General features: G+C 40.2%; 3 protein-coding genes across 3 annotated transcripts in view; 2 read left to right on the top strand and 1 right to left on the bottom strand.

Annotated features, from left to right (window-relative positions):
• Positions 1-25,208: 25,208 nt before the first annotated feature.
• Positions 25,209-29,546, bottom strand: LOC120788552. Its single transcript, XM_040124396.1, has 2 exons — positions 28,503-29,546; positions 25,209-25,521 (listed from the first exon to the last, which is right to left on the bottom strand). Exons 1-2 carry the CDS (start codon positions 28,763-28,765, stop codon positions 25,272-25,274), a joined length of 513 nt encoding a protein of 170 aa, XP_039980330.1. The 5' UTR covers positions 28,766-29,546; the 3' UTR covers positions 25,209-25,271.
• Positions 29,547-39,867: 10,321 nt separating this feature from the next.
• snw1 (SNW domain containing 1) lies at positions 39,868-48,188 on the top strand. The gene is made up of 14 exons (XM_040126086.1): positions 39,868-39,976; positions 40,453-40,606; positions 40,837-40,998; positions 41,524-41,619; positions 41,998-42,104; positions 42,327-42,431; positions 43,108-43,177; positions 43,323-43,388; positions 43,634-43,750; positions 43,869-44,010; positions 44,720-44,822; positions 45,612-45,729; positions 46,003-46,163; positions 47,312-48,188. The coding sequence occupies exons 1-14, from the start codon at positions 39,963-39,965 to the stop codon at positions 47,502-47,504; spliced, it is 1,608 nt and encodes a 535-aa protein (XP_039982020.1). The 5' UTR covers positions 39,868-39,962; the 3' UTR covers positions 47,505-48,188.
• A 10,958-nt stretch (positions 48,189-59,146) lies between these two features.
• Positions 59,147-72,089, top strand: part of sptlc2b (serine palmitoyltransferase, long chain base subunit 2b) — an 18,859-nt gene continuing 5,916 nt past the window's right edge. The window contains exons 1-9 of the mRNA XM_040125828.1: positions 59,147-59,411; positions 62,467-62,661; positions 63,200-63,354; positions 64,220-64,368; positions 64,888-65,012; positions 66,188-66,281; positions 66,961-67,066; positions 69,053-69,272; positions 69,939-70,065. Coding sequence (XP_039981762.1) covers positions 59,268-59,411; positions 62,467-62,661; positions 63,200-63,354; positions 64,220-64,368; positions 64,888-65,012; positions 66,188-66,281; positions 66,961-67,066; positions 69,053-69,272; positions 69,939-70,065 — 1,315 coding nt within the window. The 5' untranslated portion in view covers positions 59,147-59,267. The remainder of the gene's footprint in view (positions 59,412-62,466; positions 62,662-63,199; positions 63,355-64,219; positions 64,369-64,887; positions 65,013-66,187; positions 66,282-66,960; positions 67,067-69,052; positions 69,273-69,938; positions 70,066-72,089) is intronic.

Here is a 72,089-nt window from a genome sequence, read left to right as displayed (position 1 = left end):
AGTTAGTGAAAGTTAGTGTGGAACACATTTTATTATATTTTATTTTCCGAGTGATGCAATAATCTATCTTTAGCCTGAGAAGATAGATTAAAAACTAGATTTGAAGTAAAAAATACAAATTCACATTCACATTTGATTTTATTTTTCTCAGATTTTTATTAATTTAATGTTTACTATTTCATTCTTGTGGCTTTAGCATGCATACACCATGATATTAAATATTTAAGTTTTTCCAAATCTCTCAGGCTCGTTGACTTTCTTTCCAGCAGAAACAACTCTTAAAATGTCAACAATTCAGATTGTACACTTGAGGCACCAGGAAGTATGTTTTTCACCAGAAAAATACTACAGGGTAGAAACTATTTTAAAATATGTTTCTGTCACAGCGATTAATACAAGCATATAGGATACAATGTGAGCCTATGATGAGACTCAATGGACATTTTATTTCTGCATTCTGCTTCACTGATTTCTATTTTCCAAAATAAAACTTTTGGATAAAACCAAGTTTGCTATCTGTGTGGTTTAACTGCATCCACCTTCTGTCAATCACATCAACTCCTGGAAAACACTGTACAGAAGGAAAGCAACACATAAACAGCACCAGTTTCCACCAGGATTATCTAACTGCTCTAAAAACAAAAATGTATGCCATCAGATGTATTTGAAATATGCTCTAATTACACAACAATTCTACATATAGTGATTTTAAGTGAAGCAATAATTATAACTATACCAACAGATTAAAACAAAGCAGCCAGCAGCTGCCAGATGTAGCCTGTAAAATGAGACAGAAATGAGAAATTAATTTTAAACAATTATAGCCTAAAACTGACAACCTCTCCAGTGCTGTCAATAAGCTAATAGGAATTATAGGAATATTAGAAATATTACTGAATTGACAAGCTTTACTTAAAAATTAATTGAAAATAAGAGAGAAAAATAGCAAAGATCCTTTCAAGAAAAAGCATGGGAAAAGATTCCACAGTCATGTTAAATAGTAAGGGAGTACACAACAGAAAGGACCAAAAAGCAGAAATCCCTTTAGCAAAGAACTGTCCAATACCCTCAACAGTTTCCAAATAACCACAACAGCCCCTAACACCCTTTAGACACTTTCTGGTCTAAAAACAATTGTGCGTATGTGTCTAGTGTGTCTATTTAGACGAAAGCCGGCTGCTAATAGCAGCCGCCTGCTGCTGTCAGCAGGTTTTGAACCACTATGAAAGGCCGTGGAATGGGGGAATAATGGGAGATATTAAAATTGCTATGAAGATTACCAACATGCCCACACACCAAACACTTCACTTGATGAAAGGAGATGGGCAGATAGGAAAGACACTCGCTTGACACATTTGTTCATTATGCTCAGAAATTATATCATTAGGGTATTAACAAGGTTACGTACTATGGGCTCAACCACACAGAGGTGAATGACAAGGAAAGTGCCACAGACATAAGGTAAATAAGTGAATTTGCCCTAATGTAAATACAAAGTGACTTTTTCAAAGTTGGTATGATTTAAATTTGAATTAGGCACTGTGAGAGACAACTGCCGATGTGGTGTCATTGTTATCATGTAAAAGCATACACAGACACACACACTCTTGAATCAATAACATTCCCAAGATGGCCTGGGTTTACTTGGTTGCCAACAGTATAACTCATTTACATTTTTATAGTTCAAGCAGCTTTTCCACCACAATTTACTGTATAATTTATGACTGGTATGGAAAGTTTCAATGGGACACACAATACCTGGACCAACACCAAAAAAATGCCTAAACCTCTGAACATTTCTGTGTCCTCCACTGAAAAACTGTTTATCATAAACAGTATGTATGATATACTGTATGATATATCAATGATTTATAGTATATTAACAAAGAAAGCCAGAACTGGGTGGTTATAAGTATCTGGAATGGATTCAAAGACTTTCTCAAAGACACTTCTGCCTCTCATCTGCTGGTGCTGCTATCTGTACCCTTGACTGATATGGTTGTTGGGAAATTAACAGAATATTAAAGGCCCTGAAATACTATTTTCTCAATCACAAGAATGCACTTTTTATTATTATCATTAGTATTTCCTCCACTGGCTTCCGCTCACACTCCCGCTCAGCCTATAGACTTTTGCATTGTGATGATGTCACACAAATAAAACTCACTTTTCCCAGCTCTGGCTAATTTTTAAAAAATATTAAACCTCCATGGATTTAAAATTTATAATACAAAGAGTAATAACCAGCTTTGTTTGCAAGAGGAGGTATCCTGTCAACTCACATCTCTTTTATTTTGGTGGTTTATGGGAAAAATGCTTTTTGGGCGGCAGTGCATATTTTCATTGGAATACCAGAAGTAACAACTGGGACAAATTAGGAGCAAAGCTGTGTGGTGGCCAGACAATGAATCAAGCTGACTTTGGTCATCACCTGCCTTTTCTTCTAGCACCACCAATTATACCAAAATTTCAACTAGATTGACTAGCACAAAATCTGGTACAGACGTTTATGGTTCCCAGTGTATTCAGATGAATACACCATGCAGTCATCACCATGCAGTGCTTTTGAAATACATCAATAACTATTGGATGGACTGCCATGTCATTTGATACAGACATTCATATTCCCCACAGGATGAATTACTTGGTGATCCCTTCAGTCTTCAACTAGTGCCATCATCAGGTCATCATCAGCTATGCCATCTGTTTAGCGTTCAATAGCAAATGTTGATCTAAGATGTTGAAAGCTGCTAAACATCATCATGTCAGCACTGTCACGGTGAGTATAAATGTATGCTGATGTTAGCATTTAGCTCAAAGCACCCTTAGCTCCCAGCATGTCTGTAGAGTCTTAACAAATATGACCTAAGGATGGTTTTTCCTTTGATTGTTGCTTATTTAGTCATGAATGTTTCATGTTAAAAAAAACAAAACTTAAATAGTCAGACAAAATCTATATCTTTCGGTATTTATGTTTTGATTTTTTATAAAATCAGAACATTAATATTACTATTTACATTTATAATGTTATTCTACAAGTTGAGATTTAGACCTTAGAATGAGGTCAGTGTTTGCGGTTAATATTTTGGCTAGATATGAGGAGGTGAGGATTAAAATAACAGGTTAGGGAAGGAATACATCTAGTCAGTAAAAGTTTTTACATGTGTAATAATAGAAACATGAGTGTTTGGTTTGTGTATGCATGTGCATGTGTACTTGCATTTGAAAGTACAACTCAGTCCTTTCATCTAGCACACTTACTTGTGTGTATATGTGATTGTGTGTGTGTGTGTGTGTGTGTGTGTGTGTGTGTGTGTGTGTGTGTGTGTGTGTGTGTCTGGTCTGTGCTGTGAGTTCATGGGCGCCCGACCATAGTAACTGAGAGTGGTTAATGAGAGAGTTGGCAGAGTTAATAGCTGATCGCTGCAAGTCAGTGATCTGTGTGAGAGAGGATTAGGCTCTTGCACAACTTCAGTGGAGCCAGGAGCTCAGTCTCAGGGAAGCTCATTAGATTTAAATATGTCCGTATAGAGCAAATAGTAGACAAGATAGATGTAAACTGCCATCGTGATGATGGTGCAATTCAGAAGGTCAAGCATGAATGTGTGTGTTTGAGTGAGTGCGCTGTGTCTTTGTGCAGGCCAGTGTGCATTGACATCAAAAATGTACATGTTCTTTGCCAAATCACCACTTCACATAATCTAATTATCTACTGTAACAAAATGTTATTCACTTAAAGAGATAAACATAAGGTGTCAGGAGACAATTTTGGCAAAGCCCACTAACAGTTCAGTTCAGTTTCCTTGGAAAAAAACTTTCACTTGTATCACATGGATGTTATAGTAATGTTAAAATATTATTAGCCAGGATAGCATATACCTATTTAGCTGAGAATAAGCACATAAAACAGAAGGAACATGTTTTTACTTTAAGAAAGAACAATGAAAGAAGCCTGTATGAGAAATTACTTTTATCAATGAGGGCACACCAGCAGGTGCATCATGAGCACACATAGTAAACCAATCAGTTTATCACAACAACACAGCTCAGATGAGGGTGCCAAACCAGGTCAGTGGACATTAGCCACTGGTGTTTTGTCTGTATTTGATATTATCTCCAGCGGGATTTATCTTGGGTAACTTTTGGCTCATTCCACTTAATGCGGCAACGCGCAGCGCAGACTAAGCGTGATGCATGGTGGTCTTAAAACAATGCATGCTGGTTAGAAATGTTGTCCAATTTTTGCTGGCACTGCAGAACTTCACCATGTCCCATGACATTAAAACTTCACGGGAGCAAGGTGGCTGCAGTGTTACTGAGTCAGGCACTGCAGTTGTTCTCCATCCGTTTAACCAATTGGGAACCACCTCTGTAAAGACAGAACTTTGCCCAGTTGGCTTAGTCTTCACTGACATGCTTGATGTGTTGTATTTTCATATCGTATGCTAATATCATATCATATCATATGCTAATTATGATAAAAATACCTTTAATACTTTTTATTAAATTTTTTTAAATCTTTAAATTTAAATTTAAAGTCTTCACTACATATATGAGTCTGGACAGACATGGATGTAAACTGCAACTTGACTAGCTGGCGGAAGCATACAATCGCTACGCAATAATTCTAGTTTTTATTGTATTCTAAAGTTTATGGTTCTCAATAAAACAGAAAGAAATAAAAAAAAATGTATCCTAAGTGTTGCTCTGGCAGGTTTCCCCTGTGTGACTTTTCCCCGATACACCTTAATCCATTACCCTAGATGTTTTCATAAAACATTACTTAGATTTAATTTCATGTGTGTAAAAAGACTAATGTGAAGTTGTTAGTGGCCTGAAAATGTTTTAGAACAACAATTTTTTGGGTGAGTAATCGGTGTGTATAGGTGTTGCAAAACAGTCTGACATATTGAGGGTAAGAATCATATTTTTTTTTTTAAAACACAGAACTGCTGTGCAGTTTACACAATGAGTTGTGTGAACAACCTGCTGCTGTGACACAGATGTACAGTGTGTTGGTATATTGCTTGTTGATGATGCAATTTTGCAATAGAACAGGTGTTCTGTAGTTTTCTATTAGTCTTTATATACTGTATATATATAGGCCCAAAACTGACTTGTTAGCTCACTCACTCTACGAAAAGTAGAATTTGTTCAAGTCTTTTTATACACCACCCCTGCATTACTGTCTGTTCGCATTGACCATTAAGTCAGTCAAAATCAGCTGAAGTCGGAAACAAATGCAGCTAGTATCACTTGTGATGCCCCACCCTGTGTCTTGGAGGTTGTCCTGGCCAGCCTCAGCAGGCAATTAGGTTGTCAGCTGATATAGTTCACCTGGGCCTTCCAGACCATGAAAGCTGGGCCATGTGTTCACTTGTTCTCTCTTCCAACTGTTGACATCCACTTTTGCTTCTTCATATACATCACCTCCACAGCACACATGCCACTTATCCATGTGCTGCTTTCATGGCTAATCTTGCCAATTTCCGCACCTCATTGTTTATCTGTGTTACCTTTAGTTATAATAAATTATTTGTTTTTAGTATACCCTTTATGTGGACTCCATTCTTGTCAAATTCCCGGAGCCAGTCTCTGACACACTCACTTAGCAACAGACCAAGCAGCTCCACATTCAGTCAGTAATTGAGTTTGGTGATGAAATATGGATGCTAGGATACAACATATTTCAGTTCTTCAAGAACATAGCAAGGACAGAAGTTTAATTTCCTGAAGTCAGACATCCAGTGTGACTGTTTTCTTGTTTAGGTGCTGGGAAGAAGGTTGTTTAGTACATTACATGTTCTGCTCTCAAACTAAGGCCTGCTCCTACAAAAGTCGGAATACAAGACTAAATCACAAGCTGAGATAGACATTTCCTGCAGTGTGCATACAAGGCCTTCTGCCTGGCATTATGTAACATAGCGGTGAATCAGGTAGATGGTGACAAACACAATTCTGGGGACAGTGGTCCTGCTATAAGCTGCCTATCTCTGCATCTCTTCCTCTTTGTAACTGTTTCGCACTTGCTCTTTCTTGCTCTCACTTGCTCTTTCTCCCACACATCTCCCCTTTTGATCCTGTCTTCTTTTTCTGGTATTACTCTCCCTCTTCTTTTCCTCTGTCATTTCCTCTGCCTTTCTCCCTCGTTATGCCCCATTTCTTGTAGATAGCATCTCTTTAAATGCATCACATGGTATCTTTAGTGTATCAGTCTGACCTTGCAAATTTCTGGTTAATTTGAACAGGTGCACTTTCATTATGTATGGCATCACATCAGCAGCAGGGAGGATGCTAGACTGCTGTTCCTGACAGTGCAGAGCTGCATTTGAAAACCATTGCCCACTGACTCCTTTAATAAAACAAGACTTACATTATAAAAGTTTCTACAATTTTTTGAGCATCTTAATTCTTTTGTGTGTGTGTGTATATGTGTCCGCATGGAAATATGTTCATTTCTGCACTTTGAGCAAACATTTTCTGCATTTAGGCAGAGAAAAAAATGTGACCTTCAACCATCTCATATGTCTCTCTTTTTATATAGATATTGAAAGCAATGACCCATGTAAGTACACAGTGCCAGTCACCACACTCTTTGGCCATCCTTTTACTTTGTGTGTCTTTTTATTCCTCCTCCGCTCCACCACTCCTGCCCACCCCACCTCACCCCACCCCATCCAAGTAAGCCAATCAAGATGGAGTGGGATAATGAATTACATAACAACAACTTCTGTCTAATCGTCTCCCCCTCTGCCTCCATGCCCCAAGCCATGGGCACAATTAGAAAAGAGAAAGAGAGACAGGACAGGATGGGAGAGGGAAATGCAGTAGCTAAGGACAGAAAAGAGGGGGTTTGAGAGTGAAGAGAAGGAACAAACAGTAAAAGTTAGAGAAAATAAGAAAATTAAACATTTGACATTTAAAATATCTTTATTAAGTCATTTAAAGTTCATGAGGCACAGCAGAACATCTCTACTAAAAATGCGGTCCACAGAGTATCACACACCAGACTATTGAACAACATTGTATCATAGCTCATACATAAAGCTCCTAGAACCTGGAGTTGTTGTCAAGGTTTTCAACAAAAGTCAAAAGGTCACTAACAGCCCCCCCCCCCTTACTCAGCCTTGATTGTGGTGTGGATATCCAATTTTGCTTGAGCTAGAAGGAAATATCTCCCTATGGACTAAGGAACTGAAAAAAACAAAAACAGATTACGAAAACCACAGCCTGCCTTGGAGAATGCACACAAAGGGGGTGTTATTAACTGCACCAAATGTAATGGTTAAGTAAAACGGACAGGTGGATTTAGCTTATTGATTTAAATGTTGCGCAAAATCCCTAACATGGATGCCCAAGGTCCTCACATCTTTTTTGGGTGTGACTTTATATAAAACACTTAATTTATCAGATTTCTCTCTTCTAGGCTGGAGGTGACTGCCATTTAATCTCAAAGTCTTTGCTGGCTGTGTTAACACTGACTGACTTATCGCATGTCATACAGAGATTTCCTCCCTATTCCCAATCTCTAAACTTCTATAGTCTTTGGAGAAAGTGAGGTCAGCTAAGGTCACGGAAAATAACATTTCAGTGTTTTGCAGATGTGTGGAGAAGTCTTACAGTGAAGACCCACTGGCAGCAAATGAATTGCACAGCACCGCCTCTGCTACTTCTTGCTTGAAATTTTGGGTGTGTCAGCGCTCAAAAGCTAGCAGAAGCTAGTTAGCAAACATTGTGTGAATAAGCAGCCAGCGACATTCTCCAACAATTTATGTAACTTTGTGCCAAGCAGCACGTTAATTTTGTTTTACCTGTAATCTTCATAACAAGGGACGTGCAGAAGAGGGATCCCAGACACTACAATACTGATCTTCTACTCTGCAGATATTCATGCACTTCAGGGAAACACTAAACTTCCTGTCCCACTGGTGGATCACTTTTTCATTGTCATTTTTTCAGCACCAGGGTTTCAAGGCAAATTTTGCCTTAGTTTGCATAAAGTTACAATTTGTCAACCTTCGAGCCCTCCCATTTTTTTTGTCACTGCTCAGTCTGTGTCACCTAGAATCCTACAATGCACTGTGATGCAATTCGCGAACATCCTACAGAAAATGAAGAGGGGCAAATTTGTGCCTCACCTTGTGTTCATTGGGTCTTCACCATTATGTTCCTGAGGCAGAAACTTTCAAATACTTTCCTAACGATGTTTGGCAGACATTTCCAACAGTGTCCCCCTTTTTTCCTTACTGGACCAGAAATTATTTAATTTAGAGTAAAGAATTCTTCCCATATTCCAAAGCCATCCCTGTAACTCCGTTTAAGTGGCCAAAGATTAAAAAGATAGAGATTCTTCCTTGCCAATATGCGTATCATACTTGGACCTTATAAAAATAAACTAGTGCTGTGGGTTTACTTTCCAGGGGAAATATGGAAACAGAAAATGTCAAAGGAGAGTCAGTGATGACTGCCTGAGACAAACTCTGTGTCCTGTGTAAAAGAAAAACACCAGGAGGACCCATAATGGTTGCTGTTTGCCAAAGTAAATGCTGCTTTCAATACTAAAATCTACCCCATGCCCTGCACTCTGTACGGCCTGTGCAAAGTAATCTGGTATCATTTGGTAGAATGAGCCTTTTGGTTTGGGTTAACTGCCTGATACATGCACTGCTTTACTGATTAGAAGGCAAAGGTATAGTGCATTGATTATTTACATTACAGTGTAGTCTGGAGCATCTTGGTTATCTGCTTTGTAGGGTTATGTCCTGCTCTTCATTTTGCCTTCCACATTGTGTTAGCTATTCGCTCATGCACATTCAGTCTGAAACCACCATTACTGGCCAGTACAAGTGACATGATAAAATACAATCCAGAGAGGCCAGTTTTAATAATACATCCAGGTATAATAAAGAAAGAGCAAAGAGATTTTAGCACAATACAAGTACAGGTACAGGCACATAAAAATGTAAAATAATAATGTGATAATAATAATAAAACTAATAATTATAATAATAGGGCTAATAATAATAATAAGACTAGATATCATCATCATCATCATCATCATCATCATCATCACAATAATTGAAGCAGTGGGTGTTGAGCAGAATCATGGGGGCAGCAGGTGGTTTGCAGTCACAGATCCAGACTCTGCAGCTCCAGAGGCAGAAATACCTGCAGAAAGTGACAAGAGGAGACAGGAGAGAGATTAGAAAGCTCAAAACTATGGGAGAGAAAAGAATCCAAGTTAGTAACAAGCGTTGATGGGATAAGATTGCGTACAGATGGAGAGGGAGAGGAGACAGTAGCTTGGTGCATCATGGGAAGTCCCCTGGCAGTCTAGGCCGATAGCAGCATAACTAGGGGGTGGTTCAAGTCAAACCTGAGCCAACCCTAACTACAAGCTTATTCAAAAAGGAAGGTTTTAAGCCTACTCTCACACGTAGAGAGGGTGTCTTTCTCCTGGACCCAAACTGGAAGATCGTTCCACATTAGAGGAACCTGATAACTGAAGGCTCTGCCTCCCATTCTACTACGGTACTATGAATATGACACCAAAACACTGTCCAGTGGTATATAATACTATTAGAAAAGATTTTACAACTCTTGAAAGTTATCAAAGCAGCAATTATTTTAACCGCCATTATTATCAATGCCAAGTAAACAGTAGAAATACAGCATTCCTGGTAACTGAAGTCCTCCAGCTTAAAGGACCATAAACATGTAGGTCGTTTGTGTCTACCCTCGGACATGCCCCATCCAAGTGTACCATTGGCATGTGCACCAGACCTTTGTCATCATAGTAACAGTAATATGACCTCTAGAAGGATACCAGCAACAGGCATACTGGACCTTCATCATAATGGTAACAATAAAAAGACCCACAGTTGAGGGGGTCATTTTTGGTTAGGCATAGGCACAATAAGTACTTGATTAGGTTTTGGAAAAAACACACCGCTCATAATTACCATGACCACTAGTGGTCATCTAACAATAAAATGCAACTATGGGTCATAATAAGCTGCTTGCACAGGCAACCTATGGCCTGATTTTTTTTACAGGAGGACAATCTTGATTGATTGCCTTGCTACATGATTTTGCATTGACTTGCAGGATGATTGATGTCAATCTGCTGCTTAATAGTGGGATTTTTTGCCTAAAGATACTCTATAAGATCCCCATGTATCCCCATAGACAACATAAAAACAGCCAAACTAAGCATTTAATATCCTTTTCTGAATAACTGTTTGATATCCTGTTTTTAGTCTGACTAGATTTACTGTATTTATCATATCATGGAGGGCATGTGCACATCTCACTGTACTGCCTGGCTGAAGCTATGTTTAGTGATGCAATCTAGAGTGATATTAAAAACAGAAAAAAGAAAAAGGTGGCAAGGTGAGAAAAAGAGAAGGAAATGAAAGCAGGATTGAGTGAAAGAAAGAGGGAGATGAAGTATGAACCTAAGGAGTGAAAGCATCATCAGGCAGAAAAAAGGGGAGTGAGATAAAGAAGAAGGAAGGAAATGAAAATGGTGTAGTGAAAGTAAGAGGGAGATGGAGTGTGAATGTAAAAGAAGCAAGCGTCACTGAGAGGTGCAGGCTAGGAAAAGTGATGAATGTGTAAAGAAAGAGACTGAAAGAGAGATAAAGTGAGATGGAGACACAAGGAGGCCTGCATTATTGGCTTCAGTCTACAGTCAGTGAAGTGTGGACAGGTTCAATAAAAGCTGTGTACTGTAGATCCCAGCAGAGGCCCTGGCAGGACAGAAACACTTGACATTGGGTGACATCAGACTTTAAGCTTTTGTAAAGGTGTCTGTGATATTGCATCGGCTTGACTGCCTCTGACAGCAAATGCAAGAGAAGATACTCAGAATAGCAATTAGCTGCTTGATGTACAGTTTTATGTGGTGTGAAATTGGGTTTTTCAGGTGTTATTTCTCCCTGCATTCACCGTAATTTACCCGAAGACGGTCACACAGTGCAAACCAGCTACCAGAAAATTCAGCAGAGGATGGCATAATATACTTGAGTGTACACTGTATATGTTTTTTTTTTTCACTTTACGGCGACTCTACCAATTAGTCAGGCATGTATGACAAAGAGCAAAAATGCCATCCAATTTGCTTTTTTGACGGGAAAAGGCACCTCACTATCAAACATCCCTCTGAGCCTGTCAGGACAGATTGCTCTTGACACACTGGTTTGACACAAGCAAGGGCATCCTCCACTCCTCAGAGAGGTTTGGTAGAAGATACAGAGACACAGAGACAGGCAGCACTCATAAAACCTCCATTCACTGACAAACTCGAAGCCCCATAGGAGAGGATGCTGACAAATTGACATGTAAATTTACTATATCTGTATCTGTATTTCTTATTTTCTGATGCAATAACCCTCATACAGTACACACTGCCAGATAGCAGAGATAACACTGTGTTTCTAACTCCCATGGCCTTTTGTGATTGGTGTAAGTCAGTTAGATAAATTAGGCACACTTGCACATTCACAGACACACACGCATCCTGCTTATGTCATCAAATCTGGTGTTAAATTTGCGCTCAGAGCAACACACTCTACCTGTCACCATGGCAGCTGTGTGGGATGATTGCAATCACACAATCAGCAGAGGCTCTTGGGAAATAAGCTTGGAAGAATGAGCTCTCCTGAGAAACAGAAAAGACAGACAGAGGAAGAGTGAGAGAAAGAGGAATGAAGACAGAGAGGGAGAGAGAAAAGAGCTCAACAGAGACAATGAAGGAGGAAGAATCACAGTAACCTTTTGTCTACAGTGACGTGAATAAAGTATTTGACTTTGCGTGTCTGGCAGAATGTGAATGCCACTCCTCCTGGCAGGGAGAAAAATACATGTATGAATGGCATGACATATTGGACCACAAGCAAACTAAATTAATTATGATGTATTTAATAATGCACTTGCATAACGCATAACCCACAAGCAGGATGTGGTGCAAAGTAACTAAGTACATTTACTAAAGTACTAGTACTTTTCAGAGCATTTCCTTTTCATGCTACTCTATACTACCCTATACTACTTCTCTACATTTAGGGCCTGTGTACACAGGCAGCTGTTTTTGCGCTGGCAGCACCTATGATTTCATTTTCAGATCATTTCTCTCAAGTGCTTATTGATGCTAGGTTACAATAACCGTCGGTAAGAGGGAGCTCAGCACTGCTCCAAAAGTTGAACTACATTCAGCTGAAAGCACCGTGAGCACAGTGAAAAAATAAATAAATAAATAACAGTACGCTGAGGTCGTTTTTGGACCAAGGATGTTGAGCGCTTTGAAATGCTGAACTTCATAGGATTTGTATAGAATATAGACACTGCCTGCTCAAAAACAGCTGCCTGTGGACACAGGCCCTTATTTGACAGTTAACTTTATTCGGAGGCAAAGTGAAACTGGAACTTCCAGTTCTGTTCCAGAAGTAAGAAAACTTCATTCAAAATTACACTGACATTTGTGACAACGCTAATAACAGCCTTGGAACAGAGCCTCTCTCTAGAATATGGCATGTGGCTCACTTTATAAGGATATGGAAGGTAGCTTTTTGAAAATGATCTAATATTGTTTTTTTATCCAATATTTTTGTTTTTTGTAGAATTCAATAAACTGCATTTCCCATAAACTCTAGACAATTGCAGGTTAAAGGTTTGCATCTTAACAAAAGAGGTGGGTCCATGGGTGTGTCAAGGGGCTGTGACAAGTAATGTAATAGTTTTTAGACAGCAGAGATTAAAACTAAAGAATTGGAAAAATTACTGTAGAAGAGAGTGTTGGTGAGGTTTGTGGATATGGACAAAACCAATAACGTAATTACCAGATCTAATGTGCTGGTAAATTTCCACAGGAGTTGCAAGTAAACTGGAAGCTTATTTTGTGCACCTTATGTATGTCATGATGTATGTACTGTATTCCACATCCTTACTCCTATTCTTGTTAAGTGATTGTGTCACACGGTGGAGGTACTGGTTTTAGTTGTTATCTTATATTTATATTTTTATGTTTTGCTGTGGCTATTTTACATTGCATTATTTTATACATTGTATTTTAAAATGGTTTTTATTGCTTTCCTTGGGTTTATTTGCATGTTTTGGACATTTTAGGACCCGTAGAAATTTTTTTACCTTGGTACCTTGGTAGTAATGTAATATTACCTTGGTTACTGTGGTTTTTAGCATATTGTATTTTTATCTTTACATAGTATCGTAATAAATTATTGTTATAGTCACCTTTTAGTTTCCAACTCCTTGGTTGCTCAGTGTCGCTCTCTAACAGATCCGAAGAACCCTTAAAATCTAAATCCCTTTTCCATTTACAATTGCACAAATGTTTTTTTCTTGTTTTGGGAACTTTTTCATGTTGTTCAGCGGCATGCTGGTGCATATGAATATGAGTGCGACAGACTGTTTGTCTCTATGTGTCAACCTTGCAGGGACTGGCTCCAGCCCCTCAAAGGATGAAGCAGTATAGCTAATGGATGGATGGATGTTATTCAGCCAAACACAATAAACAAAGAGCTCTTCTTCTTGCTGTCAGGAGGACGCCATCACATTTTCTATGCTACTTATGCAATGATGCATTAACAATCCACAATTTTACTGCAGAATAAGTACTTTTACTTATGATGCTCTAAGTTATTTTTGCTGATAATAGTTCTGTACCTATATTTAAAGCAGCTATAATCAATATTTTTATAATCATTTTGGGTCAGATGACAATGTGAAAGGTGTCCCCCCAGTGGTGAACCCACAGAGAATTATCTGGCTCTACAGAGTTTTATAGCGAGCTTTAGCACATTGTTTGTATGGCCTGCAAGTTTACTGTTTTAGTTCACTTTTTCTTTTCCCTAATAGTCGTGAGTGGTCATTAATACTAATCCTAACCTGGAGTGTGTATAAAAGGAAACAAAGAACGAGACAGATATAGCTGGAACCGGTTTCAAAGTTTGAATAAATAATGCAAGTCTGTAAGCTGGGCAGCAGCCAGTCCAAGATTTTTAAGAAAAGAAAAAAAGAATCTAATCGGTCATTTGACTCCATTGATTCATGTGCATTACTGTTAATGACACACTTCCAAACTTTCCCAACATAAGACCATAAACTAATCCCCTTGTCAGGCTGTCTGCGATAACATTTTCATAACATTAACAGAATCAAACTCCAACAGAACATTCTCTGACTGGATGTCTTGAACTCTGCCAGAAATGTAAGTATGTTGTTATCTGTTAGAACCACCAGATAACTTCCAGCACTAGAGTCACACAGATCAAAGTTTTGGACTGCCAGAACAAGAGCCAAGGCCTCCTTCGCTATAGTCGAATATAGCTTTTGATCACGATTCAATTTCTTAGAGAAGTAGGCTACAGGCCTATCTCTTCCTGACCCGTCAGCCTGCAATAGCACTGCCCCTACTCCAATGTCACAGGCGTCCACTGCCAGCTTGAATGGAGCAGAGAAATCCAGAGTAACTAGCACTGGCTCACTAGCTAGGATAGCTTTAACCATTTCCGGAGCTTTCTGACAATCTACTGACCAGCTGAACTTAACTCCCTTTTTCAACAAGTTGGTGAGTGAACAAACCGTTTATAAAAGCCATGCATGCCCAAAAGGCACATAAGGTGATGTTTTGATTTTGGAAGAGGGAGGTCTAAAGTGGCCTGCACCTTGGCTTTCCTCACTCCCTCACTGAACCATGACCCACCTGGTACCCCAAGTATGTGACCTGCCCCTTTTGCGATCTCGCATTTAGGCCAGTTGATTACCAATCCTGCTTCCCTAAGATGCTCAAACAGCTGTCGAACGTGTTCCATGTGATCAGACCATGAAGAACTATAGCAAACCACATCATCTAGATATGTCAGTGTTTTGCAATCTTGAGGTTACCAAATTCATTAACCTCTGAAAGGTTGTTGGTGTATTTTTCATCCCAAATGGAAGAGCCTGACAGCGGTACCAACACTCTGGCATCACAAATGCAGACACCTCTTTTGCCCTGTCTGTCAATGGCACATGCCAGTAGCCCTATAGTAAACTATAGAATTATAGAATTTCGACACATACTGAATATTACCAATCTTGTCAATAGAGTCCTCCAGTCTGGGTATAGGATATGCATCTGTTTTAGTTACATTATTTACCTTCCGGTAATCAATACAAGGACGTAGAGTATAATATGGCTTAGAAACAGGGACTACTGGAAAACTCCAATCACCTGAGCGTCGTTCAATCACACTAATCCTCTATATACTGCAACAATGGTTTCACTTGAGCCCATTTTTGTGAGTTAATCCAGTATGGATGTTGTTTAATGGGAGCTGCCTCACCAGTGTCTACAACCTGAGTTATTAAATTTGTCAAGCCCGGGGTATCCCTAAACGAATTCCTATACTGGTCCAATAGATGTAGTATATCCTCTCTCTAATCTGTGGTTAGACCCTCAGTGACTCACTGTGATTGGCCAGGGCACTGGAATTCCTAAGCCCACCTGTGACCAGCTCAACTGACCCAAACTCATCCTCCTCATTCTCATTCTCCTTTACAGCAGACTGAGACATAGCAAATACTCTGGACAGGGTGTCAATAGTATAATTGCGTTTCAAGAGGTGGATGTGACACAGTTGTGACTTTAGTCTCCGATGGTTGTCTATACAACATAATTGCAGTCACCCACTTTCTTGAAGACCTTATATGGACCATAGAATTTCACCCCCAACTTATTTTCACCCATGGGTCAACAACAAAGCACCGGGTCTAATGCCTTAAAAGGGACACTTCACTGCCTTACTTTCATACTGAGCCTTCATCTTTACCTTAGTGGCATGCAGGTTACCCCTGGCCGAGTTACAAGCTGTATGCATCCAGTCCTGGAGCGTTGCTACATATTGCAAAACCACACCTGGAGCACCTGTTGTCAAAGCTGATCGCAAATGGTTCTTTCACCATTTTTAGTGGTGTTCTCACCTGATGTCCATAAACCAGCTTGAAGGGGCTAGAACCTATAGCCTTATTCAGAGTCTCTGATAGCAAACAATAGAAGGGGCATAGCTACATCCCAGTCACTTGAGTAACAAACACAATAGGTCTTAATCATGGATTTTATAGTCTATTGGTACCTCCTCATTGCATCCTGGGACTGAGGATGATAGGCAGATGACATGATTTGTGGTACTCTAGCTCATGTGTTACTTTCTGGAATACACCAGAAGTGAAGCTGGACCCATGATAATGTTGAACTTCTAGTAGTAAACCTACCCTAGAAAAGTAATGAAGCAAAGCCTCCATTATGGCTTTGGAAACCTGGTGGAAGTGTCCATAATAGTCAGGAGATATTCATTCCCTATTTTGGTTTTTGGTAAATGGCCAACACAATCAATCAATACTCTCGGAAAGGGTACCTCCATGACAGGTAAAGGGCAAAGAGGAGGAACTAGGCTTGCCTGCCACCTGACAAGCATTACAACTGCGACAGTGCGAGACCACATTCTTGTGCATACGGGGGAGAAACCTTCAGCTACTCCCTTCAGGTCCTCACCACTAACGCCATCTGTCTAAATGGAGCTACAGAAGGATCCTTTTCCTGCTCTGATATAAGGGCTTTGCGAGAAAACTGGGAACAAGGGGACACCTCACCTAGCCTAGTGAAAAAGGTATCCGCCAAGCCCCCAGACAATTCATTGTACTTGCTGGAATGTCCTTTTTTTGACAGCATGGGCCTGAGTATGTGTCACCGCACATGCCATAAACACCTCAGGATGTTCTCTCCAAAGCCATGGTCACTGGGACCACAAAGGGCTTCACACTCAAAACAGTTGTCAAACAAACCCGAGTACCAGCCAAATCCCAACAAAGATGAGGGTCTCCACAATCACTAGCTTTTTAGTCTCACAATCCATATGTACCCCAAAATGTTGAGCTCGTGCAACCAAATCCTCCTTTCTAACCTTACGCAACTCACTGTACCTAAAATCTCTTTCACAGAACCCACAGAACTCTACCTTAAAATTTACCATGGTTATTATCAGTAACTATTCAAAGTAGGCTAAACAATGGGGACAAAACCCTCACAAAAATTATCTCTAAGGTAATTATTACCCAATAGCCTTACCAACAAAAGTTATAATCTGCTAAACAAGAGGAAGTTTATATGTCCATTTTCCCAGACCGATACCAACCTGGGTCCCATACAGTGTTCGACAATGATACTTGCAAGCAGGCCACGAACCGATACACATATAACAGTCACAAAGCTCCTGATAATGCTACTTGCAAACAAACCACAACTCAATACTCTCTTTGCAGCACCTACAAGACAAACATTAGCCACACCTAGCTAAGTGGCTATCAGCTAACCAGCCAAACCAAAATTGCTATCATCCCCAGTTTTAACCTCAAAACACACACACACACACAAAAATATATATAATAACTTCGCTTCTAGCTAGCTTAGTTTTACATACATACACAACCATCTGTTGGGGTGAGAAGTTAGCACAGTGCAGCTACTCTGCCCGTAGCCATGTACCCATGCCTATCCCTAAACCTAGTGACACATAGCTCTTCCCAAGCTGAACACAACTCAGTTGTGCCTCTTCTCACAAACAGAATTCTTGGATGTAACTCAGTACACACTCACTAAAAAACTAATCGCTTAGGCGTTTCTATTGAACCTCAATAACGTTAGTCATTAATTTTTAAATAGATCCCAGACGAGCAACCAATTATGTTACGGACTAGTCAGGTCTAGGGGTGAGTGGTCGTTAATACTAGTCCTAACCTGGGATGTGTATAAAGGGAAACATGGAACGAAAAATACATAGCAGGATTGGTTTTGAAAATTTTGAAGAAGAGAAACAATGGTGTGGTTAGCTCACCTGCAAGTCTTTTAGCTGGGCAGCAGCCTGCGAGTCTATTCACAGTTTCCTCAGCGAACGCCTCGACCACACTGGTCTTCATCCCTGTCAGTGGCATGCCCCAGCTTTGTCGTCTTGTTCAGTTTAGGTTGGATTCTGACAAAAAAATTAACAAAATTGTTCTCTTAAAAAGTCCAGGGGTGTATAAAGCTGGCATCTCCACATGTGGCCTCTCACTTAGCTGCAGTGCTCACCTGATTCTCATGACCTCATTTTAAGCAGCCCAAGCAACTGCTCCACACACACCTCACAGATTGTGTTTTTGAGATTTAAGGACATCATAGTGACTTCTTATCAATACAACTTAATCCCATCCTTGTATCTCTATGAAACCAGTCCAAGATCTTTAAGAAAAGGGAAAAAAAGAAAAAAGGAATTCTAACCTCCCGTATCATTTATAAAACATTGTGTTGTTTTCAGATGCAGCAGGGAGGTGTTTTCAGTGTAAATGCTCTAAAAACCCACTGTGCACTACCTGCTCAGCCCCAAAGTTAACGACTAGCTGGTGAACATGGCAGAGCATTTAGCAGATATGTCCTTCAGGAGTTGGCAGAGGCCAGAGACATAGCGAAAAGATTCACCTGGATTCACCAGGAGGCCAGAAACACAACTCCGAATGAATACTAATGTTGCTCCTTAATCAGTGGGTGTGTAAATAAGCAACTGTGTTTGCCATATAAGCTTAAAAGGTGATGATATGTCAATGATGTCTTCAAAACTTGTTTCTGCAGCCCTCAAATGGCCAAAAAAAATCTGTTATTGCAGGTTTAAGTAGGATTTGGAATGCTTTTACTTGTAAGTGTTTCTACTTGTTATGGAGTATTTTTAGATGTTTTACTTAAGTAATGGTTCTTTTACTAATGTAAAAGATCTGAAAACTTCTTCCACCACTGTGTGCAGGTAAACCTAAAAAGGAATGTAAATTAAAGGTAAAGCCAAGAAGTAGCAGGCTACATACTAATGACGATAAAAATACCTGGCTAAAAAAAGAAAGGGGGGGGCCAGCAGCACAATCCCCCGTTGTGCAGAGCTTAATCCTGTGGGTTCAGAGGTGCAGGCTGTTGCTTGACCTGAGGATGCCACTGGAGGACTGTGGGATAATAAACTCTCTGAGTTATCAGATGGAGTGTTTTTCTAGACTGTAAAAGCGGCAAAGAGGTTTTACATTCAGTCCTGGAGGAGACAAACTTCCACCTGATCCAATCTTTTACAGTTCCATGATGTAACACTCCTGCTTATGTGCCAGGCTCTAATTTCTCTTCTTCTTTCTTCCCTCTCTTTTATATCACTCTCTATCCCAACAACTTTGTCCCACTCTGCCTTTCTTATACATTAGTCCTCCATGGGAATAAGCTGAATGAGTGAACCTGACTGTTTGAGTCAATCTACTGTTCAGCTCACCCCCCCCCCCTATCAGTCCAAATTAGCCTCATTGCATTTCCTCTCTCTCCCCTTCCCCCCTGGGCATCAAATTAGCCTTTACCCCCCGAGCTGTTGTGAAACATGACAACACTATTCACCCCTTTAGCCGCCTGAGCCGAACTCCCTGTCATACTCCTCATTCCCATAAGCCCTGTGTGTCCCTGTGTCACCTTCCGCAACCCTGCCCTCCACCTCTCCCATCGCTCTGTCTCATTTTCTCTTGTCTCCAGCAGCTACCTCCAGCTGCTTAAGGGAGCCATATTTAGTATAAGCTGTGGAAAATGCAAATGCTCTGTTGTACAATGCCATTGCTGTGTATTAGTGGGTGAAGTTTCACACTGGGGCCCGGGATGTGTGTTCTCACAGCTACACAGCTCAAACAGACCACATGCCCCACAGGGGGATGAAAGAGCTAGCGTAGTTTCACACAGCTCTGCTATTACTTCAAGCTTCACAAGAGGAGGATGTAGAGGGAGGAGGAAGGAGAAATAGTGTCTTTAAAGAAATGGAAACGACAACAATGCTGTACATCAGCAGGGCTCAAGTGCAGAGAAACAGACAAACAGCACACCGTTCTGGGGTCATATGTCTTTCTATGTGTTTCCTTCTTAGCCACTCTGAAGCATCCTGGACATCTTTTGGTAATTTATCCCATAAAATTTAAGAGGTAGGTTTTATTTGACAAAAGTTGATCCTCTCTCTCTCCCTGAGAGCTTTATAGAGTCATGCCTCTCTGTGACTGACTCTCAGATAGGTGTTGTCAGCCACAGCCTAGTCAATAGAAGTGCAAGCAGAGTGGAAATATTATCGCCCCAGGCATGCTTTTCCTAGCCCTGCAGTACACCCAGATAATCATGACCCAACACAAAAACGATAAAGATAATCTCCAGCACTGTGAATACTGGGGAGGAACATTAAGGCCAAAAAAACAGCCCATTCCAGAGAGTTAATTAGGGTTTGGATGACTGGCTGCAGAGGGTGTGGATGAGCAATGTGCTGCTCACCGATAAAGATGATTGGCTCTATTTATTGTTGCTTCCTCAACCTTTTTTCTTCCCCGAAAAACCTGTTCTCAGGCTCAGGCAGTTAATGATTGTTGATTGCTGATTGTTTCATTAATCTGATTACTGACCAAACGGTCTGTTATCTCTGTTTGGATACAGGACATTACAGGGAAAAGATGCTTGTTTTCTTGCTGGGGTAATGGTAATTATACATGCCTGTGTTGTACATTTGTGTGCAAAATAGAGAATACTACATATAAAAAAACAAAAATAATTACATTAACAACACTAATTATTTGGGGATCTTTACAGGGTATTCAGCCTTATGAACTAACCCTAGCCCTAACCACAATCACATGTTGACACAGTAGACAGTTGTAAGCAGTGATGGAAGAAGTATTCTTTACTCATGTTAAAGTATTAATACCACAGTGTAAAAATACTGTGTTACAAATAAAAAAGTCCTGTATTCAAAAAGTGCATAAGTAATATCTGCAAAATGTGTCAAAAGTAAAAATTGCATCATATTTAATTTGTTGCTCAAGTGCTTTTTAGATCTAAAATCTAAACCTGCAAAATAACTTGTAACAAATAGAAATACATGTTGTGGAGTAAAAAGTACAGCACAGAAAAACCTCTAAAATATAGTAAAATATAAAATAACATTTAAAGATGCAAGTGAAGAACCTCAAAACTGTACTTAGTGTAAGTAGTACTTAAGTTTAATTACTTGACACTCAGTGCTGACACAGAATCAGACTTTATTTCTTGCAAAAAAATTTAATTTGATCTATACTCCCATATTGTTTTGTCTCGTGGAATGATACTTTAAAAGTACAGAACAGGCGCTGGTCGCACTACACTGTGGATTAAACAAGTAAGATTCTAGGTGATCACATCTCTATGTCATCGTTGAGCACCACGTGCTGTGCAAAGCCAAGTGCATTATAAACAGTCAAAAGAATGAAAAAGTGACATTTTATTAGCTTTGTGAGATGGCTTTAAGAGGCCTAAAATAAAAAGCAACAGATAAAAAATAATTTAAAACTGCACTATATACAATAAATTACACTTTTTGCATCCACGTGGGTACGAGGTTCTGTCTGCAGCCTAAAATTTATGACTATGTGGACTGTACATGAGGACCACATACACCAATCAATGTGTCTAAACATAGCCGTACATGCAGAAATCCCAAATAGTAATAGAACCATATACATGTCTGCTGTCTGTGTCTGGATGCGTTTTTGGATAATATCCAGCCTTTAAATATATATATGGGGTTTAAATGTATTAAAAGTCTTCTCTGTCATGAAGATTCATTCATCCATTATTTATGTTTCTTTCAAGCACACTTTGACATGACCCCTGTTAAATTACAGGACCATGCTTTCGAACCTTGCAGTTCCTTCAGTCAAAAGTCAAATGTACTGTAATTGTCTAAAATATAGAATGCCAGTCAGTCATAACAGAAATCAAAAGAAATAAATGCAAGAGGATGTATTGATCTGCAATTTTTAATAAAAATGTGTTTAAAAAAACACTAACATAAGACCATTAACAAACTAAGTATAAAACCCAGTCATCTCTCCCCTCACATCAAGCATGTTCTTGACATTTAAATCCCCCTGTGGCTAAGAGGGGGTCTGCAGGTCTTTGTCATTACAAGTGATGTTTCTATAGATTCTCCATTGGTACTGCAACTGGCCATCTGAGCTCTGATCAATGGACGGTAATGCTTCTATTATAATCCATGCTTTCGAATTAAGGTTACATTGATCACCAGGCCATCGGTTGCTACAGTGTGGAGCTACATGTGTGACTGGAGGGAAATTTCTGTTTAAAGCAAACAGAAACTCAGAAAGGCAGCAAAAGAGGGTGACTTGAGAGTAATTGGGAAAGAAGTGAGTGAGTGTGTGTGTGTTTCTTTTTCAAACTCAATCTTTAATTTGCAGCTTTTCTCCGAGGTTTTTAAGTATGCATTGTTGCTATCGGTTCAGAGCCTTTGAGAAAATGCATCCTGCATGTCAATCAAAGGTGTGTTGGATTTTAAATACCGCTGAGCTTTGGAGCGCTCAGTGAAGAAATTGCTCCAGGTGTTTTTCGAATTAAACAATATAGCATCAGTGAGCCTGTTTGAGCATCGACATGCATCTAGTTTTCTGGTATGTTCAGGGTCAGATTTGGACATACAGGTATTACAGATCAAGCTGCAGCTCTGACCTGTGGAGGTCCACTTTGCTCTTGATGCCTCTAGCAACAAGTGTTTGCTAAATACTTTATTACATTTCATTACAAACAGCATTGTGCAGGGACAAAATCAAAATCCTCAAGAACAGAATAGCTTTTGTTCTCAAACTATTTTGTGCAAAAGTTCATTAAAGTACTCTTCATTTTTTTTACATGGCTGTGTACGCCATTTCTTTACAACCTGAGACATCGATCAGTTCAGGCATTCACCAATGCATATGTACTGTGTGATAAGTCAAGTAACAGATCACTGATGTCATAATAAAAGAGAGTATGAGATATCTGTTACTATGAAAATATAAAGCAGTAAACACAAGTTAAAAAAAAAAACCTCATTTGTTTGACAGAGCAATAACTCCCATGTGTCAATATTCATCATTACAACTCCAGGTCTGCCTAGATAAATACATGATCCTGTTCGTTGTCTCTTATCATGCTCTGTCAGACAGCCAGTCTTGCTCTGCATCTGCTTCCTTTCTTTCTCTCTCTCTACTCCCTATTCTCTCATTCTGTCTCTCTCTTTCACCTGGAGGCCTGTAATTTATACAGCCACTCAGCTTCCTCTCCTTTTTCAAGGCTGACCAGGGCAAACATGCCTAGAAAATTAGAACATGATGAAGTAGTCAGAAATACAGTGTCAGAAGGAGATGTAAGGAATATATCCGTGAACGTTTCACTTGCAGAATAGATTTGCAGAATGTAGAAGTCACTGTATCCAATAACATGGTTTAAAGTTATCTGCCTTAATTGAGGCCTTTTTCACAGAAGACATTTTGACTTGTCAAGGTAAAGCAGAAGTGTTAATAATAAAATTAATGATAGCTAAAGTCCATTTAGGTGCTTCAATTTCAGGCTCCGGATATTGTTCATACTGGTTGATTCTGATACTGTCATGGCTTACTGGGACCCTTGAATAAAACAGACCCATCTTTAACGTTATTAATAATACATTAACATTAATTTAGTTATTGTATTACTACAATAATGAGTGAACTTTAACTTATCAGTAATACAATAAAATGTCTCATTTGAAAAAGGCCTGTTAGCACAAGGAGTTGCCAAAGAAAGAAATTTTACACAAAGACAATTGAAAACTTAAGTTGAAGGCCCTTCACAGCCTTTGTACACCCACACAGAGGGTGACATTGATTGATCTCCCTTAATCTCCTGTTAATGTTCTTGCCCTTGTTAGAGTGGGACAAATTATCTTTGCTATTTTTATTTGTACTTGGATTTTGGTAACTTCACATAATTACCAGAATAGCTCCACCCAGTTTCAATCTAAGCAGAGGCCTAACCAACTGAAAAGTGGAGACACCTGTGTAGGTGTACAGGAAATTAAAAGCTGTTCTATTTTAATAATGAACAAAAATGATTACAAGTAATGTAAAGGGGGTTATTAGTGATGAACCAACAGATAATTATCACCCGAATTTGAAGTTCCCCTCAGCTCTATCCACCTTTTTAGCATCTATCAGCCTATTGTTTTCATTTCACAGCCTGCAACTTTATTTTTGAATTACTCTCACCACTCTCATCCACCTGGTTTCCAGCAGCCACATGCAACTCTTTTCAGCTAAAAAGCTCTGTTAGACCATTCTAATCTACCTGCTAAGTACTAAACAGACAGAAAAAGTTAGCATCTAGGTAATGGCTAAAGAGCCAGATATTTTTGTCACGGGTTTGTGCATGGAGACCAAAACAGAATAAGAGGAGAGTGCATGTTGGACATGCAGGCATCAGTAAACCATAAACATAACTCCAAATTAATGCTAATGTTCCCCCATGTTTGCTGAATGCATAAATAGGTGACTGTTTGCTAACATATTAGCTATATCAACTAGATAAAGTGATCATTTATAAATGTCGTGTTTTCAGCTTGTCCCACTTCTGAAACATAATAGGTAGTTAATTCCATACATATAACACATTCCAGGTAGGTTCTGATGAGCTAGCTATAGCAGAGTGCACTAGCTATGACATCTGACAGTCTGAAACCACACAAAACTTCTTTAGCTCCTTTAACTTACCTCAAAAAGACAGCCCTAGGTCTCATATTACCACCATTATCTAATAGTCAAGGCACTTAGTCCAACCCTAAATTACATCTTCCTCCCATGCTTGATAGCTGCTCATTTCCACTACTGTCTTTTCCCTTTCTCCTATGTTTCTCTTGCACTCTGCCTTTTTCGGAGGTGACATTACAATGAGGAGCCAGTGATGGCACTCATTGCTTCAGCATTACATCGGACAATTCAGCAAACGCACAGCATCACATGCACCGTGATTTATCACTTATTTCTGCCACAATGCTTGGACCGAATACTCGTATTCTACACCCTTTACTGCCACAACATAGGTCTCACATGCAGGGAGGGGATGTCACAAAAAAAAAAAAAAAAAAATATATATGGTATGGTTATATGAGAAGCAACATTATGCACGAGTGGGCTTTTTTCAAATCTAAAGACACATCCAGTGTATGTGCCCCTGTGCAATATACATGTGTATACAGTCCAGTTGAGTTGGTCTTTATTTCTCGGGCAAAAGTTCAAGGAAAATGCTTTTCTCATACTGCAAATCACTCCCATTTTACAGTGACTTGAGGGTTTTCATTCAGAGTTTAATGCAAGTGAGTGCCTTCGTACAGAGATAATGGCAAAGTTTAATCTGTACATGACATTTCATCTGTAAAAATTAGATTAGCAGGAACCCAGGACCTTTCCTCTGGACCGTACCCCTCCCAATCAACGAGGTACTGACGGCCCCGGCGACGAACAGCCAACAGTTTCTTTACTGAATAGACAGGACCACCATCAATGAACCTGGGCGGAGGGGGTGGGTCGGAGGGAGGAACCAAACGACTGGTCTTGACAGGCTTGATTCGGGAAACATGGAAGGTGGGATGGACCCTCATGGTCCAAGGAAGACGAAGGCGGACAGCAGCAGGGTTGATGATCGCCGAGATCGGGAAAGGGCCCACAAAACCTGGGACCCCCCCGAACTGGCAGGTCTCAAGTGGAGAGCCATACTTTCTGGCCCACGTGGTAGCGAGGAGTCGGTGACGATTAGCGGACCTCTCGTATCCAATATTGGTGCGTAGGAGGGCTGCCCAAGCCTTCCTCCAGGTGAGATGACATCGGCGCACCAGGGCGTGAGCTGAAGGAACAGAGACCTCCCCCTCAAGGTCCTGGAAAAGCGGAGGCTGGTACCCGTAGACACTGGAATGGAGATAGACCAGTAGAAGCCACGGGAAGGGAGTTATGGGCATACTCCACCCAAAGGAGCTGCTGCGACCAACTGGATGGACTTTGGGAGGCGATTCACCGGAGGGCCGTCTCCATCTCCTGATTGTACCTCTCCGTCTGGCCATTGGTTTGGGGATGGAAGCCGGAGGAGAGGCTGACAGATGCCCCAAGCAGCCTGCAGAACTCCTTCCAGAAACGTGAGGCGAACTGGGGACCCCCGTCAGACAAAACATCCTGAGGAAGACCATGGAGCCGAAACACATGAAACAGGACTGCCTCCGCTGTCTCCTTGGCGGAGGGCAGCCTAGGCAGGGCAATAAAGTGAGCCATCTTGGAGAACCGGTCAACGACAGTGAGGATGACCGTCTTGCCCTCTGAGGGAGGCAACCCAGTGACAAAGTCCATGGACACATGAGACCAGGGGCGGTGTGGAACCGGCAAAGGCCTGAGTAGACCAGTAGGGGGGCGTCGGGAGACCTTGCTGCGGGCACAAACAGAACAGGCAGAGACAAAATTCCGGGTATCTTCCCTGAGGGAGGGCCACCAGAAGCGTTGAGTTATAAAACTCAATGTTCTACTCACCCCAGGATGACAGCTAAGAGGAGAGGAGTGCCCCCATTGCAGGACTCGGGAACGGAGCGGGTCTGGAACAAAGAGCTGACCAGGACGACAGCCATCAGGAACTTGGGCCTCCGAAAGGGCGTGCTGGACCTCCTGCTCAATGTCCCAGGTCACCGCTGCGACCACACAGTCAGGGGGCAAAATGGGAGCTGCATCCTGAGGGCGGTCTCCTGCCTCAAACTGCCTTGAAAGGGCATCTGGTTTGACATTACGAGTTCCAGGGCGATAAGACAGGGTGAAGTTAAATCTGTTAAAAAACAACGCCCACCTGGCCTGCCTGGAGTTGAGCCTCTTAGCTCCACGGATGTACTCCAGGTTTTTGTGGTCAGTCCAGACTAGGAGTGGTTGCTCTGCCTCCTCCAACCAATGCCTCCACTCCTCCAATGCAAACTTCACAGCCAGCAGCTCCCGATTCCCCACGTCGTAGCTGTGCTCGGCGGCGGAGAGTTTCCTGGAGAAAAAAGGCACAGGGGTGAACCTTATTGTCCTTGGCAGAGCGTTGCGAGAGAACGGCCCCGACCCCCACATCAGAGGCGTCCACCTCCACGATGAACTGGAGCTTGGAGTCGGGCATCTGCAAAATAGGTGACGAGGAGAACCGGGACAGGAGGGCAAGGAAGGCTGCCTCAGCCTCAGGAGAACTTAGATTTTGAGGAGGTGAGGGCATGCAGAGGCGCTGCGACCTGACTGAAGTTCCGGATGAAACGGCGATAAAAGTTGGCAAAACCCAGAAAGCGTTGGAGCTGTTTCCGGTTGGTGGGGACAGGCTAGTTTAAAACAGCCTTGACCTTTTCTGGGTCCATCTGGATCAGTCCTGGTGAAATCACGAGCCCGAGGAATGACACTGTCTGGTGAAAATCACACTTCTCCGCCTTCACAAATAACTGATGCTGGAGCAGCCGCTGCAGCACCCGACGGACATGACCCACATGTTCCTCTTCGGACTGGGAAAAGATCAGAATGTCATCCAGGTAAACAAACACACAGACATTCAGCATCTCTCTGAGGACATCGTTCACCATTGACTGAAAAACAGCTGGGGCGTTTGTAAGTCCAAATGGCATCACCAAATACTCATAATGACCACTGGGTGTGTTGAACGCGGTTTTCCACTCGTCCCCTTCACGAATACAAACGAGGTGGTAAGCGTTGCGGAGGTCCAGCTTAGTGAAGATGTGGGCCCCTTGAAGCTCAAAGGCAGATGACAGGAGGGGAAGTGGGTAACGCTTCTTCACTGTGATGTCGTTCAGGCCACGATAATCAATACAAGGACAAAGGGTCTCATCCTTTTCCACAAAGAAAAAGCCAGCTCCTGCAGGGGAAGAGGAAGGACGGATGATCCCCGCAGACAGCGCCCCCTGGATGTAGTCATCCATGGCCTCTCTCTCTCAGGACGGGGAGAGAGAGAGTACAGACGACCCTTGGGTGGAGCTGCACCAGGGAGGAGCTCTATGGCACAGTCGTATGGGCGATGTGGTGGCAAAGACGTGGCACGAACCTTATTAAAAACCTCCTTCAGGTCTAGGTAGACTTCAGGCACCCTGGACAGGTCTGGAAACTCAGAAGAGGACTCAGCAGGCGGGGAAACCGACATAGAAGACAAACAGGAAGACTGACAAGTAGGACTCCACTGTAACACTCTCCCAGTAGACCAATTCACGAGAGGGTTGTGTTTACACAGCCAGGGATAACCCAGGATAAGGGGGTATTGAGGAGACTCAATAATAAAAAAATGAAATGGTCTCTTTGTGATTACCTATCAGAGACAGAGGAGGGGTCTGGTCTGTGACCCAGTTGAGCAGGTGACCATCGAGAGCGCTGGCCCAACGTGGCTTCGACAAAGGGTGGAGTTGTAGATTCAGCTGGTGGGCCAGGTTCAGATCCATGAAGTTCTCGTCTGCCCCGGAGTCAATGAAGGCTGTAAGGGCCAGGGAATTCTTTGGAGAAGTGATGAGCTGAACAGGGGTCAAGGAGCGTGCTGGTGTAGAGGCAGTCACAGTGTGGCTCACCAGTAGGCCTCCGGTTACTGGTGAGCCAGGCCTTTTACCGGGCACTGAGCCAGGAAGTGCCCCATTTCCCCACAGTAGAGGCACAGTCCTTCACGTTGGCGGCGCTGGCGTTCCTGTTGGCTCAGACGGGTACGACCAAGCTGCATAGGTTCCTCCTTGGGACTAAAAGGCGCAGATCCAGGGCCTGTAGCTCCTCTGAGCCGCTCTCGTTCCTGCATCCGGTTGTCAATCTTAATAGCAAGTTCCACAAGACCCTCAAAACTTTTAGGAAGATCAACCATGGTAAGTCTGTCCTTTATCTCTTCAGAGAGACTCAGGAAAAAAAAGTGTCTGCAATTGCTTCGTCGTTCCACTGACTCTCCGCAGCCAGAGTGCGAAATCTGATGGCATGATCAAATACACGGCTTTTGCCTTGGTTGAGATTTCCAAGTGCACGGGCTGCCTCACGGCCCGAGACAGGTTGACCAAAAACATGACCCAAAGCAGCAGAAAAAGTAGCTACAGAGTCACAGGTAGATGAATGTCTCTGGCACTCAGCCGTGGCCCACTCACGTGCTCGCCCCGTGAGATTAGTGATCATAAAGGCTACTTTAGAACGCTCAGTGGCAAAGGTAAGAGGCTGCAGTTCAAAAGTTAGCGAGCAAAGATTCAAAAATGAGCAGCACGTTTCAGGAGTGCCATCATACCTTTCAATGGGGGGTGCTCTGGGTTCTGAAAAATGAACTGGAGGATCCCTGGGTATTGGAAGTGGAGCAAGAACAGCTGGGCCTGTTGTAGCAGAAGACATGGAATCCAGACAAGTAACCACGAGTCTGGGCAGCCAGGGCTTGTAGCTGTTCAGACAATGACTGAACTCCCGGTCCCAGGCTGGAAACTGCCCACTCCAAATCGGTGAGACGCTTCCCTTGAGCTCCCAGAGCACGACAAAAATTCTCTCCCTCCGCTGGGTCCGACCTGGCCAGAGAGAGAGAGAGAGAGAAAGAGAGAAAGAGAGAGAAAGAGAGAGAAAGAGAGAGAAAGAGAGAGAAAGAGAGAGAAAGAGAGAGAAAGAGAGAGAAAGAGAGAGAGTCAGGCAGAAGTGCAATGTCCAAAATCCAAATCATTAATCCGAGAGACGTAGCAGAGGGTAACACAAGGGTAGCAAAGACAATCTGGCAAGGCATGAGAAATGAGGCGGGGTTTAAATACACAGGAAACAAGACACAGGTGAAAGACATTAAGGTGGAGACAGTAATCAAAACAGGCGGGAAAAACCAGGAAGTAAAACAAACAGTAAACACAACAGAACCAAGACTTCAAAATAAAACAGGAAATGCCGAGAAAATGAATACAGATCCTGACAAAGACAAGTTAAATCGAATTGGAGCTCTGACAGAAATAGAGACAGACATACAACAGAAAGGAAATGAATGAGACATAGATTTGAGTGAAGCGAAGCAAAAGAGATGTAGACACACAAACAGATTGAGAATGAGATGAAAAGATAATAAGAGGGAATTCTTGCATATAAGAAGCCTGTGCTTTATCAGTTTAAATTAGTCTGAAGTCAGAGATGGCAGGAGAGTCTGTAATCCTTTCTCCCACAGGCCTTGAATCACCTGCAATCCACAAAGTCACCGTCCATCCCACAGGAAAACACTCATTACAGTCTGCCATTACGTTTGACTGCATCTCGCTATATAACCTTGAAACACTGTTCACTCAGCCAAAAACACTTCAGTCCAGTGGGAGAGCTGGGTCAATTGAGACAATGTCGAGTAACTCCTTTCTCCCAAAGGTACTGCAATTGACATGTTTTTTTGCTTTTTTTTTCCCGTTTTTTTTTTTTTTTTGGTTGGAGAACAGGAAAAAGCAAGCCGAGGGAATAAAATCTGAAACAAAACTGATGTCCAGAGAAAGATCCCACAGAGTCAGTGTCCTTAAAGACTTCGGTAGAGTTGTCTTTTATACCAGCTACATGTTTTTTAACATGTTAGTATCTGTCACCTACTGGCTAAAAGACACAACCAAGACACACTCTGTGCTATAAGTCAAAAAAGAAGACTCTTTCCTCCTGTTTCATCCTCTCTTTCTTATTCTTACTCTGCAGTGCTAACCCCTAATAATAAATCTAATCTGCATTTTTTTCTGCTAGTTCATTTGTAATGGAGGTATAGCAAAAATACAGCTGGGAGCAACTGATGTCAAGGGAGACAGCTAAAAGAGGACGGGGAGCTGTAGCTTATTTCATGCCCTGCATTTTTCTGTCATGCATGGCTAATTCACGGTTCAAGACGGCACAATGAAATGTGCGACCTGTGATCTTCCACAGTTCCCCTCACCTGGGCCTTGAGTGGTGGAGCCTGAGCTATCTTTATGTGGGGAGGCCTTGCAAATTCATATTGCGGTTAGCTTTCATACAGCACTAATTCAGAGAAAGCCTGATAAAACCAAGGGGGAGACAGCAGTGGCAGTTCCATTTGGGTTTGCTACCCTTGACTGGCTCTGAAACGTAAATTACTATCCACCCCCACCATTCAATGTGCCTTCTCTGGTCTTGCACCATTTGTAATTTATTACCTCTGACAGAATGCACTTGTTGGCAGAAAAAATATTTAAGAAAAATCCTATTCATCATGCTACAAAAATAAAAGACTATTTTAAAGAAATGGTTTGACATTTTGGGAAATGATCTTATTCACTTTCTTTCTGGGAGTTAGGTGAGAAAATAAATACCACTCTCATGCCTGTATGGTAAATATATGGCTTTAGTCAGCAGCCATTTAGCTTAGCTTAGCACAACGACTGAAAACAAGGGGGAAACAGCTAGCCTGGGTCTGTCTGTGAACTTAAACAAAAAATCAAAAGAGACATTTTGGTATGAGGAGAAACCAGCCTACATTTTAGAGGGATTTACTGACCAGCTAGTTTAGCCCCAGAGAATGCACGCAGCTCTCAAGTCCTATCTGTGCAGTTAAGCTGCCTGGTTCACACACCATCCAACTCTATCAATCTATCTGTTCGTAGAGGCTAACCAGCTCCATACACCTCCAGCTCCTGCGCCGAGCTAATGCGTACCAGGCCAGTCTTTCACACAGTAAGACCAACCTGATATCAACTCATCCATTATTTGGGTTAGTAACTGTATGGTAGGCTAATTACTGAATATCAAATTCTAATCCCTTGCACCACTTGTTACAGAGAAAAGTAGTCAAATTACTGTATTTTTTAAATAATTGATTATAACTGCCTTTTAATTAGAGACCTTAATAGGTGCTGGTAGGCAGATTTTGTTTACTTTGGTCAGGGCAAGACTAGCGTTTTCTTCTTCCAGTCTGTATGCCAAGCTAATTAGCTAACCAGCTGCTGGCTGTAGCTTATTTACTGTAAAGAAGTGAGAGTAGTATCGAACTTCTCATTGTCATATGTATTTCTCTAAATAATCAGTCAACACTTTTGGAATAATGATATTACCAAGGGCTTGAATTGCATGTACCAACATTATATCATTAAATACCAACTGTACAAGGTGGAAAAACCCTGAATGTCGCAGCTGTGTCCGTTGTGTCCAGCTGTGTCCAGTTGATCTGCTACCAGGTATGTCTAGAGCACAGCTGCACATCCTACCTCCCATCTTCTTCATCTGTCGAAAGCAGTTAGGGCAGAGTGGCCCCATTGCACCACGCACCACCGACACATGTTGTCCAGTTGCTGGGGAGAATGCAGCTGTCCCTAGGTGAACTTTCATTGGCACTTGTTATGATAATGAGGTCCATGTCAGAACACTTGCAGCCTATGGTGGGGTAGTTAACGCTGGGGTTGAGGGAGCATGGGTAGAGAGGATGAACAGAAAAAATTGAGATGGAAGGGAAGTATGGAAAATTGGGCGGTGGCACACCTCAGGGAGCCTCCATGCATAAAGATGAAAGCACAGGGGCCAACGTTGCTCCAACAATTCAATCAGACAGTGGTTGGAGAGCCCAGCTGGCCCAGCAGTTCCCTAATTGTGACAGGAATATGTCCCACATATAGCGCTGCGTGTGTCTGTGAACAGATTTGTGTGCAGGTTTCACCATACACTAGATTCTCAAGATTTCCCCAAAAACCCCACAAAATGTGTGGAGAGGCAAGAGAGAATTGAAGCTGTTACTGCTGGAAAGAAGGTGGTCTTAAAGAACAAGTTACACAATCCAAAATTTTATTCTCTTATTATTGTTAAACCACCAACAAAATATGCACTGTACTACTCCTTTCCCTGCTTTGTTGTATTCAACAAGCATTGCGTTCCAAGTGATACATTTTCTACAACAGCTTCTACAAGTTCTCTTATTGCCTTGTGAGCACTATGTGGAATATCACCTGATTCTCACTCCCTTCCTCTTGAAATGAATTGTGTTACCTTTGTTGAACATTAAACGGAGCAGAAAATGAGGCTGAACTGCAGATGTTTAAATTTGCCTTTCGAATCTTTTGCCTCACATTGAGGGCTCTGTCTCAGAACCTCCAATCTGGAGCGATACATATCTCCACTGCTGGAGACGCTGCTGTTTCTCACTATCAAACCCCTTCATCAAGCAACATGCTCTAGAGATTAGCCCCGTGTGCTTCTGCTCCTAGTAGCACCGCCTGTATCTTTCCCTCCCTTTCTCAAGGTCAGATCAGTGTAAGGCGCTGAGCACCAGCACCCTTTGTGTGAAAGCATGAATGTGGCAAAAAATAGGGTTTATCAGAGAGCAGCTCCACTTACTTGTGTATTTTGAACACATGCAGCAGGCTGAGTAATTGAGTAAAAAGGCTGTCAATGTGTGCTGAGAACATTTTAATTAGCTCCCGTTCGCCCTCTCACAACAAGCTCTATCCAAATGCAATGCAATTTTGCCTCGATTAGGAAATTAAATACTTCCTCTCCAAATTGGGAGGCCAATGATGGTGCTGATGGGGTCCACCTCCTTCCAAGCACCCTAAATGGGATGTGCACTGTGCAAGTTGGAAGAAGTCCAAACATAGAAGGGGGAACAATATCTCAGACAGCCTGCCTGCTGATGTAAAGAGGGCCTGACTGGCCACTGCTGGCTCCCTCTCTCTCACTCTCTGCTAATGCTTTTTCGTCTGGCACTGTCTGAAGTGTGCACAAGCACACTCACATGGAAAAAACCTACAAAGATACAGCTTCATCTCTCCATTTCAATGTCTGTCTCTTTCTCATGCAAAACAGCTGCAGTGTAGTAGAGCTCAGAGTCGTGGAAAACACCTTCAGGCATCTTTGTTGTCACTTGAGAAAGTGTATGTGCTTGGATTTGTGTGTGTGTGTGTGTGTGTGTGTGTGTGTGTGTGTGTGTGTGTGTGTGTGTGTGTGTGTGTGTGTGTGTGTGTGTGTAAATGTGTGTAAATGTGTGTGTGTAAATGTGTGTATAAGCCTGACAAACCAGCTTTGAATGGTGCTGCCATCTAGTGTTGAATATATGGACTGACAAGCACGCTACATCTGATTTATATAACATGGCTCATTCATCATACAGTAAGCTGATGGGTGAATAAACACATTGCTATATCACATACTCATTCTTTAAGATTTGATACGGGTAACATGCTAATAAACAATTATTATTTCTATAAAATGAATGTAGTCATATTTATCATAGAACAGCTTAGTGAAACAAATTCAGAATGAAAAATTATTGGGACACAATGATGACAAGTAACATTTTTACCGTACTCTTTGTCATGCAAGCCCCCTCATCTTCTTCCTCAGGGCTCCCATAGCTACTCCCCTTCCTTTGGATTAAAGCATCCAATGGCAATGCCTGCAGTTTGTTTAGCCCTCATAAACTGTGCAAGCGCCCGGCTAACCATTTTTGGCCCTGTCTTTCTCCGGACTCCATACTGGTGTTAGCAAAGACAAGCACTGAGAAAGAGTGACTCCACCCTGGGAAAGCCAGAGAGAGTTGCCCACAGCCTCACCACACTGGGTTGAGGTCAGTGTTAAAGGTTAAGGAGAATCCAGCAGCTATTAAAACAACTTCCATTTTCTCTCAGTCTGCTTCTACTTCTCTTACCCACTCTGTAATGTCTTGTTTGTGTTCATTGTCCTTATCATTGCTCTTTATCTGTTTTCTCCCTCTTTTTTCACAGTATGAGGTTTTTTTTTCAAACACATATGTATACTCAAAAATCACAACAGCAGTGTACCCAAGAATTTTATTGATAGTAAAAAAATACAGTCTGTGAACATTATGCACTAATGACCAGTCAGGGATAACTAGCCAGCACATACAGTAGCTGTCCTTACCTATCTCCTGGATTGATTAATGATGTTTTGCCCATTATACCGGAACACACATCCATGTAATTCACTGATTCCCTTCATCAAAACAGCTATAGAGGGCAACAGTAAAACAATCCACTGTGTAACCACACTTGACAGGTAAGGAGTGAATGGATTGGCCTCAAACTAATCTAAGACTATCTTCCTGCCATCTATAATCTAAGATTACACATAGTAAAGAAGCTATATGAGATTGCTTTGTCCAACATGCTGTGCCTCATGCAGTAAACATCCTCTCGAGTATCTAAATTTTTGTGTGCATGCATATTATGTATGCATGCCATGTGTGTGCATGTGTGTATGTGTGTGTGTGTGTGTGTGTGTGTGTGTGTGTGTGTGTGTGTGTGTGTGTGTGTGTGTGTGTGTGTGTGTGTGTGTGTGTGTGTGTACCTGTTCTTATATCCCGGTTGGGACTTTAACCTGAAAGCACACTAACCGATGGGGGCTCGTGTAATTGTGGGGAATAAAAATTGAGGTCCCCACAGGTAGACACAGCTTTCTGGGGAGTAAGACTTGGTTTTAGAGTTAGGGGTAGAATTAGATCTAGGTTAGGGTAATGGTTAAGGTTAGGCATTTATTTGTGATGGTTAAGGTTAGGGTAGGGGGGTAGGGAAATCATTATGTCAACCAGTGTCCCCATAGTGATAGTGGAACAACTCTGTGTGTGTTCGTGTTTGTGTGTGCCTGTGTGGGTGCGTGTGTTTGTGTGTGTGTGTGTGTGTGTGTGTGTGTGTGTGTGTGTGTGTGTGTGTGTGTGTGTGTGTGTGTGTGTGCATTCACCAGACTGGGAGCTGGCAGGCTGCTGACCCACTTTGAGTTGTTTTCATTTTTCATTCACTTACCATGAGCAGCCACAAGGCTCTTGCTTTCTTTCCACTTCTCTCTCTTTTTTCTTCTTCCCATTCTCCTGCAAGTATTTACCTGGTAATAATTGTGACATGAATCATTTCCGACAGGGAGGAGCTCAGCTTTGAGAGCAAACTCCTGCTACAAAAGCCAGGAAGAGGAAGCTAAATTTTCGGAAAAGACAGTTTTACAAAAGAAGATTATTATAAAAAATACAGGTAATGCATCACTCTAAATATTAAATGCATTCTTTTTTTATTTAAACTCTTCACAGTATTTCTGAGGTCATTGTAGATCAAATTTGGCTTACATGCATATGTATAGATAACAAGAAAAAATCCACCAAATGTTTAGAATGATAGGTAATAAAAGACAATATCAACATGTATATATATAAATATACATTACAGTCGTCATAACATACATATATGTATATCGCCCTGCATTTCTGACCCATTTCCACCTTATTAGAAACGATGTCACCAGCAAGGGTACACGTACACCTGCACTATATTCTAGGCATGACCACCCTACATTGACATGATGCAAATTGGTCTCTCTGGACATGTTGTTTATCCTCCCCATTGCTCTATCCGCCACTGTGAAGGCAGGGTGGTCAGTTTTATTAAAGTGATTAGAACTTTGATGACTATGTCTTCAGCTCGATGGTTTTGCTTTCTTGCCATCAGTGGTAGATGGAAGGTGAAGATGAGGGAGAAGAGGAGTTGGTGCCATCTTCCATCCTGCAGCTAACTGCACAATTCTAAAAAGAGTACTATCAGGTGTACAGATTTGTCTGTGTCATAGAGCAGACATTTAGAATGACTTTTTGGTTCGTTCAGGTCTGTTTTCACCCAGACAGACCAGAACATGCTTATTTTTATTTGAGTGCCTTTCTCTGAATTATTTGTCTGTTGCTCTTGCTCCCCTACAATTTTACCTACCTTTGCTCTGGTCCCTCTGTTCCCTACAGTTACACTTGAGATGGAGCATGTTGAGGCATCGCACAACATGTGCTTCTTCCTTGAGCTCCACGCCCTACTATTGCTAGGAGCACTGACATAGCCGGTAGCCTTGCCACCTCCATGTTGGCTCGCATCAAAGCCCCCTGCCACAACCCCAACTTAAGCAACAAAGCTGGCAGCACGTGGATGCCCCCTCCTGTTGTTAGTCTGGCCTCGTTATCTAGACAATGGAAACAGTTTCTATAGCTGTCATGGTCTGACATTTAAGCTGATGAGTTTATTCCGCTAAATGCTGCTTCTCAGAAAGAAGAGAGGTAGCCTTGGCCATAGCCCTTGTGTTTGATTTGTAAATCCCACTCAAGGGACTTTAAGCTCACGTTATATATTTCATTGAGAGGATCCGATTGGAAAATTGAGTCAATAAATCATTAAAGCTGCTTTTTGATAAATAGGACATAATCATTGTTTATTTTTTTTCCCAAAGAACCGAGTTCAAACATCTCCCACAATCCTTAAAAAAAACACTCAAAAACCTAAAGCACCACTTACACACTCCCTGGATAGGGATTTCCAGTTGAGCGGTGAAACGATGCCCACTCCATCAGTCATCCTGCAGCAAGACCAGGGAGGGGCAGATAGAATGGTATAGAGCTCCTCAATGCCAAATGCCAGCACCCAAGAGAAGTACCCAGATGATTAGGTTTATTAAAAGCTTTCTTTTCCCGTGCAACAGCCCGGTGATTGATCTCCTTTGACGTGTCCTTTTAACCTGTGTCACATTAATAAACTACATCTCTGCTGAGAGACTGACAGACTGCCTCTTCCTCTGCGAAACAGAGGGAGAGGAAGGAAGAAAGATGGAAAGGGAGCAGAGACATAGGAGATAGAGAGATGGAAATGATGCAGACAGCCAGACAAAAGCATTAGCATTGAAAGTAAGAAATACATAAATAAATAAATAAATAAAGGCAAATGGGGACAATCAACAAGTAGTCATTCACAGCAGGGATGTCACTTTTATTGCTGGTCTTTATGGCAAGAGAGTCTAGGTCAACATATTCATCACATTCATCATAACACAAGGGTCTATTATGGTGACATTACATAATTCTGCTATTCCATGGCAAAACTCATTTTGTAAACTTTTATGTTCTTCCTCTGTTTAGTAGTCTCAAGTGAAACATATATGCCTTAATGGCAGATCGGAACAGCTTGAGGGATTCCTTCTGGCTATCCTGTCCTTCCTATTTATACTGCCCTTCCTATTTATACTGCATCGTTGCTCTGTACATAGAACCAGCTAGAATCAGCTACTGCTAACAACAACAACAAAAATGAAAAACAAAACAAAACAAAACAAAACAAAACAGAATAGAACAATCTAAGTAATATTTGTGGGGTAACTGATGTGATGACCTGTGTGTGCCCCAAACCATCAATGGGCAGCATGGGCTAAAAGGACAGAAGCCCCTCACACGCGTAACATTAGTATTTAAAAAAAAAAAGTAACATTAGAATATATGAAATTCCTGCAAAGAAGAGCCCAGATACCCTGTGGATATGATAGTAACATCTACATGTATGAAATTGTACCAGTTTACCATCAAAATATATCACATACTAATGTTTTATTCCAGATGTGTTAGGTTTGTGTAAAACCTCATTTTAGATGGCTGTGATGTATACAAACAAAGCTTCACACACAGGAAACATGTCAATACAAGTATTATAAGGTCCCACGCTGAAACTCTAAACGGACGTCAAACTGATCTCAAAAGCATTGATCGTGCTGTAGAGCCTGACAAATGTTAGCAATATTTATTGACAGCCATAAACACATAGTAAGAATGTGAGATGTCTTATCTTAAATCAGCTGTTTCTTCCTTCCCAGTTTCTGCGCAAAACTATCTGCCACCTTATTAAAATCCAGAGCTCTGACCAGATCACTATATGTTCTATTTAATTATGCTCTGAGCTGAAGAGGAGGTTTCCTTCATGGGATATTGAACATTATCCACCCATTTCCTTTGCAATTTGTACAATTTATGGCACAATAACACCTTCTTATGTTGATTAAGAAGGAATTAAGGAAGAATTAAGAATTAAGCTCTTGGTCATGTCATGATGATGTCACTCTTTAACCTGTCTATATTTTTGCCTTAGGAAAGGCCTAAAGGTTGGCCTGAAATGGTGGTGAAATGTTTTGAGGTCGTTAAGCATTTCAAAGGTACAATTAATTTTGGAAATCAATTTTTTTTTGTCTGATATCATAAACGGCCCAGCATATGCATTTAATCACATCAGATATTTTGACATGCTTTTCTGTCATGTGTTTTCCTGTATATAATAAAATTATTAATAAATAATAAAATTAATGATGGCTGAATTCCATTTGGCTGCTACATATTCAGGGTCCTGGTATTGTGCATTCTGGGTCACTGTCATGGTTTATTGATGTACTTGAATAGAACTAAGCCATTGTTAATGTGCTTTGCTACGACAAGTCCAAATTCTGTGAAAAAGGCCTGTTCTGTAATGTGGACATCCACTCTGTGAAAATGATCTGCTTGTAACCCAAGATGAGTCAACTTGAAGTTACTTATGAATGGAATTATGAGATGATATTTACACAGAGTGATTGTGCAAGCACAGATTTGTATGAGTTACTTGCTTATTGCACTCTATTGCTCTGCTTGCTATATTACTAGACTTCACAGCTACTCAGAGGCAATTTCACAGACTCTTCAATGAGATTTATCACTTTAGATAGAAACCAGCTTGCAGAGAAATCCAAATTGTTTTATTAAATCAAACTTTGAAGCCATGTCTCCCATTGTTGGTAGTTGCCATTTTCCTTTTACAGTAGCTTATTATATTCTCACATAAGTATGGTAGTACGACTATGGTGGGAACCCAGAGGAAATAAGTAACACACTTAGGTCTTGACCTAAACACAATTTCGGACTAAAGTTATTTTAAACTTTGTCTATAAGTTTGGTGTATTGTTTTTTGTTTTTTTTTGGGGGGGGGGGGTTTACACTGCATTGAAATAAAAACTAATATTTGACCTGTATTATAGTGATCATGACGACATACTGTCTATTCTATTCTATTCTATTCTATTCTATTCTATTCTATTCTATCCTATTCTATTCTCTCTCTGAAACGGGCTTTTGTGGCATAACTATGAGATTTTTTATCTACAAGGTAGATAAATAATCTCTAGAAAATAATGTGAACAGTACAATCCTCTAGAATACTATAAACTAACAGAAAAAAATAATTTTATTTTGTTCTGTTCTATTCTATTCTATAATATGCTGACATCGCGCATGCGCAGTTCTTTGATAGGGAGAAGGGAAAATGTCTCTGGCGAGGTGAGTCCCGCGTCAAGACTTTTTGTGTTTTTAATTAACGAAATTTTGGCTTATATCGTTTCCAGACTATGCTGTGTGATGTATACATTGTGTTTAATATTTAACATTGATGTTTTTGGTCTATCCGCCATCGTTTCCTTGTTTTAATTAAAGCTAATGGAATCAGCTAATGCTAGCTAGCTGAAATCGTACGCCGTAAGTTAAACGTTTGGCATTAGCCAGATAGCTTAGCAGCACACAGCTACTCCAACAACTCAAGCTTATCAACTGTGTACGTGTGGTGTGTTAACAGCATGCTTCAGTTGGGCTCCTTAAAATTGTATCAGTGTGTAGCCACGACGCTTACCTAGCTAGCAGGTCTAACACTTCTGAATAATGCTTAAATATACCCAGTGTCACTCTCGCTTAATGAAAGGTAGGCCCAAAAGCAGTTGCACAACTAAACAAAACTTATACACGTGTTATCCTGTTTGTAGCTTTTTACCGGCGCCGACCCAGCTGTCTCAAGACCAGCTGGAGGCAGAGGAGAGGCTCCGGGCCCAGAAGTCCTACTCCACTGCCCTGGTTTCGTCCCTTAGAGAGCCCCCTCCTTACGGACACAGAAAAGGCTGGGTACCTCGTTCACTTGAGGTAAACAAATTAATTTAATCATGAGACAAAATTATCTCAAACGTGAGAAAACCGTGCAAGATGGGACATGTTTTCTCAGTTGTTTGGTGGTGGTTGGGACATTTTATGTTTGATGTCCCATTTCTGGATGCTTTACTAAATGTAGAAGAGTCACTGTCACAAACCAATGCAAAACTAATGAACACCAAGTGCATCTTCTCATCTTGTTTGTAAAATCTGTGTTTTTACAGGACTTTGGCGATGGAGGAGCTTTCCCAGAGATCCATGTGGCCCAGTTTCCTCTGGAGATGGGTAGGAAGAAGAAGACATCCAATGCCTTGGCGGTGCAGGTGGATGCAGAAGGAAAGATTAAATATGATGCCATCGCCAGACAAGGACAGGGCAAGGATAAGGTATACATGGAAAAGACCCTTTGACCTGTCACAAAGGATGCTCTCAACACACACTTAAAATGACGCTGTGCATAACTTGAAAAATATTAAGCCTATATGAAACTACAAGACTGGTCAAACCTGGTCTGAAGATGGTAGTTCAGGTCAAGTGGACGATGAGCAGACAGATTAATATGAGAAACACCTGTACTTGTCTTTCTGTGAAGTCACAGGTCTAAGCCTTGGCCCACTTCATACAACACCTCCAACTGAGTCTTGGCCTGATAAAATCCAACTTGTTTTAAATGCCAGAGTTGTTGTCTTATCAATAACATCATCTACACTTAAAATATCTTAGAAAAAAATCAGTGATGATGGTAATGCATTATATGACTCTATGTCCCCTTTTATTTACAGTATACACATTGTACTATGATACACATTGTCAAACAACCCATTTCAGTGGTCCATATCATTTGATTGCAAAAAAATCTTAGTTTAGTTAATCAGCTATTTCTAACCATTTCTCATCTTTCATTGTTGCAGGTGATCTTCAGTAAGTACACAGACCTTCTTCCAAAAGAAGTTTTAAATGAAGACACTCCAGAACTACAGAGGCCTGACGAGGAGGCTGTACAAGAGGTAAGAAATGTTGGAATGTGTGCTTATGGAATAACTGTGTCACAGGCACATCAGATTTAGTTATTCATGGGACTGTAGATTTGACTACTCAAATATCATTACCCAAGTAGAGCACTTAATGCTCCTTTTATCCATTGCTCACTGCAAACTTCAAGCTGATGTTACTGTGTGACCAAATCTGTAATCTAATTGGTAGAATTTAGTAAATTATGCAAATTTAAGTTTAACCTTTTTAACATTTTCTCACCAGAATCACAATCAGAAATGGACTGGTTTTGGTAATCTTTTATTCGGGTTTTAACATTACTGAGTTATGATCAGGTAAATTTGATAATCAGTTTACATCTAACTGTGGTCAATGTTGTGTGTCTGTTGTAGCTTACAGAAAAGACCCGCGCTGCCTTGGATAAGCAGGTGTCTCAGAAGATTGCTGCTGCCATGCCTGTAAGAGCCGCAGACAAACAGGCTCCTGCACAGTACATCAGGTATGTATTAGAATTTTAACAGATTCAACACCATTTTAGAACACTGAGAGTCAATTGGGAGATTAGGATTGTTTTTATGACTGAGTTCCCAGTTATGTATGCTTAAGTACATACTGTTTATTAATTTAAATGACTGTCTCTGTTGGCTATATTTGTGTATGTGGGTGAGGGTAAAAGTTTAATGCATGGTGACACATTTCTTTTTCTTTTTCTCTCTTCAAGATACACCCCATCCCAGCAGGGAGTAGCTTTTAACTCAGGGGCCAAACAGAGGGTGATCCGCATGGTGGAAATGCAGAAAGACCCCATGGAACCTCCACGTTTCAAGTAAGTAAACATGTCTCCATCAAGGTAGTATGAAGACATGTGTAAAGACCGGTTTGTTATATAATATAGTATTTAATATAATTAGTAGAATTACTCTATTTTCAGTGTTTAGAGCACTGTTTAGAGCAGTTTTTTGGATACAGTTTGATTAACAAGTCAATATTACATTTCTTCGTCGTGCCTTAATGCTTTTTCATTTATTTTGCTTTTTTTCTTTTTCTGTGTGAAGAGTGCCCATTCGTAGTTCTATTATGTTGATAACTTATCCATCTACATAAAGAATGAAGTAATGGCCAAAGTAAATCTGAGTGTGAAGTATAAAGTACTAAGAAGCCTGATCAGATTTAAAAGCAGCATTACAAAATTAAGATCCATTTGAATGATTTGGTTGGATGTGATTCATTACTCCAGTAAGGTTTCTGTTAAAATCTTACCATATAATGCCATTAATAATTATACATGTTCAGATATCTTGATGTCTAAAGTTAACTGTTATATAAAGATTTTTCTTTTGTAAGGACTTTTTTTTTTTTTTTTTTTTTACCAAAATGTAACACGAAAGGTTGTGATTTGTTGCAGCTATCTTTGTATTTTTTCTGCTAAAACTCAGTAGTATATACACACCGAATAGATAATCATGGCCACCTCTTATTCTAAAGAAAACTGTGTGTTTCAGGATCAACAAGAAGATTCCTCGAGGACCTCCCTCTCCTCCTGCCCCTGTCATGCATTCTCCAAGCAGAAAGGTACAGTTAGCCTAACACATTTGAAATGTAAAACGGGCTGTAAGTCACATTCTTCTTTTAATACTATATTGATACATTTAAAATAAAGTGGCTTGCATTCTACAAAAGATATTATGTTTGACATACTTTCTTCCTTTGTTTTTAGATGACAGTCAAGGAGCAGCAGGAGTGGAAGATTCCTCCATGCATCTCCAACTGGAAGAATGCTAAGGTAACATGACACTCGAATTATTTGTTACTTTTGTGTGTTTCTAAATGTCAAACTGATTGTCATTGTGAGTAGTTCGTGTAGGCATATCCACACTTTTTGTTTTTATGATATATTGCATAATTATGGGTTTAATTAATTAATTTTTTAGGACTTCAGGTCTTGTCATTGTTATTTTAGTTGATTGCCCTGCTGCCCTTTCTCTTCTTTACTAATATCTTTGTCTTGATATGCTTCATTTCTCTCAGGGCTACACCATTCCTCTTGACAAACGTCTGGCTGCTGATGGTAGGGGGCTGCAAACAGTTCACATCAATGAAAACTTTGCCAAGCTGGCCGAGGCACTCTACATCGCTGATAGAAAGGTACTGCATCATCATTCCGACTGATCTGAACAACAGTCCATAATTGTAGCATTGCCTAAAATATACACCCTTTTACCCATATTTAAATAACCTATTGAAATCTTGGGTGCTTTTTTAGGCCAGAGAGGCAGTGGAGATGAGAGCCCAGGTAGAGAAGAAGATGGCTCAGAAGGAGAAGGAGAAGAAGGAGGAGAAACTGAGGGAGCTGGCCCAAATGGCTCGAGACCGCAGGGCAGGGATCAAAAGTCATGGGGATAAAGGTGAGTCCTGAAGATAAGGACCAAAAAGTAAAAAAAAAAAGGTTACTTTGTCCGATGCTCAGTTTTCAAGCATATACACTATGTATGGCATCTATGGATGTGTGGTTCTCTGAGCAAGTGGAGACTCTGTTGTCATTGCTGTTGCCAGTTCCAAATCGGGAACATGAGTGGCATAAGTGATGACAACATTTTTCACCCTGCTGGTGTTGACAAGACCAGCAAGCTGTGAAATGATGTGTCTGCTTCCCTACTGATAACTCACATATATTTTGGGAGAAGAAAAATCCATGTTGCATATCCTGTTTTTGTACATGCTTTTGAATAACCATTTAGTTTACTCACATCACATTGACTCAGACTGCAAAATCTGAATTTACATTTTTTTGGTCATAATTCTGATGTGTCAGCTGCGTTTTTTCTTTCTACGTTTACTGACCATTCAATTACTTTATCTTCCCTCTCCTGCTGTGTATCAATCCCCTTCTTCATATTTCTTCCATTTCTATTCCATCATTTTTTTCCCATCTTCCCTAACTTCACCTACAGCTCACCTCCAATTTTTCTCACCTCTGTCTTTCTCTCTTTCTATCCCAATGTTTCTTTTTACCTCTGCACTTCTACTGCACCATTTCACATCATCTGTCCCCCACTACCCTCCTGGTGTGGTTTTCTTTTTTTCAAAATTTCCTTTTTGTGTTTCACATGGCAGGTGGCGAGGACAGCGAGGCCAGGGAGCGTGACGAGATCCGCCATGACAGAAGGAAAGAGAGACAGCACGACAGGAACATTTCCAGGGCAGCTCCTGATAAGAGGTGCTGGACACGCACTTTAAATACACCGCATGTGAACTCACCCACCCTTCGTTTCCATACATATACACACACACACACTGGTACAGATGTACTGCTCACTGCTGAATCATTCATGGGGCCAGCAGTAATATTGAACAAATGCAGCAGGTTCCAGCAGAGTACGCAGACAGTAGTCCTTTTCTGCAATGATCCAAAGACTGTTTGTGTATGTGAGATGTGTGATCAGTGTGTAGTTGTGTGTTAAGTGCGTGTGTGAACTGTCAGGTTGTCGATTGATGGAGCTGTGGTTCCCAGGAGGAGTCGAGGAAGTGAAATTCTGAGGAGAGCTTGTTCACAATCAGAATTCCAGCTGTCAGAAGGCAGAAACCTTGTTATCTTAATTACCTTTCACTTAACTTTGAGATGGCTGTTTGCTGAAAGACAGTCAAGATGTTAAAGTCAACAGAACTGAATGGAAAAACTTTTCAGCAACAACATTTTATTACATACACATTTTTCATTATAAATGAAATCTTTAATTGTATAACCCTAGTACTTTTTGGGGAAAATGATTTTAGAAATGACCTTGTGTTAAACCTAAACCCTGCATATATGACACTTTTAGGCCAAAGTATTATATTATGTAACATGAAACTTTGAAAATATAGAAATATAATATTATTAATAGAACTACTTTCTAGTGAGTTTCTAGCAATTATTTTTTTCCTACATTTTCATCTCATTGTTTTGTGTGTCATTTGTTTTTCCTGTGAATACTTGCTAAATCTCAGACTTTGTTCTTTGTTCCAGGTCCAAGCTGCAGAGAGACCAGGAGCGGGATGTCAGCGAGCTCATCGCTCTGGGCATGCCCAACCCTCGTTCCTCTAGCGAGGCCCAGTACGACCAGAGGCTCTTTAATCAGAGCAAGGTTAGAACGTTTGATACCTACATTAGTACATTTACATCAGCTTAGATGATGTGTGTTGATTGGAGAAAAACAGGAGGAAAAATTTCCAAAATAATGTTACCTAGTGTGGTCACCTACTTGACAGTTATTTTCTCTTGGGTACTTAAGGGAAGCAAAGGGCCAGTTAGATGCATTTAAAAAAAGAACCTTACCTCAAAAAGTTACAGCTATTCCATTGTCGTGCACTGTTACATTTTCCTGAAAGTCTCTCTTCCTTTCTCTCTGTCTTTCCAGGGTATGGATAGTGGTTTTGCTGGTGGTGAGGATGAGACATACAACGTATACAGTCAGCCGTTCCGCAGCGGCAGAGATATGGCTTCAAACATCTACAGGCCCAGCAAGAATATAGACAAGGACGCCTACACAGATGACCTTGATACACTCATGCACAACAGGTACTAGGAATAACATTAACAAAGGTTTTTGTTAGCAGTTTATGCATTTATTTGACTTATTTGTATATTAATGTTATTACATTCTTATTTACCTTTTGCTTGGTTTTGCAAAGAGAAAGTATTCAGTAGCTACTGTTTTCCAGGGAGTTGTAAACACAAAAAAATCACGTATGTGTAAATGTTGACCAACAAATGAATTACCATTGAGCAGAGAAGCGAGTCCAGAAAATATTGAAATCACTGGCTCTTGAAAAGGAAAATGGTTTACACTTACACAGCATTTGTTAGGAAATGGACAATGGATTAAAAAGGTCAGGATTACGCTACTTTGTCATTTTTGTATGGTGTACATAAAATTGTGTTGGTGGTGTGTAGCTCTGTATTACAAACATGATAGCTCAAAAATATCTGAAACAAATGGGTGATTTTTATTTATGTATTTATTTTTCTTGGAATATGGCTCAATATTCCCTAAAATTATTTGACAACCCACAGTTGATCCCTAACTCCATGTTTGCCATTACCAGTTTGAAAAAAGTTCAGTTTTAATTCAGGACTTATATATTTGTCAGGCCAGCAACAGGACTGCTGAAGCTTTAACTGTCTCAAATATAACAGGAAATAACAATAAAACCCTGAATCATTTCAGGGTCATTTTAGCTTTATTTTGAGGCACGAGGAAAACATGCACAGCAGAAGACCTTGTCTTTGGGGCAGCAGTACCACACTCTACTAGGCGAGCATAGCCTGTTTCATATGTTTAGTCACTGGCTTGACATTGTCCTGTAGGAATGTTTGGCTGGCTGCAGGGTGCTACTCCATTGACTTTTCAAAACACTGAAAAGAAAATCTTAGACTTTGACTGAAATTTTCCTGAGACATAAAAACATATGTTCCATGGAATATCCTGATACTTTGGATGCAGTCCTGTTTTTCTGCTCATAGAAAAGCTTTTTGTTTGTCAATCCGTTGTACAAAAAGCAGCCTGCTAGCAATTAGCTTTTATTTTCAATCCATCTGTCTTTTTTGCTGCTTTGAGGATACATGAATGGCAAAAAACAAGCACAACAAATCTGCAACAAAATTAAGAATGTGTTTGTTTGTTTTTTTGTTGTTGTTGTTTTTTTTTTTTTTCTGTCCACCATCAGGTTTACTCCAGGCAAAGAGTTCTCAGGTGCCGACCATGGACAGAGGCGGGAAGGACCAGTGCAGTTTGAGGAGGATCCCTTCGGTCTTGACAAGTTCTTGGAGGAGGCCAAGCAGCATGGCGGCTCCAAGAGGCCCTCCACCAGCAGCCGCTCAAAGGACGACTACCATGACAAAAAACGCAGGAAGGAGTGAGAACACAAGGGCACAGATTCCATTGAGGACAGTTGATGGCATATTGGAGGATGAGGAGGTAGCTTGCACCCTCTCAGTGGTTGAGAGGGCTTTTAATATAGTCAAGTCTCTATCAGGAATGTCAGATTTTTGTTTTCTTTCCATGTGAAATAAGATCAAAGGTTGTGAAAGATGCTCTTTTGTTTTTTTTTATGTACTGTGCTCTGTTTAGAACATGTTGAGCATTCTCGCTAAATATATCATTAATAAACCTGTTGAAAAGGCAAGTAGAGCTGATAGTTATTTGTCAGATCTGCCTCTGCTTCTGAGAACGTCTCTCTGTACAGTACAGCTGATGTGATTTCAGATGTGGATGGTAATATTTGGTGATATTTGGGCAAAAGAATTGTCAAGGGTTTTTTGGGGGGGGGGGGTCCCCTAAATAAATGTATACAGACCCAATAGAAACTCGGCAGGAAGTGTTCATATTTACCTTTGTCTCATTTATCCCCCACATTTCCGCATTTGAGTTTTTATCACCTGTGTTTTATTTAAGCCCCTGGTGTATATGCGAACACAGTTACAGCCCGTGTTTGATGGCGGATATGTATAGTGATATAAACGTAATCTGTAAGATTCAAAGCAAATCAGCTTTATAATTCTTGTAAATTACTACCAAAGGAATAAACTTCATATAGAGTGTAATAGGTATCTGTCTATGTATTTCTTATGACATTTTGTAGGTATTTACAAATTTAGAAATGAGATGCAATTTTTTCTCCGTCAACTTCTTTTAGTCTAGTTTAGAGCAACTTAATTCAAACTTTTACATCGCAGTGGGAATTCCATTGGTTGTGTAAATGTTATAGTTTGCTCATAGCTTTTCCTTTTTTTTTTAAATCACTTCCTGAGTAATGCATCCTATTAACATAGATGATTGAAAGCCCAAAATGTATTCAGAGTGCGAGTAGTGACTTTTTTTTTCTTTTTTTTGACCAGAAATGGGCTCTACGATTAATGCGATGATTAGAGCAAAACTAGTTCCATAAATTACAATTAATTATGATGTATGCAGTCTGACAGTTTTACTTTCCCGGGCCTCGGAAAGTAATCAATGTGTCATTACACAGCCCAGCAGACTCTCAAATCTCTGCCCAGTGCCATCTTTCACTCATGCCTGAATAGGGCTCACACAGTTGTTATATGCACATGATTTATTTTTCTTCAATGGGCAGTGTTTGTAGTTATGGCTTCCTGCGTTAGTGCAGTGTTATGGACTTGCATGCTATGATGTTTTATTGCTGGTCTTTTACAGACATCAGAAAAATTCTAGCCTTAGAACTGTGAAATAAAACATTGAAAAGCTTGAAACCAGAAAGAATCCAAGCCAATTGAAAATTAATTTTATTGGGATATCCAAAGGGAACACTGAACCTGGAAAAGATTATACTTAAGTTGCTTATGGTCATTACCCTATATAACTTAAAGCCATTATTTTTGGCTAGACTTTCAATGTGGTTTCAATGGAGCGTGTACAACTCCAAGTGTATATCCAACTAAACATTTTATTTGAGTAGAGGCCGTGAAATTACTAATTTTTATTTTTTTCAAACAAATTCTCACTTCGTTCTGACAATCCTATCATAAAAATCATCCTGCTGATTAGAAAATTACTTTTGTCACCAGACACATCTATTGCTTACATTTAAAGCTATAATATATTTTATTTCTGCTTGATTTAGCAACACCAGTGGTTACTGGTGTTAACACTAAGACCACGTTAATAATTACAGATATATAATGCCTCTTCAAAATGGCTGGGGTCGTCATTTAAATCCATTGTTAGAATGGAGGATTCCACCAGTGGTAATGCAAGATACTATATAGAGATAACCAAGTGTTAACAAATTTAATAGCTATAGCAAGATAAATGCCAGAAATAAGTATTGTCAAAAATTGGGTTTTATGTAAGGAAAATCTTACATTTTATAGCTTTAAATTCACTTTTTTCACTGTTTGAGGTCAGAGTCGACACAGCTCTCACCGCCTATTGGGTCAGAGGGAGAACAATGTGAAGCATTCCAGCTTCCCTCTGCCTTCTATCTGTAACTGAGAAGGCTAAAACACATTAATCTCTCACTCAATTACAGCAAAGTGGCTCTATGATTTAACATTGACCTATACTCGTGGAGAGGAGCTGACATGCTCAGAAGTCATCCAATTTCTTGCCAGCGTGGGGGAGAAGCGGCCCCTCTGCACATGAGGTTGAACAATACAAAGCCATGACTCGTGGTAGGAGAGGGGCTCTGATGTAATTCAAGACTGACCTTTTGTCATGTTGAGTGGCGTATGTATTTTTCATTCATACCCGGAGGTTTTCCCATTCTCTTCTGATCCTGCCTGGACGTATCTTTTTTTGGCATTGTTCTTTTATCTGTACAGTCACAACTCTTTTTATAATATCTATATGGTGCTTTTAAAATGCTTCATATGTTATCTGCTTTGGAACAATGATGTGAAAGGGGAACGTGCGCAAGCGTGTGTGTCCTTTCCCTATGTATGAATAAATGTTGAATGAATGGATGAATGCAAAGTCACCCTGCTGCCTGTGTGAGGTGATTTAAGGACAGCAGGGGGTTATTGTGAGGGCCTGGTGTGAGTGTCAGTGTGAAGAAATCAATCTGACATGTACCAGCTTCGGGTAACTGAATCATGGGTGGCTTGATGGTTGCAGGGTTTTGGAAGCACATGTATAAACAGGAAAAAAAAGTCCTTGCAACAGACAAAATTTTAAAATTGTTAAAATGTTTTAAAAAAAAAAGAAAAAAAAGAATACAAACATCACAATCAGTTCAAGCTTTTCAATCCAGCAGGACTCCTATCTCAAAACCACAGAAAAGATGTGCTCCCTTCAGCCTGCATTTGTGCAAAGACCATTGTTGAAGCGTTAAAAACAGCTTGATAATGGGTCTACACTCACCTCTTGTCTGCCTTTGTAAATGTGCACGGACGAAGATGAATGAGATTCTTATTCATGAAGGTAGGAGGAAATTGGTTTTCTGGCATTGCTTTTGTTTGCTGTTGGATGTAAACTGGGAACATATTGTGTTGGGCCATAATGGAATCCTCAGGTCACGGACAAGAGTCCATGATGGATAGCTCCTTATCTTTGCCCCACAAGGGAAAAAAACACAGAAATAATAAAAAATATTCAGTTGCTGCAGCACATCTTGCCACTATGTGGACTTGCAGGAGGTGTTTAGTTTGTTTTGTGATGCCTTTTGTGATATTTCTCCCTCCTCCCACCCCTCAGTGGCAGCAAAGCAATAAGTTGGTGATAAATGTCCCCACTGCTACTGTTGACCTGTCGGAAGACAGTGGCCAGAGAGAGATCTTATCTCACACTGTGAGATTTGTTCTTCTCTTCCAGTATTGAAAGCTGCTGCTGTAACAAAGGCAGTCTTTTTGTTTTGTTGAAGAAACACACCCACATCCATGGAAAACAAAGGTCATTGTTCTTCTTTCCACATGGAGAGATGAGTCATTTTTAGGAATAAATGGACTGAATCACAAATGTAAAGATTTCTTACTCCCTACAGGCTAAAATGTTAAAGCATGTTGCACTGCTGACCACACCCCAAATAGTGATGTCACAGCAGTTGTTTTCCATAAACAGTTGGAAGCAAAGTTTATACTCTGACATCAATGATTGAAGAGTGGCCAGAAGGGTGAAGTGCATGAAACTTTCAACACCAGTATCCATTATTTTATTTTCAACACTAGGTGATTCATATTTTTCATTTGAAAGTAATGTAAGCTTAACTTAAAGCTGCATTAATCAATTTTTTTTTATAGCAACAATGGATCAGATGTCTAAATGTAATGTGAAAGTGCCACTCATAGTGACAAACCTACAGAGAATTATCGCCTGACTGTGCAGTTCCCCTCAGCTCGTGGGAGCGTATTAGCATCTTTTAGACCATTGTTTTGGTTTCATAGCTCACAAATTTATTGATTTTCTTCAGCGTCATCACTCTTGTGAACCCTTTTCCAGCCACAGCAGTGGCAAAAAACTGATGAACCCCCTCTATGCTAACTTCTCAGCACCAAACAGCAGAGAAAAGAAAGTTTGCAACTAGTTAATAAATGGATCATTTCACTGCTAAAAGGAAAATATATTTATTTAGCAGAGTATTTGGTGGAGACAAAAACAGAGGTAAAAGGAGAGTGAATATCGGAGTTACGTTCTACAGGCGGCCAGAAACATGACTCAAAACAAATGCTAATGTTTATCTGTGTCCGCTGGATACTGCAGCTGTTTGCAAACACAGTAGCAATTTACTTTATAATGTGAAAATAGAGTATGTCAGTGTTGTTTCCTTGTTTTTCTGCACCCAAAATTAAATTCATTAATGCTCCTTTTACAAGTATTATATAAAAATATTCATGTAGTCTTTATTTGCTGGAAAAAATAATTTATATGCTGAACATTCAGGATTTAAAAATATGGCCTACATTACGCTCCACCTGTGTCAAACATTGCAAGTCACAATCTGCAGATTCCCTTTGGGCCTGCTCATATTTATTTAGTCATTCCTATGTGCACTGTCACTGTATTTCATAGTGTGCATGTATAGTGTGAATACAGTGTACAAAGCCACAAAGTCTGTAAATTGAATCTGTCAAACTGCCATTCACCACTAGGAGCACAAACCTGTCATTCCTCTGTCACTCATTCACTTTTTTATCATTACTTCCTCATCTGTGCATGTTTAGGCCGGAATTCACTCATCATTATACCAGCAGTCTGGAGTTGGACAGAGTCTACTGCTCACTGGAAAATAGTCTGCCTGTCAATCTGTCCGTCTTTCCTGCCATACCTGAATCCTGGTGAGCAGAATCCATCCTCTCCTCAGTGGCTTCCTCTATGGATAATCTATTATGGAGGAAAGACTTAGACAGGCTTAATAATCTCTAATGGTTGTGTCAGTCAGAAAGCAGTCTGTCCGCTACACATGGCAGGGCCTGGTGGGAGTGTACATTGACTGCTCTGGGATTTGCTGTGAGAGGAACTGCTTGACACCTCAGCCAATGTCTTCATCTGAGGAAAGGGCTGGGCTAGGTGGTGGTAGAGTTGGATATATTACCCATATGTTGATGATGCAAGAAAGTATCATCTAATTGTTCTCTACAATGCACTTGTTTCCATTATTCCCACTTTAACTTGCCATTTACAATGTCAAAAGCAGTGCTCTGACTGACACTTTGTCCTTACATGGTTGTTAGAAAGGTTGATTGCAGGAATTATCAAGCATCACTGGAATGGATCTTTTATTGGGATGTGACTTGCAGTTGCTCTGTTTGTTCATGAGCATAATTACTAGCAACGAGAATGCTCATTAACGCTTACTTATATGATTTGTTTTATGGTATTCTGATTTCATCATTTGTAATCCACCACATTTAGACCCCACTGAAATATGAAAAAAGAATTCTTCTCAAGTAGGCTGTCGGGGAATAGGATGAGAGATTGATTCTCCTGATGATTTCATTAGATGACATCAAAGCAGGGAAATTACAACTGAGAGAGAAAACACATCTTCGGTGAAAAGGAAATCATCTGTAATTTGAATGATACTGAATGGACATCAGCAGTGACATATAACCTTATTGGTGGAGACAGTAATTATTGGTGCAACATATCTGGCCAGATAACCACATTCATAGTTAGTTAATATTTAGTTTATGATGCAATAGGGATGCAGGAATACAGTTTATCGTAGATCTTCAGATCAATGTAAGAATCGATATACAGTATGTGAATAGTATTTGCAGTTATATCTGTGTGAATGCCAGTGTTCAGACATCCAGGTCATGTGCAGGGTCGTTTTAAGAGGCTAGGGGCACCCAGGGCAAAGTTTGCTATTAAGCCTGGACCAGAAAATTCGGCCAAACTGTCAAAACTCATGGCAATTAGTAGAATTGTGTAACTTCAACACTCCATATGGTACACTGCAAATTGAATCACTAGATGGACTAATGTACGGAGCTTTAATTTCCAAGGCTTAGGAGCAGTGATGTCATGTCACATGACCAACCAGCACCTACGCAGGCAGCCTGCATTTTGCTCATGGCAGAGGCAGTGACTCTGATGTCCTGCGTTTGTCTCTTACAATCTCACCAAGAAGTTGATGAATTGATCCAAGACAGTAAGGAAAAAATTCTGTGTGACAAAGGTTTCTACAATGATGATAACTTGATGTGCGATCGTAATATTCATGTACATGTGCAGTAAGGTGATGGTCAATATAATATTGATAATGTTGTTAATGGTTCACTATAATGGCCATACCTTTGTGTTTTAATTCTTTTCAAGATTTTCCACTATATGTTGCGGTTTTAATGTCTGCAGCTCTCATGTTTGAATAAAAAATGTATTCTAGACAAACAACTCTAAATATGAATTCTGGTGACAGCACATATGATACCACCCTCTATAACTTTAACTCCAGTAACATTCATTATCATATTAATACAATGTGACCACATTAATACACAATATTTTCTTAACCAGAGGCCTTACAGTGTGATCGGATATAGGAATCCTCTGCTTCAAGTCTCTGGTTATAACTCTTTCCCTTTTCTGACACTAAAAGCTGTGTTTCTGACAGAAAACATAAAGATGGAGATGCAGTGCTTCATCTGTAAAATCCTCTGTCCCCATTAATTATAGTAATTGTATATGTAAATATGTACACTGTCTATAGTTGTGACCTATTACATATTATTATAGCATTGTAAACATGACTGTTGCACTGTTTATTACTCTGTAAATAAATTCAATTTGCTCACTATAACTCTCAGATCCACATATAGACACCCCATATAGATAAGACGAGTAAAATCATAGAAGAAAGGACAACAGAAACAGGCTAATTTATGCAAGTACCCTATAATAATTTTAGATTCCATATAGTCAGTGAAAGCTATGTAACATTACCAGGATCATATTTCCAGAAGACAGCAAGTCCAGCAACATAACTGAAAGAGCAAGAATGCTACAGAGCGCGATGTGGACTGCCAATGTGGTCGTGATGTATACGGTGGTCAGTCATGTGACATGACGTCACCACTCCCAAGCCTTGGGGACTAACAACTACCATGGTACTAAGCAGCAGGTAATGTGGATAGTTAACTGCCTGTGTGTCCATTGGAACTGAGGTGAAATTAAAAACTATTTGATCACCATCGATACATACTATATATACGGATTTCTTTGCAAAAATTAATCTTAATTTCAGTTTAACTTTGACATCATACATTGATGACCCCAGAAATGACCCCAGAGATAATGAGGTTAATATTGTGCTTTAATTGTGCCTGGGACATTTTGGGATCCTGGGATTGGGTCACTTGGACAGTTTACCTGTTAACCGAGTTGTTAATCCAGCCTGGATCATGTGATGCGGTCCAGACTAACTATTTGGACAGTTACACATTTTTTTGTCCTTCAGGCTCTGAGCTTCAGCACACTCACTTTGAAATAAAATAACAGATACAACATTGAAGTGCGAAGTCCCAGCTTTAATTTGAGTAGGTGTACATCAGTATTGAAAGAACTGTGTGGTAGAGATAACCCTTTAAACACATAGTGCCCAAATTTTAGGGGTTAAAAATTAATTGGACACTTGCCTACTAAGTGTTTCTTGGGCAGCTATGTGTCGTTTCAAAATTAGTTCATGCACAAAGAGCTCACATCGGGTTCAGATTTTGTCAATACAGCGAGTAAAGAGGTGAGCACGCAAATGAGGAAGATAATAATGAGGCTAAAAAAAGGCAAAAATCTATCAGAGAGATATCAAAGGTAGTTGGTTCGCCAAAATCAACGGGATTCATTCTAAAAAAGGAGGTGTGCACAGGAAAAGTAGAAAATTGCAAACAACCTGGTAGATCAAGGAGTTCAAGTCTTGTGGATGAGCTGAAAATCATTTGCATGGTGAAGAAAAACATCTTTATGACTGCACAGCAAGTCAAGGATGCTCTCCATGATGTAGGCCTAATGTTTCCTTGTCAGCGATCAAGAGAAGACTGCATGACCAGAACCGCAGAGTACTCACTACAAGATGCAAACCCTTGGTAACCTCAAAAACATAAAGGCCAGGCTGCATTTCACAAAAACATATACAAAAAGGAAGCAACAGTATGTGGAGAAAAAAACTGATCATGACCCAAAGCAAACCACCTCATCTGTCAAACATGGCGGTGGATCTCTTACGGCTTGGGCATGTATGGCTGCCATTGGAACTCGCACACTGGCATTTATTGATGATTTCATTGTTGATGTAAGCAACATGAACATGAACGCAGAGGTATACAGGAGCATTCTTTATGCTCAAATTCAGTCAAATGCATCAAAACTCATTGGATGACATTTCATCATTCAGCAGGACAACAATCCTAAACATACGGCCAAAGCATCCTCAGAGCTTTTTGGGGGTGAAGAGGGGGGATATCCTCGACTAGCCGTGTTAGTCATTTGATCTCAGCCTGACTGAGCAGCATTCGACTTGGTGAAGACCACGTTAAAGGCAGAGAGACCCCACAACAAGTCAGTCATTGACTGCAAAGGATTTTCCAAAAAATATTAAATATGACAATTTGTTTGATTTCATTTGTATGTGTCCAATTAATTTTTCAACCTCTAAACTTTGGACACTATGTGTTAAAAAGGTTATATTTCTCACACAGTGCTTTATATATTGATGTAAACGTATTCAAATTAAAGCTGAGACTTGGCACTGTAATGTAGAATCATTTTTATCATATTTTTTTTCAAATTGAATGTGCTAAAGCACAGAGTCAGAACAAAGAAAACAAGTTTAACTGTATAAATACTTATGGTCTAGAAAATATGTAGCAGCTGTAAAACGAAGGAAATTATGTTTAAATTATTGTTTGTTTAAATTATCTGAGAAAAAAACATCAACAAAGCCTTGCTGGTTATTGGTGAAATGTCCTCTAGACCATACCTCATAAGTACAACTGCTCTTGTTTTGGATTGTTATTGCCTATGTCTCAATTGTGAGCAAAAACATAATCATTGCCAGTGGGTTTTGGGGATCACATTAAGAATAGCTCATTCAAAATTGCTTATTCATTTTAAGTCAGTATTGTTTTCACTGTCTCATCAGAATGAATTGCAATCATTATTAAAGCTCCTTGCAGTGTCTGTATCAGTAAGAGCAGATCCTCTTTCCTTTTAACCCTGCCTCTGATCCTATTAAAGCTGGATACTTATCACTTTTATCAGGTTTGGAATGGATGGGAGCTTAACTGAGTTTGTACACATTGGCAAGAACTGCCCAGACTGATGTTTCATTGTTCCACACTCAAGGTTACAACCTTGAGAGGAAACAAAAGGGAAAGCCTTGAAAGCCGATTAGAGAACAGAATCATCTGATGTTATCATCAGTGTCTTAACCATGTATGTCACTCCTTAGAAACAACGGGCAGCACATCAATGCCACCAAACACTGAACTATAACCCGTGGTACCAACATAACCTCTGAATGTAGGTCTGTCAACACACAGGGATCAAGCTTTTTTTCAAGCCCAACAGTGCCATCTAGGAGGTTTGAAGTAGTAGTAGGTTTATGGAACTGTAATGTTGAGATTACTTCAAGAGTCTGCACAGCATTTGCATTATTTCCACATGAAAATAATCCTCCTCCAGCACACAAACAAACACATGCAAACATTAAAGGAAGGAAAGGGGCATGGTTCTGTTCATCTTACAGGTGGAGTGTTACAAAAACGATTATACCTAATCTGAGAATGTAGCAGGGCCCATTCTAAACAGCACGTTTCATCAGACCATTTTTACCAAACAGGAAGACAACAGGATGTACAACCTGTCTGTCCACGCTAAAATCCTGGCTGTGAATCGAGGAAACTCTCCATATTGTTGTTGTATTCCCTCGTCACTGAGGTCTTCTTCTCTGACTCTTCTCGGTATCTCTCTGTCTTGTGCTACACCATGAAGTAAAAGGTAACAAATGCTGTAATGCAGTAAATGCATTACAGTAAAATACAGTATGTCTGCAATGAATTAAAATCATTTTATGAATCAGCGATTGCTCTTTTATTAGTGTAGCAGAGGTCTAAGCACCTTTCAGGTGCCATAGGATAGATGATTGAAGAGTTGTTTACATAGATATATATACTACATTTTTTTATACTATGTTTCTACCGTGTATCTATAGTTTACATTGCCTGATGAGCATCAGATAAAATGTTTGATTTCACAAGTTACAGGTTAACACCAAGGCCATATGGTCATCAGTGACATATTCTGTTTGTTTTGGGTTAATAAGTAGTTAAAACAGCCACAGAATCCGACAAACACACAAGCTTTTGGGAGGAGACTTATCCACCTGGAATACTACGAGCCAGCTAAATGTTTGTTCAGTGGAGTCTTGGCAAACCCCTCTGCCATTCCTTTTTTCCGGAGGAACCACCTTGGAGATAGCCTTGACCCTTGTTTTGCATCCTCTCAGCACAGGTGAGAAACAGCGTCACTGGAAAAGGGCATTCAGCTGACACCTAAGCAAAGGTTATTATGGGTTATTTCCATGGGCAGGGCTTTAGGAAATCCCTCAATGAAGAGAGGGTGACGCCTAGCAGAGAGGGAGAAGTAGGAAAGGATCTCTCACATTGTTCCAACATTAAAGTGTCATTATAAATAATCATTCAAGTACAGTTCCTGAGGAACTCCTCATATTGTTGAATGCCACGGAAATAATTGTTGGTTCATTTTAACATGAGATATGCTCAGATATAGTGTTGATATAAGTGTAAAGTGTAAACGGAAAACCCCAATAATGAATTTTAGTGTTTCAGAAACAGTATAAATAAGCTATTAGAAAATAGATAGATAATCCAAGGTAGCAGTAGAAAAACAGGCGCACCAAAAATGAAATAACGTATTTCACATCACACAATATCTTATGAAATATTTTACAATATAATAATAATGATATTTGTGTGTAGTAGCTCGCACAAACAGGAGGGATAGCTGTAAAATGAGGGCCATAGCCAAGATATTAGGAATACGAGGTCATGAATCCAAGTTCTCCTAACGCACCATTAGCCGCCCAAGAACATTTTGACCTGTCACCAAAAAGAAAAAGAAAAAGCAAATAATTTTTATTGTTCAAGTTTAATCATCCAGTTAATGTTATTACATAGAGCCTATAGAAAATATCATGTAAGCTCAAAAATTACTTGACATATGTTATGGTTATAACTGCTGGCAATAAAGTGGTGAAAAATTAGTAAATCTGTTTTTCATTTACTGGAAAATAAACTAAAACTAAACATTGTCAAATTAAAACATATACATTTTAAAAAGTACGTGACTATGGCTTTAAAACGTTCAGCATGTGTAAATGTTTTCTTTGAGACTGTAAACTCTACCCAGTTGCTAAAGAACCCAAATTCCCCATGAGATGCCAATACAAATGCTGATATGGGGGAAATAATCTCAGTATGCTCAGTGTTATCTACAACCCTGGTTAGGGTTATGAATCGTTTTACATAGACGATCTTTGTATTGGAGGAACGGCATTGGCCCATGAAACTACCTGGGGGCGGAGATTTCCGACAGTCTCGTGCGGCCACAGTGTAGAGTGGGCGTTAAATCCATCTTCTTCCCCAGCTCATACATGACTTCACGGTTAACGTTACACAAGTTGTGAAATTTTCTGTCGCAGTCGGCCGACAAAGATGACCGAAAGCTCCGCGAACAAGCCGTTTAACGGAGACGCCTGTCACCAGACCTCAAATGGTAAAACATTTAGCAAAAATGGCTTCGTGAAGAACCACTGCCTGTTTCAACAGCCACAGAAGTATCGCCGCCCCAGGGAGAAGGTAAGGCCCAACCGTCAACTGCTCGGTAAGGGAGGGCTGTAAACTAGCAATGCTGTGTTGGGTACTGTGTGTGGTAAACTAGTTTGAATGATGAAAAAAATGTGAGCTCTTCTGTTGTTAATTTATTTTACCCATGTACTTATTGTGGCTATAGATATTTGTCTTTTAGTAGGTTTTATTAGCTGGAAGAGGAGAATTGTGAGCTTCGGCCATGTAACGGCAGTCTAACGTCACCTCTCAAGTAAACTGTGTAACATTAATGTGATTAGTTTGGCTTACTTAGCATATAAAACGGCCTAAGCCTAACAGAGTGGTTTGGTCTAATTCAACATTTCAGGCTAGCTGTTGCCAACAGCTACACGGAATTTAATTTCTAATACTAAATTTCTACTCACATGGCTTTGGATATACTTATCATTATTCCAATCATGGTTTAAAGTTAGCTTGTAACTAGCTGTATTATTTTTGCTTTTTAAACTTCTTGTTGAGTTATACATGCCACCTGATGAGGGAGGATTGTAGTGGTGACTTTTTTTTGTAACCTTACACCCTGTTGTTTCTGTGCTCCTGTAGGTGTGTGTATTGAAGGTACAATGGTTTCTGTTTACTATGACCTTAATATGAACAGGACTATGGCCCTGTTGTGTTGTTACCAGAGAAGCTGTCTTTCTGTCTGTCTGTCTCCTGGGAGAGGAGGGCAGGCCTGCTTCCACATGACCCTTTAGCTGGAGAGGAATGTCTCCAGAGATTAAAGGGTGTGGTCCCTCCTGGGGTGGAAAGAAAAGCGCAGAAAACACAAAGTCTGTGTGTGTGTAGTGGTGGAGGTGGTGTACACACATGCCTTTTGTTTTTCTTCAGTTGTTTAGGTTTAAAACTACACATACTGTTTATATGTAAAGTAATGCACAAGCTGTCATATTTGAGAATATGACATTGCAACATCATTCAGCTGCAGGGCTGCTGATTTCAACATACAGTTGATCTACACAGTTAAACATATGTAGATTTTTATGCATATTACCTCTTCATCCTGCAAGTCGTTAAGACAGCTGCACGTTATATTACTGCTGGTAATGCTATCAGATATTGGCCTGACAAGGAATAGACATCGTAAACTTCCCTAATACTAAAGTTAATTATTTGAAGCCACAGGACTAACAAATTTAAGGCATTTGCATTTCTCTCATGGGAAATTTTTTGTGTATCTCAGATGAACTAGCTCAGTATGTTGACATTTTTGTATTCAGTGATGTCAAACAGCGTGATTGGGATAACATGACTGATACTATGCACAGCATTTACCAATACGTAAATATTAGTAATGCTTACAATTACTGTCAACATTAAAAAGTGGCATCACGTCCTCCTGTTGTGATATGAGCTTTGCTGGTTGTTAATAAGGCAACTGAAATAGGCATTAGTTGCACATAGACCTATGTTTGCAGGAGTAACCAAGGTGCTAAAGAACTGCGTCTCTACCTTAAGTTTTTATTAAATCAGCTAGTCAAAATGGGACTGTCCTTTGTCTGTCAACTCTCTACAGGACAATTACAGTATTTAGCAAATTTATCAGTAAGCCCTGGTGTCAGTCACAAACCCATAATGAATTTTATCCTGGTTCTGGGTCCTTATCTGAAAAAAATGATCCTTATCAAAGATCCTCCCATATAGGGATTATGACTAATCCCTATATGGAGAATTTAGGAAAATGATTAAAAGCAGGATTTTTATGAGCAGGTAGGAATAAATGATGTCATTAACAGCTTTCAGCTGGGATAGTAGTGTCAATAATTGCTTAGTAAAAATGAGACATGCATTGAATTGACAATGAGCGTGGCGAGGACTTGCTTATTTACTCTGTTTTAGGCCTAATGCAAAACATACATCGAGTGCAAGCTTTTATTATTGTGTGTACATTACAGTGTAATATGATCATCATGTCTATATCTGCAGAGCAAGCATGTGAAAGAGCAGGTCTCCAGAGTGTGTAGGTTGGATTCTCTTCTGGGTAAAGTGACTGTGCTGTCCAGCTATAAAGGAATAGCACAGGCCTACCTCCTCTCAGTCTCTGTTTGTCCACTGCCATAAAATATGAAGCAAACGTGATGTCAGGAAAATTTGATTTAGCTGCTGTAGTTGGCATCAGTATGCCACAGTCTCTTTGAGTTGTGTACTTAGATGTGAACATGTTTTTTGAGACAGTTCACAAACCATGGCTCTTGGATTGCTGGTCTTTCAGTGCATTTTCTGGAATTTACAGAGAGAGGGACCTTCTTTGACCGGCTTTATACACACACACACGCACACACACACAACACTGTAGTACTCTCCTGTTCCCTGGGTAAGACGTATTTCTTGGAGAAGCATGACTGGTCACATGAGGTATGGTTGCCAAGCTGCAGGGCAGAACCTTTAATGAGTGACCACCCTCAGTTGTTTAGTGTTGGTTGTGTAGTGAGCCAGTCCACAGTTCAGCTTGAAATGATACTTGTATTTTTGAGTTGTTGCGGCGCTCTTCCAGTGCGTGACCACATTCATATGGGCCAATAATTCATGATCAATATTGCTATTCATAAAACCCAATGAATTAGAACCCTGGGTCGGTGTCCATTTTACTGCTCAATGGTTCATGGGAGCCTGGGCGTGGTAAAGTCTCCATGAATAAATGTGCTTATGAAGCCTTTATTAGGTTTCCAACTCTTATTTCCAAGAAAAACGCAATTTTAATGACTCAGCCCTGCTGTCATCTAGTGTGTGCCCAGCTTCTATTGGATTGGTCTGGCCTGCTTTCTATCACAGTATATTGGGCTGCTTAGTGTGGAAGATTCAATGAGTAAACAGATATGAAGCATAGATAAACCATTACCTTTTTAAAGGAGAAACTATTGATATTTGAGCAAAATGTGGTATGTGTAGGGTAACATTTATATTCCTATGTATTATTTGTAGTTGTTTATACTGTGATAAAAGCCGTGCTAAATCTTTTGAATTTCAATTGTCACTGTAACTTGCAGAGACTTGTAACTACAACTACTTTTACTTTATTCTCCCACAGAACCATAATATCACTCACAACTCCAGCCTGTACAAGAAGCCCTTTGTGGAGTCATTTGAGGAGACTCCTCTACTGGTGGCTGTGCTCACATATATGGGCTATGGCATCCTCACCATCTTTGGCTACCTCCGAGACTTCCTCCGCCACTGGAACATTGAAAAGTGCCATGTGGCCCGGGAGAGAGAGGAGCAGAAGGTAGATTAATTTTTACATTTGAACATTTTGAATGCAAAGGCTGCTTAAAAAAATACTGAATGCCAAGCCTTTCAAGGCCACATCAATGACAAACAATAAAGCCAATGCTGTAGTTAGACTATTCATTCTAAGACTTTTTTACATCACTTAATCTAAGTTTCTCCTTAAAACAGTTTTATTTTATTTTATTTTTTGTTTCTGCGGCTTTGCTAGAGCTGTGGTCCAAGTTGCCTCCAACCTTATTCACTGTCAGTCTTTCAGACTCTCTTTCACATCTATTATATCTCGTTTTACAGTAAGCATTGGCTGTTTTCCTTGAGTCCCACAGATTCTTTGGAATATGCTGAACTGTCAAAAAAAGACATTAAGAATGCAGACAAACTTTTTGTAAAAGGCAGATTTGCCATGAATTTACTGCTCTTATTCTGTTATCTAGTGTCTCTAATTATCACGTCGTAGAGTGTTTTTAACTCCAATTTCTGGTTCTTTTCATAGTAAATGAACAATCATCTCTCTGCCTTTCTAATTTCCTCTGCAGGATTTTGTCCCGCTCTATCAGGACTTTGAGAACTTTTACACCAGGAACTTATACATGAGGATCAGAGACAACTGGAACCGACCCATCTGTAGCGTCCCTGGTGCCAAGATGGACCTGGTGGAAAGAGTTTCCCACGACTACAATTGGACCTTTGAGTAAGTTGCTGAGATGCGGCTGTAAGAGTGTGTTGTTCTATGTCTTTATTTGCACTGGGTTAATTTAGAATCCAGGCATTGTCCATTAAGTTTATCACTTCCCCACAGGAGTGGTTTTCTGTGCCTCTGACCATTAGTTCAACTGGAAGCTCATTGATTAGCACTTTAAGTCATTGACCTTCTATTACTGATAATAAGAGTGACGTGATCCAGAGGGTTATGTTAAAAGCACTAGTATCTGCCACATGGCACTGAACAGAAACACTGTCCACTAACACAAAGCAGCCCAAAACACACAGTCGTCTGCAAATGACCGTGGTAGTATAAGTATAATTTAGTATCAGTACAATTGAGACAGCTCAAAATTTAAATGAATGGCACATAGTTGATTTAATTTTGTCTCATTAATTTAATTTTATTCCAAATGTAACCCCAAGGAAACTGAGAACACCTTAAGTCTTACAGTATGTACAAGAACTGATTCAGTTGACACAAATATACCCAAACATTTATATCACTGAGTGTTTACAGGACTAATAAATTTAGCCTTTTGTGAAAGGGATAAAACAAATTTGGAAAGTGCTTTGATATCTCTGCATACAAACTACCCCGAGAAGTGAAGGATTTTTTTTTTTTTTTAATTTCTAGGCTTGCTTTTGATGGCTAACCTACCTTTGGACAATAAACTATTGTATATTATCATGGTGCATGATAACTGTGGAAGTTCAAGGACAACATTGAGTAGGCAATTGTTGCCAAGCAACCAGTGCAAACAAGTTCACACTGTTGAACATAATTATTTCTATTAATCTAGAGTCAGGGTACCAGTTCTCTGTCTGACTCTCTCTATCTCTGCCTCTTTCAGGCACACGGGCAAAGTGGTGAACAATGTCATCAATATGGGCTCTTACAACTACCTCGGCTTTGCTGAAAACATTGGGGCTTGTGCCGATGCTGCTATTGAAGTCACACAAAAGTACGGAGTTGGAGTAGGCAGCACTCGCTGTGAGATGGGTAAGTGTCAAAAAAAGTTCTTTTAAACAAAAGATTTGGTTTCTTAACAGCTTTCATGATTTATCATCATTTCAGAGTGCTTTGATTATAAAAATTTAATCCTAAATGGACTTACCTAATCAACTCACCTGGTACTTTAAGTGCACTCTCACTTTTGTTTGTTGCTCTTCCAGAATACAGGCTGAATTGGTTTTGAAGACTGAAAGATTGAGTTTGAAATATAATAACACGCTGTGAAAGTTTTGAAGTCCTTATCTGTGCCTTTTCAGTTTGCAGCAGCTTCATTTTGACCTGGGCAGCTACTGATTAGTTTGTCACAATTAACTGTTTTATCTTTAGCATAAGAAAAGCTGTGGTTAGGGGTGTATTTAGTTAAAGGAGAGTGGACTGACTTCAAAGGTATACGTTTAACAGGTGTAAGAAAAAAAATGTGAAAAACATTTTTCCCATGACAAGACAACTCTGCAAGTAACAGTACACTAATGCAGAGTTGTTAAAGTGATATGATGTCCTTTCCAGGGAACCTCGACATCCATGAGGAGCTGGAGCATTTGGTTGCCAGGTTCCTGGGTGTTGAGTCATCCATGGCTTTTGGCATGGGCTTTGCAACCAACTCCATGAACATTCCTGCACTCACTGGGAAGGTATGGAATTTCATTCACTTCCTTTCGTTCTTTTGTTTTTTTGTTCTCCCTAGAACATGCTGCTACTCTTGATTTTAATACTATTTAGTTTTCTTTGTGTCTTTATGGTCATAGTGGCCCTTGTACCTATACTGTAATTGTGAGCAAGTGACATTAGTGGTTTTACTGTTAAGGAAAAATACAGTTTCCTGTGTAAAGTAAAAACAAGCTACATTTTCAGTTGTATGGCCAAGCTTGAGGAGTTTAGACTGTCTCACAACACCTTAGTTTCCGGCCGAAGCTTTCAAAACATTCTGATTGCAGAAGGTCAGAGACTAATATTTGGCTCGTCCCAGTCACCGTTCTATCCCCAACAAATTGAAGATACCAGTCCTAATTTGCGTTCTTAGGTGCTCTTCTCTTTCATAGCCAGTGTTGCTTGAACAGGAAGTAGATATCTGAGCTGACAGGTATGTGTACCCTGTGAGTCAAAGAACACATTTCCTGACAGCCACATGAGCGAAAAAAAAGTATATGGACAGAGGGAAACTTGCAGTGAGACAATAAAGATCAGAGGCACTGCCCTTGTCATAAGGGTTCATAAATTCCTATCCTGGAATTATATTAACTTGCTTATGGTGAAAGCACGTAGATATATGTCACTCTTGTTCGTAAGGGAAGCTTTTACTCTGTTAAAGAAAAATCATGTTTGTTTTTAACAGATTATTATAGCTTTTAATTATACTAGTATTTAGTAATTTACTATATTGTATAAGTCTTCCTTTTTTGCCTTCAATCTATATAATTTCACAATTTTAATAGAAATCAATCACACACGTAATTTGGGATCAGTCATTCTTAATGTATTATTAGTAATAATGATTATTAAAGGTTCATGTGAACCTTAACAAGAACAAGCCTGGCCATACTGCGTGTATGTTCCAGAGACTTCAGTTCAGTGTGAGCTACAAAGTCATTGCTCAACACTGAAAACTCCAGTATGTGAACTCCTGGTGTATTACAATTTTGCAAGCAAAGCTCTAAAGAGGGAATAGTGTTTGGCTTTGGCTAATTACGGATTGCGAATCTTTCAACGTAGAAATCAGATCACCAGTTAAAAAAAAAATTAAACCTCTGCAAGATTAGTTAAAAAGGATACCTTTTTTCTTTCTTTTTTTCTTGTTTTCTTGTTTTAGGGTTGTCTTATCCTTAGTGACGAGCTGAATCATGCATCGCTGGTGCTTGGAGCCCGCCTGTCTGGCTCCACAATTCGGGTCTTCAAACACAACAGTGGGTGACCTCCATTAAACAAGCACCTTTCATAAGATCAGCTAGAGAGAATTTTGACTTAAAACATGCACTAACACAGAATGCATAGGATTTAAGTGGTTAAAATGGAGCTTTCAGCACTATGAGACAGTACTTCGCCGTAATCTGCTTTACCCAACAAGAAGTGTGTATGTTGCAGCAAGTTGCTTCACTTAACGCAAATTGTCTTTACTCCAATTGTTCACTTACTTTACTTTTACAGTTCTAAAAAAAATCACTACAGCTTTGTCTTTCTCTCATTTATTATATTGAATCACATAGTAGTCGGAGTGGTGTTTTTTGTTTTAGTTTTATGGTTTAGGACAGGCACACAGACATAATACGTATACACAGTCACCAGAGATCCTGACTTATCCAACCCAACAGTCAGCAACCAGCAACCAGGAACCAGGCAGGCTGACTGCTAAGGAAAAACTCAATGTTTCAGAGGGTTGCAGTCATAACATATTGACACCCATCCATTAATTAACAAAAGCTCTCATTACTTTAGATGAATGGAATCTATCCTTAGCTGAAAAAGCCTTTTCTCTTCGGCTCAGAAATGTCTTTTTCTTACTGTCAATTGTTTAATAAGTAACTTAAAACTTGTGTGAGAAAATGTTTTAAATGTGTTTTATTTGGAAACCCCTTTGTATTGTAGACATGCAAAGCCTGGAGAAGCTTCTGAAAGATGCTATTGTACACGGGCAGCCAAGAACCCACCGACCTTGGAAGAAAATCCTCATTGTGGTGGAGGGCATATACAGGTATACACAATCATCTTTGTCTTTCTCTTACACTTATGTATAGTAATAACCCTAACCCTAACCCTTACACACACACACACACACACACATACACACTATTTCCCAGTAAAACACTGGGACACTTTTATAAGATACGTGAATCAATTTCAGCAGATGAGACTTCAGTGTAAGATGAAATCTCTACAATGATTGTTCCTGATGTTACAGTCACCTGACTAAAAACATACTGTACAAAGACATTTTCACAAAATGTGCATATCAATACCTATCATAGTCTCTTACCAATGATCCCTTTATGATGGCAACATTCCCTGATTTCACCCTGTTTAACAATAGAAGGTAATGGCATTATGGAAGTGTGCCCACTATCCTTCCTTGGTCTTTGAAGTATACTTACTATAAAAAGAATCAATCTTGTTGATCAATATAGTTCACAGTGAAACTGTCCAGCATAATCAATTCCCATTACTAATTCAGTGTTAACGGAGTTTCATTTCCACAGGGATTTTCAAAGCAAATACTTCAAATGCTAAAATAGATGGTGCTTGCACACACATTAACACCCACGCATATACAGCTAAGCAGTTGTCTATAGGGTCAACTGCTCACATGCTCCCTCAGTTAAACTAGATTAGGGCTAGATTGTGGTTGTCAGTTAGTCTAACAATAGTCTATTCTAGCCAGAAATATAATGTCACATTCAAATAAACTGTGTTTTATTTACATACAGTGGCACTACAAAGTTTTCAGACCCCTTCACATTTTGCACACTTTATTGTGTTGTAGATTTCATTGTAAATGGATATAATGGCTATTTTTGCCCATCAATCTACACTCAGTAACCTATTATGACAAAGTGAAAACATGTTTTTAAAGTTTTTGTAAATTTGAAATATTCAAAAACTAAAAAATCTTTTATTTACGAACATATTTAGACCATTAATTTAATACTTTGTAGAAGCCCCCTTTGCAGCAGTTATAGCTTTGTGTCTTCTTGTCTAAGTACAAGCTTTGCACACCTGGATTTGGGCAGTTTATCACATCCTTCCTGGCAGTTCCTCTCAAGCCCCATCAGATTGGATGGGAAGCGCCTGTAAACTGCCATCTACAACTCTCTCCACAGATGTTTTGTGGGGTTTAAGTCTGGGCTTTGGCTTGGCCACTCAGAGACAGTCAGAGACTTGTCCTGTAACCACTCAAACATTTTCTTTGCTGGATGCTTTAGGTCATCGTTATGCTGAAAGTTGAACCGTCGCCTTAGTCTTGGGTTGCCCGCACCCTGGAGCAGGACACCAGGTTTTCTTCAAGGACCTCCCTGTATTTGGCTGCATTCATCCTTCACTCAATTCTCACCAGTCTCCCTGTCCCTGCCACTTAGAAGCAACCCCATTGCATTATTCCGCCACCACCATGCTTCACTGTAGGAATGGTATTAGCCAGGTGATGAGCAGTGCCTGGTGTTTACTTTATATCCTTGCACTGATCTATGCCTCACCACAATTTTATTGTGGAGGTCTACAAAGACTTCCTTGGATTTCACTTCTTGCTTTTTGTCCTGACATTCAGTGTGAATTGTGGGGCCTTATATACACAGGTGTCTGCCTTTCTAAACTATGTCAATTCAATTTGCCAGAGGTGGAGAGCAGTCAGGTTCTAGACACATCTCAAGGATAAATAAAGCAAACAGGATGCTGACCACAATTTGGAGTACCACAGCTAGGGTCTGAGTACTTTTGTCAATGAGAGATTTCAGTTTTTGATCTTTAATAAATTTGCAAAAATTTCCAAAAACTTTGTTTTCACTTTGTCATTATGTATTACCGAGTGTAGATTGATGGATAAAAATGGCAATTCTATCCATTAAAAATTAAATCTCCAACACACAGTGCAAAAAAATGAAGGGGTCTGAATACTTTCTGAAACCACTGTACTTAAGAAAAAATGTTTTTTTAATGTTTTTCTTTTTCTTTTTTTTAAATCCTGAAGTATGGAGGGATCTGTAGTGCGTCTGCCAGAGGTAATTGCTCTGAAGAAGCGCTACAAGGCCTATCTGTACCTGGATGAAGCCCACAGTATCGGGGCCCTGGGGTCTAACGGTAGGGGAGTGGTGGACTACTTTGGCATGGATCCCAAAGACGTGGACATCATGATGGGAACATTCACCAAGAGCTTCGGTGCTGCTGGAGGATACATTGGAGGCAAAAAGGTTGGTGAACTCTTGCACAGGTAAAACTAAGTCTGTGACATGGGACAGTGGAATATGAAGCCTTTTCTATTGTAAGGGAAATAGTAGCTGGAGCACTTAGTCATCCTCTGCATTGACCTTAGCAATTTCCCAGACTGCTGAAACCCAGCACATTGGTTGTCATTCAGTTTTGATGTTGATCAGTGCTATTTACCGGGAATGGGAAATTTAGCCTCCCGTTTGCTGAAAAGGATTCGATTCAGTATAAGCTTTCGTTTTAAGTCGGAGTAAAACTGAAAAAAACCTTGCACAATTTGGATTTCATTGACTGTCCATGAGGGAAAGATAATGTTTTTACTGAAACAGCATAAAGAACCTAAAAATGTAGTGTTGTCTGGTTAGGTTTGTATATACTGTAAATAACAATTATTGTAATATTTATAAAAACATATTTCTTACATTTACTTATCATTTCAAGCACTGTATAAGGACCTTAACATATTTTAAGTTCTTAAATCATACTGATGTATCTGTCAGTCAGAGTTGTTTTAATATCTAGTAATTTTATCCATCAGAGCGACTTCATTGGAACAATTGTCACACTTTTGGCACACTAACTACTCTGTATTGTCTCCCTGTTGTTACCAGCCAACAAAAAATGTACTTTTATTGTTATTTCTCTGGCAGGAGCTGATTGACTATCTGCGACGCCACTCTCACAGTGCCCTGTATGCAACCTCCATGTCCCCTCCTGTGGCCCAGCAGATAATCGCTTCTATGAAGATCATCATGGGAGAGGAGGAGACCACACTAGGTAGCAGCCTGAAAATGATACTGAGTACTTAAAAGTACATCTTTGATGGTGGACATCATCTTTTACAGTGGCCACCATTTGTAGATAGTTTGCAGAGACCTTTAGGTGGGCATGATACACAGAATATAGAAAAGTAAATGTGATATTTGGTTTAGTACATCATGTCAAATCAGAGCTCATACTGTGTTGTGCCTAGCACATGGTTTTCTTCATTGTTTTTTTTTCCCTCTTGCAGCAACTGAAATGCTCAAGATATAGACCCCATTTCTGGGTCACTCATGATTTGTTTAATTTGAGATTTTACTGTGCCTAGTGGTATTAGACACGACCACAAGATGGCAGTATAGACCCATTACCAATTACTTGGGTCTGTAGCTGAGTACTGTAGCAGATGACTGGTTGTCAGACATTTGTTACCTTGGCATTCTTTTATTTTTTTTTATTTTTTTATTTTTGCCACCTTCTGTAACTTTGGCTCCTTCATACTGTGTGTGCCTGTTTACCTTTTGACATGGTTTATTCCCAGCCAAGTGATACATGCCACTATCAATGGCAAACTAGCAATTATTTACCTGCAAATAAAGGTGGGTTACACAGCCTTATCAAACTGTATGGCATGTGTAATCCAATTCTAGATATGATTTTAATGCCACATCAGTCCATGCCCTTCTTGCATCATGCATGCACATCATATCGCTTGGAATGTCAAGTGGGACATAAAGTCACTTCCTGTTCCTCTTCCTTCCTGTTAAAACATCAAATGATCTTAATTTTCAAGATGGCTGCAATTACATTGGGCATTCTCTCTTTATTGAGATGGTCACTTCAGAATTTGAGGATCACTTTTGTTGGCTGGAGAGTTGCTCTTAAACGTGGCAGGTGCTTGTCTTTCGCTAACCAATCTGATGATGAGATAAAATCTGCTGTTTTGAGTGTAGTTTTGCATATTCAAAGGTCCTCCACAGCAGTTTCCTCCTGTCTTTACCTTTCAGGATGTGATTTTTTTTTTTTTTTTTTTTTTTGGGAACTGATTGGAAGATAGTTCTTGCTTCTCTCTGATTCAGGCCAGCCTGGTGGAAGGTCTTGAATTGGTGGTATGCTGACTCCTCTACCATCTCCCTTTATGGCTTTCAGATGTGTGTTTTGTTGCATATCTGTGCTTCTTTGCCTTCACGCTGGGTACAAATCAGCATGGTGCTTAGGGCCAGAGATCTGTGCAGATCAAACTCTGTTGGACTCATATCTTACACACACAAAAAGAACCAAAGGCTTGTTTGTCTTGCAGGGCTCCACCCTTTTGCTCTTTAGGGGGCTTGATTGATGCAGCCTCCCTTAAAATGCTGATAAAAGATCAGATTACCTTGCTCCCCGGTCATTCAAACATTAGAAACAGGAATAAGCACCTGGAGTAGCCTTTTATAGTATGGCCTTTCTACAATGTCATCAGCTCTTTCTCCAATCCGTTTCTGAAAAGAGAAGGCCAGACTGGCTGACCTTGCAGCATATCCCAGCTTGACACATTTTCCTTGTAGAAGACTAACAATGACAGTCTGATTGGTTGCAGAGCCTGTCACTGTTTGAAATTCTAGGCCTTTGAAGATCCAGACATTGACATAGAGCTGAAGTGACAGTTGAGCTGCCTGCTAACGGTTTGTTTCTGCATTCAAATTGCTAAGGGCGGCTGCTCTTAGTTCTTGGCACGGGCTTATATCAAAATGAACATTTCCTGTTTGAAGCTTACATCAATCAGATTTGTGGATGCGCCATAAGGGTACAACCCGGGTAAGGTTTTCTTCAATACGAAAAAGAATGCTAAAGCATTTGAATGGGAAATGGACTGCACCTATTTGCTCAAAACGCTTTACACTATAAGCCACATTCACCCATTCGCGCACACCTTCATACATAGTATTCCCACACTCACACATACTGATGGCACAGCTTTTAGAGGGTTCAGTATCATGCCTAAGAAAACATTGACATACAGAATGGAGGAGCCGGGGATCAAACCAAGAACCTTCAGG

The sequence above is a fragment of the Xiphias gladius genome, chromosome 4, assembly GCF_016859285.1.
Source record: "Xiphias gladius isolate SHS-SW01 ecotype Sanya breed wild chromosome 4, ASM1685928v1, whole genome shotgun sequence".
NCBI lineage: Eukaryota > Metazoa > Chordata > Actinopteri > Istiophoriformes > Xiphiidae > Xiphias > Xiphias gladius.
The sequence above is the reverse complement of the archived record's forward strand: the minus strand, read 5'-3'. Positions and strand labels throughout refer to the sequence as shown.

Bases quoted from the DNA above. Each gene is read 5' to 3' on its own strand.
- LOC120788552 (XM_040124396.1), bottom strand. From the start codon at position 28,765: ATGGTTGATCTTCCTAAAAGTTTTGAGGGTCTTGTGGAACTTGCTATT. The intron at 25,522-28,502 runs GTAACCGGAGGC...TCCTTGGACCAT, and splicing joins GTAAAAGGCCTGGCTCACCA to GAGGGTCCATCCCACCTTCC.
- snw1 (XM_040126086.1), top strand. The intron at 42,105-42,326 runs GTATGTATTAGA...TCTCTCTTCAAG, and splicing joins GCTCCTGCACAGTACATCAG to ATACACCCCATCCCAGCAGG. The intron at 42,432-43,107 runs GTAAGTAAACAT...TGTGTGTTTCAG, and splicing joins ATGGAACCTCCACGTTTCAA to GATCAACAAGAAGATTCCTC.